The following is a 72089-nucleotide window of genomic DNA, read 5'->3' as shown; positions in this document are numbered from 1 at the left end:
GCAAAATTTATTATGTCATTTCAATACAAAAATACAAGATGAGAATGAATCATGCTATGTAGGTGATGGCTTAGATACAAATGTTCAGTTCAGTGTGTGCGAGCATAAGCCATTTCCTGGATGCCCTGCATTGCGTGATTATCGTGGTTGCTTCCAGGGTTGGCCGGCCAAAAGAGAAGCCAGCTGATCCTCGCATTGCAATTAAGAGGGCAGTGCGCTGCAGCAGGTGTAGGGGTTACGGTCACAACAAGGCAACTTGCAAAGTTCCTATCACCACATAGTCTCTAATATCGGTTCAGTTCTGCAATGCACATTAAGGTTGAGAGTCTTGTTGTTCTCTGCAATGCTAGTGTGGCTGTTTCCTTTGATAATCTGTGATATATTATCTAGTGTTGATTTTAGCTCTAAATTGTTCTGTATCCCTGCATTGTTTAGACTAACTGTATTCAGTTTGTAAGTAGACATTGTAGCCGATACCGTTGGAAAGCCACGGAGAGCCTGTGTTGTATTGCAGTCCAGTTTATTCTCTTTCTTTCATGTTCTAACTGCTATGAGGCTCGCTTACCATCTCGGGCAAGACATATAAGTTACTTGAAAGTCATTCCTTGCGGCACTTGAAATTTGCAACATTATTTTGTTTACAGTTCATAACTGTTCTGACACATTCGACATGTTCTTTCGGGAGCAATTTCTTATTCGTAAGGCACTGGCACATTTCTTTTGGCATTATACATCTAGCTTGAGTCAGTTTTGACATGTTTGCTGTGCTATGTTTGTCTTACCCAAGACTAAACAAACTCTAAAACATAGAGCATACTAAGCAAGGCCGTGAGCTATTTCGCTGTCACGTTGTAATATGTTTGTGTTGTTTTACCATATCGGAACCTGTGAGTTCATAAGTCATATTATATTTGTCCATGTGATTTTTTCTTTGATGAAATATGATATTTGTTTCCTGGACCTCTTAAGATGCATCGTTATTGTATTTTCAAGTAATATCTAAACTGATGGCTGTGATCTGTTTGTCAAGGATGTTAGGCACCAAGGGCATTCTGCTACTGTGATTCTGTGATCACACCTTTGTGTTCTCTGGATGACAGAATCAATAGCCCATGCTGAGTGGCATTGGTGCCACTGGGAATTGTTTTGGACAGAATTTACAGCTTAAATTTTCTTTATAACTGAATTTTAATCTATTCATGCTGTAATTGTTGGGGTGGATCATTTTTTCCGACGGTAATCTATTCATGGTGTAATTTTAGTCTTGTTGTTGGTGTTGCCGTCTTGTTTGGCATTGTGTTGGTCATTTTAGTCATCTAGTATTCTAAATCAGTTTTGGTGGGTCGCTAGTTTAAATTTCTGATCTGACCGCATAGGAACTCGGAATTATAGTATTGTTAAGTTCATAAAATAGTTTGTGCTTACATTAGTTTGTAGCATCATGAATAGTTTGTAGCTAGTGTACTGCTAGTGTACTGCTCAAGTGTTGCAAATAAGCAGCTAGCTCGGACATGGAAATTATCCTGGGTGGAGTAGCTTCTCTCAGTGATGAGCTTTCTTGGTTCAAGAAGGAAGCAACCTCGGTTTTCTCTCTTTACGTCTGTATATATCTAAGGTAACAGTCTTTGGACTAATTTTCAATAATTGGACTAGCTTTGTATATATAGTTTTGTCATTGATTCTAATATGTGCCTTTCATTTGAATATATAGCTTTGTATATATAGCTTTGAATATAGCTTTGTATATATAGCTTTGTCATAAATTGGTATGTCATATGTGTTTTCCTATCCGTTTTGGATGGTTGTAGAACAATGACTGATGGTTGGGCGTGGACCATCGAAAAGATCGATGATATAGTTGTAGACCTAAGGAAGATGGCTAACGAAAGCTTCGATCCCTGTTCGTGCAAGTGCTCCATGGATGCGAACCGACTTGTACTCCAAATTGAGGAGGTAGTGAGTAGGCTTCAAAAGTTGTCCATTCAATCGGCCGAGGTGCTAGACCGTCAAGATGATGGCCACCTTGAGGGCGATGATGTGGATTCTAGTGTGGACCCGAACGACGTGGTTCCTTATGACTACGTTGAAGGCGATGATGTTGGCCACATTGAGGGTGATAAGTACTGGTGGTTGCCGAGTGATGATAGCGACGAGTAGTTTGAATGTATAATGCGTGTGTGATCAATATGTTGTACTTTTGCATTTCTGTGTGTCTTATGCCCTTGCATTTTACGTCCCTTTCTCCTCATTTCTTCTATGTTCCAGTATAGCATTTGGTATTAGATTATCTCTAAATCAAGTGCTTCTTGTGTCTAAAATGTTGATGTAGGAATGACACGTACGAAATCCAACCGCCGTGCACGGCCCCGTCCCGTCCCCCCTTCGATACAAGGTCCCTGAAGTCCGGCTCCAGCCTCAGTACATGATGAGCCTGCAAACATGGAGCCGGACCAGACATGGGACGGTAGCCCGAGGTTGTACTTGAACATGGAACAGTTTGAGTTGGAGACAGCCGCTGAGGCTGCGCAGGGCACGGTCGAAGGTGATGCATCAGAGGGTCAGATCGACCCTGATGCTGATGCTCCGGGTGGTGACGAGATGACTGGAGAAGAGAGGAGTGGACGAGGTCCCAGCAGGATGCCTGAGGGACGTTTCATCATCGCGGAGGTCAATGCAGTCGGGGATCCCACGAGACCAAAAGTTATTCTGGGCCCGTACAAGACAGCAATCGGGTGTCTGGTGAGGGATCATGTCGCAGTCACATACAAAACTTGGAGAGGCAGACGGGATGACGTGTGGGTGGTTCCCGAAAATATCAAGGATCTTATGTGGGGGCAAGTTGTTGGCAAAGTTTGAGTTCCATGAAGGATGCAGCATGGCCAAAGCGAAGAGTCGTGCCCTATCAACAATGTTCATCGCGTTCAAGAATTTCAAGGGTAAGCTGTGGAGAAATTATGGCTTGGTGGGCTGGACACCAAAATGGGACCATTATCCAACGGTTCAACCATTTTGGAACGATTTCATAGAGCACAAGCGTTCAGAGGAAGCACAAAGACTAAGCGAGATCAACAAAGCCAACTCCCAGAAGAACGTGTACCCCCACAGAACTAGCTCGCGTGGGTACGTGAGGAAATACGATGAGTGGGATGAGATAGAAGAACATGTAACCCGCAGTGGTGCCACACCTCAGACGGCTCCCTGGATTGAACGAGCGAAGCACTATCTGTACGCAAGAGGGGTGACCTTGGCGGCAGATGGCAGTCTGAACTTCAAAAGCGACAGAGAACAGGAAGTGATGCAGAGAATTGCAGATGCCCACACACAGTCTTCCCAAGGCTCTTTCAGGCCGGATAGGGAGAATGACCAGTTAACCTTGGCACTAGGAACCAAGGAGCACCCAGGTCGCACCAGAGGCAAGGGTGTGGTGCCCTGGAAAGAGGGATTCCCAGAATCCGCTGAAAGTTATAGGAGTCAGAAGAGAAGGAGAGAAGAGCTGGAAGACCTGCTGGCTGTAGTGTGGCAAGAACTTGTGCAAGAGCGTTAGATGACAGACGCCAAAATCAGAGAAATCAAAGAATCATTTCAGCAAGGAATCAGGCAGCAGCAAGGCGAAGAAAATCTTGTGAGCCCTGGTGGTCGTCGGAGCAGCTGCGCGTCCGCGGGGTTTGGAGAAGAAGAATTAGCCCGTTTCCCCGTGGACGACATCACAGAAAGCAAGGTGTGCAAGCTTGTCGTGCCCACTATGAACATTACCATCACGGTGGCTATGGGGCAGGTCGACCAATGCGTCGAAGAGGCTCTCTTGAACGATCTCCCGATACCACGGGGATACGCTAAGGTCCACGTGGACTCCGTGCGAAAGCCGTACCGTAAGCTTGACATGGATTACCCCAGAGAGACAGGTTCCAAGAGGCTCGGATCAAATGTGGGTGTCTTCATTTTGTGGCACAAGCGCTACATATTGTTTGAAGATGAGACAGACGAGTCGTCTGATGCGGAGTCGGACCCAGCACACAGAAGAGATCCAACTCCTCCACGGTCGGCGCCAGTGCCACCATCACTAGGAAGAGATCTAACTCCTCCACTGTCACCGCCACTGCCACCGTCACCGAGAAGAGAGCCGACTCCTCCCCCACGCAAGTCGCCAACAAGAGAGTCAACTCCTCCCCCTCCAAAGTCTGCAACAGTGCCACCAAGGGAGCCAACTCCTCCCCTCCGAAGTCAGCACCAGTGCCTCCAAGTGAGCCGACTCCTCCTCCTCCAAAGTCAGCAACACTGCCACCAAAATTGCCAACTCCTCCGAAGTTGACAACACGCTCTCAGTCTAAGAAGGTGGCACCACTTGAGAAGTTGCCTTATGAAAGAACTGCAGAGGATAACAGAGTGATAGTGAACACCGAAGTCGAGAATTTTTTTAAAAAGTGAGAGCCTGAGAAGAAAAAACCACTCACTGAAGAAACGAATCAGTTTCTCTTGACGCTGAGCAAACCTGCTGTGGCTAAGCGTCAATCAGACTACGAGCGTATCAAAGGAAAGAAATCCTTGAGGCAGGCTTCTATCGACCAGGTACGGGAAGAACAACAACTAGAAAGATTCCTTAAGGATGCCAATATGACAAGAGAGCAATTTTTTAACGAGTCCGTGGCACCCAAAGCAGCCGAGAGATGGCAATTTAAGCTGGGCGAACTATTGGTCATGCCGGACGAGTGGGCCAAACTGACATATCAACTTCGGAAATTTCATGCGTGGTACATGAATGAGTCGAAGGAGGGTAGGGAATGTTTCGAGGCCAGAGTCAAGGAACAAGATCTCCTCCACAGGGACGGCAGTATTTTTATATTCTTTGAGGAAATGTATCGACTGTACCAGCATGATGCCCTAGACGTGTCTATCTTGAGTTGTTGGACTCTGTAAATGTCGTATACATATAATTCACAATATACATTTCTGTACCATTGTATTGAATCTCTTAACTTATTCCTTATGTAGAATGGAGGTACAAAGATGTAGGAAGGAGTGCATCATGCATGTGTGATTCATCGACCCATATCTTGTTAACCCGACAATGATGAAATCTACCGACCTAAAGAAAACCGAGGACTATGTATTGAAGTGTCTTCTAGAGCTACAATTGAAGAAATACATACTTTTACCCTACCACTGGGGGTACGTGTTTCTACTCTTTTTGAGCAATACATCGTTAGAAATTAGGACCAACTAACCTATAGTGACCTATGTACAGTTTTCACTGGATCCTTCTTGTCATCCAGTCAGATATTAGCAAGATCTTTATTTTTGACTCACAAAATAATCCGAAAGAAACCTACCAACCCGTCATTGACTTGCTACAAAGGTAAAAACCGACCATTTCGTTACTGCTCTTGTAATATTTGATTTGATTGAATCTAAGTCTACTTACGGTAATAATCACACACATATAGAGTGTACCCGCGATACACCAAGAAGAGCATTAGATACAGGCCATACACGAAAGAATGGACAGTTCGACATGGCTTTCCTTGTAGGAAGCAGGGTCCGGGCAATAATTTATGTGGTTTTTATGTAATGGAATTCATGCACAGCTTCAACACAGAGGATTCGATCCTGCCGGAAGATCCTGAGGTAGGCGGTATACACATTGATGACTAATTTTCAAGTTCGATACGCTAAAATCATATGTATTGATTTATTCAATTCTTCAAATTGCAGATCCTCGAGCTGTCCAAAGAACGTCTCATGCCTCATTCAACACACTTCAAAAACAACTTGTCGGGTTTATCAATGATGAAATCATCAATCCAACCGGCGAGTTTCATGAGATTGGATCGTCTTTCTCGTTACCTTCAACCCATAAAAAATGGCAGAGTTCAGACCCATAGGTTCACAAGAAATCTTAAACTCCATAAGATTATTGTAATGAAACTTGATAAGTATGCGATGTATATATATTGTGACGAGACTTGATGTTTTATAAATAAAATTTATATGTGGTTGTGTATATATGCTGTGATTAAACTTGATATGGATACGTGTCTATTTCCGGCAACGTTCAAAATTTGAAAATGGCACTGTACTGGCGGCAACCGCTACATTTTTAAAAAAATGCGGGAAACACCTATCAGTGCCGGTTGGTAACAAACGACCGGCACTGATATCACTCATATCAGTGCCGGTTCTAATTTAGAACCGGCACTGATAGTGATTTTCAGTGTCGGTTCCATACCTGGCACTGATAGTCACTGACTCTCAGTACCGGTTCATAAACCGACACTGATAACGTTTTTGAACCGGCACTGATCACCTATTCTGCAGTAGTGCCTGTCAAAAAAACTTGAAAGTAAGATGAGTCTAAACCTTTTCTTTTTAAGACTTAAGTTAGTTTATTTGATTATGTTGAACAGTTAAGAAAAGATGTTACCAGTTTGACACCACCTGTATTGTCGCTCCACTTATTTCCTTGAGACTGAGAGTGGGAAGTAAAAATGTCACGTCGCCGTCAGCTCAAACTTTTGAAGTAGTTAATGGTAGAATTGTTTTATAGCTCCTCAGAGAAAACATATTGACTTCCTTTTATCTCGTTTTGCTAATACCATATTATTAAGAGTACGTGCAGCTACTGCCAGCTAGAGCTATATAAGTAGGAGAAATCTAGTGGGAACACCAAGTATGGGATGAGAAACAAGATAATAGGAAAATACCACAGGGCAGCACACCTTGCATTAGCAGAGGATGGGGCTGCGATACATCTATGTGTGTGAGAGAAGTGATATCAGTTAATCTTGCATCAAAAATATGTATCAGTTAACCGTTGCAACAACTACAACTCAGGCTTTCGAATGAGAACATTCACATTAGACGTCCTAACCGTTAGATTTCACTTAAGATATGTATCATGGTAGTTTGATTGATGCAACAAAAATTGAAGGAGTGTAATTGAACTCGTAACAAATTCACACCTCAACTCAATAAAAAGCACAAAAGAAGGGGGGAAGGCATATGCGATGTACGAGTAAAAAGCAAGAGGTAGTACTCGATTTCCATCCTTATGATCGCGGCGCCCAAAATGAAAGAGGCAAGATGAAAGAGTGAGAGAGAGAGAAACAAAAAGAGGGCGCACGGGAAGGGGCACACAAACTTCAATGTGAAAAGTGGGATAGAGGCATAGAGAAGGGTGGCACATTCTGCTAGGGTGACTAAGCTTAGGAATGGGAAATTGAGTAAGGTATTGAAATAAGTATTAATACAGAAAAGGTCATTAGTGTCAGCTTAAAAATCTTATCAGTGACAGTTTTTGAATCAGCACTGTTAGTCTTTGATTATCAGTGATAGTTTTTAAACTGACACTGATAATAAGTATCAGTGCCGTTCCATAAGAAAGAACCGGCACTAATAGTCTGAGTAATAGTGCCAGCTGTTTTTGAATCGGCACTGATAGTCGTTGATTATCAGTGCGGGCCCATAAGAAAGAACCGGCACTAATAGTCTGAGTAACAGTGCTAGCTTGTAATGCTAGCCGACATTGATTCAGAGGCTATCACTACCGGTTTTTTTGTCACGAGCCAACACTAATGACCCCTTCCCCTTACAGAATCTAGCCGTTGCCGACACCAGTGTAAATAATGTCACATACAACATATAAAACAAGATACAGTTCATAATTAATCTCACATACATACACAATTCATTCATATCTCATCTCATTCATGCATACATAAACATGTTCTTTTATATGACATTCACCAAAGTTCACAACTAAGAAAAGTTTGTAACAAAAAGGTAAGAAGCAATGCCATTCAAGTTTCTTGTTAACCGAAGGCCCTGAACTACGATTTTTGTCTTAAAAAAAATCAGGTAACGAACTCCACAGACTAGGTGAAGGAACGACGTCCGAACAACACCATTTGAAAACATGGTACTTATCAGACTCTGGAATGACTTCGATATTGATAAACCTACATAGTGGTTCTTGAAGTGCTATGATTCTCTATGGCATGAGGATACATGTTTCTAGCTCGAGTTCCTGCAATAACAATAATTGAAGAAATCAATCTATTTGAACACGAGTAGGAACTGAAAATTAATCATCAATATATATATCACTTACCTCAGCATTGGTAATGGTACTATAATTGTTTTTGATGAGTTCATGCATGAAGTCATATACATAGTAGCCATATAAATTGTTGCCCTAGGTCTAAAACCTACAATGAAAGTTGGTTACGACTTTCCATTCCCTCCAATACGGAAAATGATGTCCTTTCCTCTTGACGTAGCGCATGTATACCCTGTACGTGTGTGATTATTGACCGTAACTAGACTCAGATTCAATCAATCCGAACTTTACTAAAGTAGTAATAAAATGATTAATTTACCTTTGTAGCAAGTCTACGATGGATTGGAATTCATCTACTGGATTTCTTCTCGCGTCGAGGACAACGATACTGCTAAGATCTATCTGGATGACATAGAGTGCCTAGTGAAAACTGCACATATGTCACTGTAGGTAATTAGTCATAAGTCCTAATGTCATGGTGCTAAAAAAGAGTAGAACAAATATGGAGGGAAATACATACCCAAAGTTATAAGGTGAAAGTATGTATCTCTTTAATTGGTAGGTAAGAATAAAATCAAGTGCATAATCCTCGGCTGCTTATGACTTGGTGACGACCATCATCTGGTTTATTTTCATTGGGTTGAGGAATCCTACTTCAGTGATGCCCTTTTGACCGTATATATGTATCTCCATTCTACATACACCGGAAGTTAAGACATTCAGTCTAATGGTACAAGAATATATACTGTGAATTATATATAAGACACTTACAGAGTCCACAAACTTATGAGTTGAACGTCAAAGGCGTCTTGCTGGTACAATTGATACATTTCATCAAAATGAATCCAGACTTCGTCGTCCTCGTGAAGGAAATCACTATGATTGTATTTGAACATGAACATCTCTCTACCAGCCTTCGACTGTTTCATATACCACGTATGGAATCTCCGTATTTGGGTTGTTAGCTCTAACAGGGACTCGACCAGTGGTTCGCCAAGCTTACATTGCCATCTAGTTTTTACTTTTTTCAACATTGGACTCGTTATCAAGTGCTTATTTTGTGATTCCGGCATCATACATAAAGTTTCTTTCTACCTCTTCCTGTTGTTCTAGCGCTCTTTGTTTTTTTACCTTCTTGCATGACACCACCCTTAACTGTTTTTTACCCATGATGCACGCGTAGTTAGATTTTGGTGGTGGGTCCAAAGGCCTAGCCAAATTTCAGAGGAACTTGGTGATCGTTGCTGGATCGATAGGACTCTTCTCAGGCTCAGTATATTTGAGGTGTGCAGTGACATTGGTGTTCACTTCCCTTCTGATTTCCTCATCAGTTTTATCGTAAGGCAGAGGAGATGCCAGCTTCTTAGATGTTGCATGTCGCTTCTTAGATGGTTCGCGCTGTTGTGATGAAGTTTTTTTAGATGACATCAACTTTTGAGATTGTGCAGGTGCTACCGGCTTCTGAAGCAAGATAGGCGGTGGCGGCGAAGGGGTTAGAGATCTTTTTGGTGTTTGTGGAGGCGACGACAGAGGAGGTGAAGATCTTCTGCGTGGTTGTGGAGGTGACGTCGGAGGAGGTGGAGATCTTCTAGGTTGGTCCGGTGACTCTGAACTAGACCCTGTGTCTTCGCCAAACACTATATCACGCTTGCACCCCAGGACATAATGGCCTACAGTTTTTGAGAACCTCGTTTCCCCCGTCTCTATAAGGTAATCAAGCTTACTTTTATGGTACACATGGATTACACTGTCTACGTGTACCTTGGCGTATCCCTGTGGTATCGGGTGGCCGTTGAAGAGAGTCTCTATCACCCATTGCTCAGCCAGCCCTTGGTCATCGTGGTGGGAACACCCAAGGTGGGCATGACAAGCTTACATGGTGTGCTTTCTGTGATGTCATCCATAGGGTGACGGATTAAGGCTTCTCCTGGAAGCCCTGTGGATGCACAACTGCTCCAAGGACCAACAGGGCTCGTCATCAAAGCATTATCTATAGCGACAGACTGCTCTTGTCTAGCTTGTTGAATAGCTGCTGCTATTTGGCATTTGTCATCCATCTCTCCTCTGCAAATTATTCTTTTAGAATGGTCATCACTTCTGACATATTTTCTTTTCTTCGTTTCTTGTAAGTGTTGGCATTTTATTCGAATCCGACCTTCTAAGCCCTCATACCATTGCCTCGTGTGCGATCAGTGTGCTCCTTGTTTTCCAATGCCAAAGTTAGCTCATCGTTCTCCCTTTCTGTCTGGAAAGAGCCCTAACACTGGATATGTGCATCTCTAATCATCTGCGTGACTTCATGTTCTCGTTCGCTTTTGAAGTATAAGCTTCCATCAGTCGCAAGATTCACCCCTTTCCCGTACAAGTAGTTCATCCCTCGTGGAATCCACTCAGCTGTCACAGGTGTGACACCACTTTTGGTTACGTCTTCTTCCATCTTCTCCCATTCATCAAGTTTCCTCACGTACCCGCGTGAGCCAGTTCTGTGGGGGTATAAGTTCTTCTTAGAGTTGGCCTTATTTTCTTCACTTATCTTTTTTTGCTTCCTCTGAATCCTTGTAACTCATGAAATCATTCCAAAAATCTTCCACCGTTGGATAACCATCTCAGTCTGGCATTCGACTCTTCAAGTGATAATCTCTGTACTTTTGCGATAACTTGCCTCACATAAATTTCTTGATGCTATCGGGAACTGCCCACTAGTCACCTTGTTTGCATCTTCAAGATCTATAAGTGATTGCGACGTGGTCCCTTACGAGATACCCGCATGCTGCCTTGAACAGTCCGAATACATCTAAAGGCTTTTTGGGCTCCTCGGTTGAATCGACCTTCGTGATGACAAAACGTCCCTCAGGCATCTTGCTACAACCTCGTCCACGCCTCGGTTCTTTAAACGACTGACCCACCAACGCATCATCGTTGATCGGGCTACCACTTCACTCCGGAGCATTATTGTTAGGTTGATTCAAGTTAAGGTATATACTCGGGCTACCACTTCGCTCTGGAGCATCATCTGAGGCTGGATCTTGGTCAAAAGAGGGGCCTTGTATCAGGGGGCACGTCCTTGGGCGGCGATTTAATTTTGCACGTGCCATTTCTACTATTCAAATTTCTTACAGCTGAGTGAAAATTCAGGAATAATATTAAAATAGACAATAACACATTATTCAAACAATTTTTCTCCTCTCTAGAAACTAATGTTAAGTGCCTGTACGTTGCAACGGAAATCCATATTTTGCATGAAACAATTGTATTTTGCACACTAACCATGTGTCAGCTAGAACATATAAATTTGCACAATGGAACATGTGAAGCATTTCAACATTTCGTGAAACTCGAATGTGAGATAACTTTCTATACAAACAAGAGCATCGTCATCAACTGGGTTAGTAGAAACATATCTAAAACACCAAACATCTCTCATGCAACATAGAAGCAAATATCAAAACCACACATTTGAAGAAATTTCCCTCAAAGAATTGATATTAATCAGTTCATTTTTCATCATTGAAGCCAACATGAACCAAAATTTAGCAACCAATAACTTTTCAATAAAAACTCGTTTAACAAAATATATCTGGTCAAAGAATTCTTTACACAAACTACAACATACAACAATTTTACATGCCTTCTAAAAAACAACATAATGGATAATAAGTTTGACATGATACTGGATATATACTTTTTTTTTTCCAAATTTACATGTAGCATCGATGCAGGTGAACTTTGCAAAGCTGAAGTGAAAAAAAAAATGAAGACTATAAACCAAGGACGAAAGTGAAGATTGAGCTCCCTGTTCCGTGGAATTACTATCAGAATGTTGTCACCTCTAGTTGTGAATCCTTTCTTTGCTTAGATTTCTATTTCATAATCTTTATTTTAATCCAAAGTTACTAGTTTCTTCAGCCTCAAGCTCCGAGTCCCTCATTATACTCTGATATTCTACCATCTACGTGCACTACAAATATAAATTCATTGCATGGCTTTTGAAATATGATCATTGCCATTTTGTTGCATTGATACAGCGGTACCAATCTACTACTTCTATTGAGCACGTCAAATAACTGTATCAGCATTTGCTTTCGTACATCTGAATCCTGCTAATTTTTTCCTGAGCATTTTGCTTTGTTGACCTGCCCAGTGCATACATGTAGCATTTGTTGTATTAAAATTTTAAACACAATTCCTATGTCTGAAAGAAATATCTCTGAAACTTTCCCAGTATTTATAATAGGAACTAGTTATCGAATACAACCAATTTACAATTTCTATTCTAGAAAATTAGAATCCAAATGATCAAATAATTGAATAGCACACAAGATAACACCAAACATTTAACTCGATTTAGTTTTATCTATGTCAAACTGTTGAGGGTAGAGATAGTAGCGTGATGAGTTTCAATATTATTTTCCGTGCTTTATATTATACATCAAATATTGCCAACAATCATTGAACTTTTGCTGTTCCAACAATTTGCACACATATAGTACCCCTACACTTAATCCAACAAGCAGAATTGGAACTTTATTTCAGCTATCTCAAACAATACTCCTCAGCTCAAAACCTCAAACCACTCCCTTCTATTAATATTTTAGCTAACGAGAGAAGAACATATATATGGATTTTCATGCCTTCCTCCTTGCCATAGCCATCATGGGGGCGGGGACGAGGACGGGGACGGTGGGCTCCGAGGAAGGTTGCATCAGGGACAGGGACGGCAGCGTCAGGGAGGCAGTGGAATCGGTAGGATCGTTAAGGACGTGTGGAGGAGGCCGTCGGCGAGGGGCATGTTGTGGAGCCATTAGGGAGATGCGAGGGGCACCGGTGGAGACGTCTGGAGATGAATGGAGGAGGTTGTGGCTAAGTCCTGATATATATATATATATATATATATATATATATATATATATATATATATATAGGGATAGAGTATCAGTGTCGGCTGGGTTCTACAACCGACACTGATGCTTGTATCAGTGCCGGCTGTAGAACCCAGCCAACACTGATATTATTTTTCTTTTTTTTACAACCAGCATTTTCGACCACGACCAGCGTTTCTGACTAGTGTTACATGTAGCAGCTCTCTCTTTTTTACAAAACATTTTGTTGTATATTAGGTAATCTATATGTTTAATAAAAATTAAAGATTTTTTACTTAATAGAAATTAAGGCATATTCTTTGTTCTAATAAAGCATAAATGATAGTTGTGGACTTTTTACTTAATACAAAATGAAGAATATTCTTACTTAATACATGTCCTTGATACAAATTACAGCGAATTCAAAATTAATTATTACATCAAAGCTGCTTTCATTTAACGATTATAGCTTCATTATGATCGCGACGTATGTAGGCAGTGTCATCAATCAAAGGCAGGTCATTAAATTGATTGTAGTCTTCCTCGTCGATGACATCCTCAACACCGACAATCTTTCTTTTTCCTTGAAGAACCACATAGCGCTCCTCCTTGTTAGCTGGGTCTGTGTCCTTTACATAGAATACTTATGTAACATCTTTGGCAAGCACGAATAGTTCTTCTCTGTATTCGACGAGTTTGAGGTTGACGGTAGTCATATCGTACTTGTCGGTATTCACTCCACCTGGGAGTCTAACCCATTGGCATAGGAACAGGGGGATCTTCAATTGTTCTCCATATTGAAGCTCCCAAATCTCCCCTATGAATCCATAGTAGATCTCCCTGTTGCCATCGCGATCGTAGGCATCAATACGGACACCGCTGTTTTGGTTAGTACACTTTTTGTCTTGTGCTCTCGTATAAAATATATAGCCATTAATATCATATGCTTTGTATGTATGAATCATAGTTGATGGCCCATTAGCCAGCATTTCCAATAGTGCATCATATGTATCTTTATTCATCATGTGTCTACATAACCAACTGCTGAAATTATCTCTGTGCTCTCTTGCGATCCAATCCTCTAATTTTGTTGGATTTGTGGACCATAGCATTTGCATGTGCATTGTTGCATAACTATGAATTGTGCTTGGGTGAATGAAACATAATCGTTGGTACGGACTATATTATGACCTAATGTCCCTTCCCCTTTAGCCTTCCCTCGTGGCGAGATACAGGCTTGCAAATTGCTTTCAGATCCATGTAGTCGATGGCGAACTCAATGATCTCCTCCATTCCCCAGCCTTGGGCCATGCAACCTTCCGGCCGACCTCAGTTACGAACATATTTCTTTAGAACTGACATGAACTGATAAACTAAGTTGAGATGTGTCTTAGTTTATCTTGTGTGATGAGTGATTGACGTTTGTGTGGCTTTTGTTGGTTAGCGTATGCATGGTTATATACTGCAATGTTGATTTTGTCTAACCAAAGTTGAAAAGAATTGGAGTTTGTATCGGTGTCTCAGTTCAGGAAGGTTGCACTCACCGAATAGTCCGGTGTGAGGGTCTTTGACTTCACCGGATAGTCCGGTGTGTAGTAGATGTGAGCATCGGAGCTTTTCAGCGTAGAGATAGAGAAAAATTCATTCACCGGAAGGTCCGGTGCGGATGAGAGTGAGCACCAGACTAATTTTTCCAGAGAAGGGTGCAAATGTGAAAGTCTGGTGCAGTAGCCTCACCAGATGATCCAGTGTGTGCACGGGTGATCACCGGAGGCTTCACCGGAGAAAGTTTTCCAGAGAGGTTGAAAAACTAAGTTCTAGTGATGATGTACTTACCGGATGGTCTGGTGATGGGCATGTGAACACCAGAGAGTATCGCCGGAGCCTTTCGTTGAGGTGTTCACTGGATTGTCTGGTGTTGGGATTTTATGATCATTGGACTAAATCTTCCAGAGAGGAATGTAAACTGGGTTCCAATGGAGTTATACACACCGGATGGTCCGGTGTTGCAATGGTGTGAACGCCAGACCATCCGGTGTTCATATTTTTGTTATGTCTGATCTTTTTCAATTTGATTTTGATTTGGACTAACATGTGATGATGTTATATGGTTCTGGATATGCATGTTTACTGGTCTCATGCTGTGCAGGTGATGGGTGCAACTTGGTGGTCGATGGCGGGTGATCAGGGCTAAGTGGGGTGCTTTATGCCGGACGATCAAGGAGGCCAGGTGGAGTCAAGGATGATCCTAGTAGTACACATGGAGGTCAAGCAAGGCAAGAGATGAAGGTTGATGAATGCAGCGTGTTGACAAAGTCAAGCGAAGGAGATGTCGGTGCAAGTGACAAGGCAGCCCAAGGGATCAGGAGCGGGAGAGACTTGTCGACGATCAAGATCGCAAGACGAAGGATACGCGTCATGTCACACCCAGTTTTAACGGCCAAAACCAAGTGCGGCTTATGTGTGCCCAGGAAGTTTAACACACATAAGGACGTCATAGGTGAAGTAACAAAAGTAATACTTTATTTATTTAAACGTTCACCTCTTACAATAAAAGACTTTACCTAAGCAAATCTCAAAATTTAACCTAAACGACATCATCTAAATGACGGCAGCGGAACGAAAGCATTGGCGACCAAAACTCCACAGGCACCGACTGGAAGATACGCTCCTTAGAACACCAGGTCATCGTCTTGGAAATCCTCAAAGTCTTCCACTAAGCAGCATATGTTTTTTGGTAGGAGAAAGCAAGGGTGAGCACATAATGTACTCAGCAAGTGTGGGAAAATAATGACATGCAGGCTTACATCAAGAGTAGGCTGACACAAGGTATTATTTGCGTAAATGCGAGTAATGAAAACACATTTGGACTCAAAAGCATTAGACATGTATTAAATGAATGTAACCCAACAATCCATCATTTAGCATATAAGGTTCCCCACCCTGCATACCACAACCGTCTAGTACTCCCCGTACTAAGACCAAACCACAACATCTAGTACTCCCTGTACCAGAATCAAAACCAACCACCATCTAATCATGTGAGGATCCAAGTCTCTCATATCCATGAGCACGGCTGTTATAACAGTTTTACACTCTGCAGAGGTTGTCCAACTTTACCCACGAGTCAGTGAATTACATGTTGCCGTGTTTGCAAGACACTTAATACACGCCAGTGGTGTGCCACCAAGAATCACTGTATGACACTTTCCACTAACCAGAGACTAATCTAGTGCATGTTTGCCCACTAGGTTTCACCGCCAGGCTTTACGCAAGCAAAGCTCCTACCCAGAAGCCCCCTTTTGTGCTAACCCAACGCACACTGGACAGACTCTAATCAGTATGTCACACTTTACCCATATCAGCCTCGTGGTTGGTACGTTACTTCTTGGGTTGTCGCTCCACGAACTGGTCCTTACTTAGGTTACTTGAGCAAACACTAAACCAACATCATAATCATGACAACCATCAAAACCACTTTGCTCAAGGCCTAAGGTTCCATGTTGCTAGACCATTAACATATTAACCATAAATGTTGTATATGTTCATTAATCAAGATTATGACACTTCTCAACATCCCAAAAGCATGGCTAAGCAATCTACCCACAAAGGACACCCAACCATAAACCATCTAGGATCCAAGGGATGATAAGGGAAAATCTAGGGAAAACCCTAACATAGGTGACTACCCATCATATTGATAGACATTGCATGCAGTTTTGTAAAACAAAACATTTAAAAACATAGCTTCAATATGATCAAGGACACTTGCCTTCTCCTTGCTGCTGCTCAGTGTATTCTTACTCCTGGTCTTGATGTTCTTCAAATTGATCCGGGATGTTATCGGCTAATCGCACAATCATCGACAAACAAAAAAACAAGATACACTAAGAACAGAGCACAAAACAAAAGAACAATGAGATAAAAACTGGCTAAAAAGAAAGAGCACTGAAAAACGAATCCATCGATGCAAGAATCGCTTAAATCGGAGTTACGACAGAAAAGTTAGGGCTAAAACAAGTCTAGGGTTAAATCTGGAAAAAAAGGACTTAAATTGAATTATCAGAAAGTCCAGGAACCTTTTTGTAAAAATAGAGGGACCAAAATGTAATTATGAAAAAGTATAGGGACCTAACTGTAAAAAGACAAGGCTCTTTTTGTTATTTCAGAAAAGTTCAGGGGCTAAATTGCAAAATTACCAATTAAAGGAATTATTAGATTTATTTTTATACTGGAAAATACCCTTTTCTTGCGTGGCAGCTGACTGGATCTGACTGGGCATGACACATGGGCTAAGCATTAGAGGTGTCGCACACGTGGAAGGGTGACGAGGTATGGGATGCTGACTGGTTTAAAGGTGACACGTGGTGAACTGCTACTGGCCAATGAAGGGGTACGAATAGATCTAATCTGGGCCGATGAGGATAGATCCAATGGTTGAGCTCAAAGGGAGCTGTTGGCGGAGGGTTTCTCGGCGGAGCCGAGCTTGGCACGGCGGCGGCAAGCCGGAGCAGGGGAAAAAAGGTCGTCGCCGGCCTCGAGCTTCGACGACGAGCGGTGGAAAAGCATCAGGAGGGAGAGGGCATCCCGTTTGAGGGCTTACCGAGAGCAGATCGACTCTGGAGGAGCTTGGCGGCGACGAGGGGCTGCGGGAGGCTCGGGTCTTCGTCGGGGATGGCGCTCCGGCGACCAAACAGCGATGGTAACGGCGGCTAGAGCTCTGCGGACAGCGGTGTAGCTCGAGGGTGGCTAGGCTGGGGCTAATCGGCACGGGAGCGGCGTAACGGCGAGGGCAGCCGAGCGGCGGCGCTAATGGCGGCGGCGGGGTTTGAAACCTACAACCTCGGCTCTGGACTCGACGGATTTGGGATGAGATGTCTTCGGGGAGGGGACGGGTGATGAGGACATCACTCCCCCGGATACATACAATGATCCTCCATTGAACTTTCAATGTCCAATCACAAGAGCTCGCGCACGACAATTAAATTTAGAGGTGAGCTCGTTCCTAAGCAACTCTTTATATAATTTTGAGAATAGATTACTACCTAATAATTATGTGTTGCTTAGGAATCATGGAGAGGATAAGGAGACACATAGAGGAAGGCTTGGAGGCGTGGAGGAGCAGCTAGGACGTCCAACAACAGCAGGAGGTCCAGTCCAACTCGAGTCCGAATCAGCCTCGACCTCCAGGACCAGCGAGCAGTAAAACGGACGCCCAGGACTTATCCGGACTCCGTTTTCGACGATTCACATATGGTTGGAAAGATAATTTCATAAGGAAACCAATGGCGTTGGTTTGAGGTCCAAATTCCTTCTGAGTCAACAGAAAACGTCAAAACAAGTCAGCGTCCAGAATCTGTCCCGGTGCTGCGTCACCGTTTTTGGTCCGTTGGGCCGTGTATCGTCGTTGAGCCCATTAGGGGGGCGTGACCAGGGGGTGTGACGACCCTAGACCCTTATTATCAGCCACCGCCGTTCTCGTTAGGGCGGGTTTTGCTTGGATTATTCTGTCAAGAACAGTTTCGCCGTTTCGTCGGTTTGTGAGACCCCAACTCGTGAGATTAATCATTCATCTGCAATTTGGTTGCATTCTTCCTTGTTCTTGCTTGTGTTCTTCGATTCGCAGGCAAGGACTTTAGCCTTCTTGGCGAGGTCAACCGTGCAACGCCGGTTGATAACCAGAGGAGACGTGGTGCTGCGATTGCGGGGTTTCGGATCGTGTTGTTCGGAAGCCGGATCGACTTGTGTCTCGTTTCCACCAAATCGAGAGTTACCAGAACCTTTCGGAAGATCAGGAACCCTTGTTCATATTAAGTGGTATCAGAGCTTCAAGTATACCGTCAGGTTCATATCTACCCTTAGTTTCGAGTGTTTTCGCCTTCGTTCCATAGTCCACTGCCATATCATTTTTTTTTCTGTCCTACAACCCTTCCGCGCCTTTAGCTTTTGCATATTTCAGTTTCAGAGTTCGTCGTGTTGAGTTTGTGTCCTGGTCAAGGTCTTGTTGCTGGTTAGGTCGTGTTAGAGTCCAGTTCGTGTGTTTTCCCCCTCCGTTTCCATCAAACCCTAGCCTCCGTCGCATATTTTCCCCACTTTCTTCCCGTTTTGTCCTCTAATTCGGAGTCGTTTCTCAAATCGGGCATAACTTTCGCGTACGAACTCCGTTTTCAGAAAAGTCACAGAGTTTTTCGCATCGAAACGGCGTTTCGGATCCGTTCGCCCCCGCTTCGCCAGGTTCGGCGAAATCAGAATTCCCAAATTCGCCTCCGAAGTTTGAGTTTTCAATTTCCAAATATTTTTCTCATTTTCTGGCTGAACTTCAAAAAATTCTACAGGCCACGTCTTTCACTTGTTTAAGCTCAAATTTTCTGTGGTTCCCTCTTGTGTGCTCCTAAGTGAAAAAAAATATCAAAAAATAAAAAGAAAAAGTCAAATTTTCCCAAAAAAACAACGACATCCCAAAAAAATAGAAAAAAGAGAGGGGCAAAAGAGGAACAATATCTAGAGGCGCACATAGAGAAGGGCAAAGTGAGCTGTGTTAGCGTGTGCTATTTAGTTCTTTGTTTCTGTTGCTCTTGCTATCCATCATACTTGTTTCTCCACCTTGTTTATCACACATACTTGGTACTTGCAACACTTTAGGCCAGCAACGAGAACAAGTACTTGGGACTATAATTCAGCATTACTATCTGTTTCTGATTTGTGTTCCACAAATACATATTTGTTCTCTTTGTGTGCCTTCCAAGCTCCACAGATTCTTCTGGACAGCACTAGTTTGCATCCCTGCAATCGCTCGCACGCCTTCCAGGTATCCTTTGCTTTGCTGGTAAGAACCCTGGTAAGAGCTTGGTAAGGTGTCTACCTTTGCTGATCTTGATTGAGAGGCACCACTCCACCTTTGTAGTACCATTATTAGGGATAACCTTCACTGTTTTTTTTGTTGTGTTTGTTTCCACAATGTCAGTTGAAGGAGATAAAACACCAAAGGACTTCAAGGAGTGTGTCAGCCAAGAGTAGCTACAAGCTGTTGTAGACAATGCTCAGAAGGAGATGAAGGAGACAGTCATCAAGGCTGTCACTGAAGCGATAATTGAGATGAAACTCGCAAACGCGGTTGAGCGGGTGGACAAACGGTTATCCGAGCTCACCGACAGGGTAAATGCTTTGGAAAACCGTCCTGTGCACAACGAAGATGTGAATGGAAGCAACACCGGTGATGAGTTGTATGATGACGATGTTAATGTTGATCCAGCGGCGACATTGCAAAACAGATTATGGCGTCGTCTTCGCACTAACACCACAGGTATGGGTGGCGTTCCACATCACCACCACCATCGAGGTATGTATAATCGAGCTTCTGAAGATCCTTATGCTAAGGTTAAATTTACTATACCTTCTTTTTCGGGACATTATGATGCTGAGGGATATCTTGATTGGGAGATGACAGTAGAGCAAAAATTTAGTGCCCACCAAGTACCTGAACAACATAGAGTTAGACAAGCCACTAGTGAGTTTAAAGATTTTGCTATTATTTGGTGGACTGGTTTAGCTGCAGATGGTGCCACACCTCGTACATGGGAAGAGCTTAAGGTTGCTATGCGTGATAGATTTGTTCCCCCATCTTATCATAGAGACCTGCGTAAGAAATTGATGCGCTTAGAACAGGGAGATAAATCTGTGCAGGATTATTATGGTGAGCTTCAAAAGGGCTTGATGCGTTGTGGCATAGTAGAGGGAAACGAAGATTCTATTTATCGATTTTATTCGGGTTTGAGACGTGAAATCCAGGATATTATTGATTATAAAGAATTTAACAATGTCAACCAGTTGTTTCAGTTTGCTATGCTTGCAGAGAAGGAGTTGCAGGGGCGTGAGCAGCAGGGCAAGTACAAGACCAGCACCACATACACGCCGCGCACAGGACCATCCTTTGGGCTGTCCAAACCATCCACTTACAGGGCTCCCTCACCAGCGAGCAAGCAACAAGCAGCTACGGCACCAAATCAGGTCACTACACGACCTTCAGGCTCAGGTAAAAATTCTGTTTTGCAGGGACCTTCCAAGAGTGCTTCCTCTGTTGCATCAATGGGACGCACCTCTGGCATTCAGTGCCGTCGCTGCCATGGATTCGGTCATGTGCAGAAGGATTGCCCAAGTCAGCGGGCATACATTGCAACGGAAGATGGGTACATCAGCGCCTCTGACATTGAGGAAGAAGAAGAAGAAGAACCAGTTGTTGAGGAGAGCAACAAAATCTTGGGCAGTGATGACACAGCGACCTATAGGAGCATCATTGTGCAGCGGGCGCTCAGCACAAAGGTACAACAACCAGAGAAGCTGCAACGCCATAACTTGTTCCAGATTTTCTTCGTCATCCAAAATCGGCGAGCACGTGTCATCATCGATGGAGGTAGTTGTAATAATTTGGTGAGTTCAGATTTGGTCAAGAAGCTTGGCTTGACCACACGCCAACACCCCCATCCATATAACCTTCAGTGGTTTAATGATGCTGGAAAAGCTAAGGTAACACAAACTTGCAGAGTTTCTTTTTCCATTGGTTCCTATGCTGATTATGTTGACTGTGATGTGGTACCTATGGAAGCTTGCTCATTTTTATTGGGTCAACCTTGGGAATTTGATAATGATGCTATACACCATGGTAGAAGTAATACATATACTTTTATGCATAAAGGAAAGAAAATTACTTTGGTTCCTATGACCCCTGCTGAAATTGTACAAGCTGATAAAGAACGAGCTGCTAATTTGCGTGATATTAAATCTGAAAATCAGCAAGTTGCTAATTCTCTTTACCCACCTAAAAAGGATAAGACTGCACCTAGTTCTAAGGTAGAGGGCATAAAATTGAAGGGTGGTGTTATGCTTGCACTAAAAAGTGACCTTGCTGAAATTTCTAATAATGATATTTGCTACACCTTGGTTTGCAAACGAGTTTTGTATTCGCTTGATGATGTTATTAGTTCGATACCTCCTGCTGCCACTAACCTTTTGCAGGAGTATGAGGATATTTTCCCAGCTGAGATACCCCCGGGACTGCCACCTATGAGAGGGATAGAGCATCAAATCGATTTGATCCCGGGAGCAACATTGCCAAATCGTGCTGCGTATCGAACCAATCCCGAGGAGACTAAGGAAATTCAGCGGCAAGTCCAAGAGCTTTTGGACCGCGGGTATGTACGTGAGAGCCTTAGTCCTTGTGCTGTTCCTGTGATTTTGGTTCCTAAGAAAGATGGTACTTAGCGTATGTGTGTTGATTGTAGAGCCATCAATAACATTACTATTCGATATCGCCATCCTATTCCTAGACTTGATGATATGCTTGATGAGTTGTGTGGCTCTGTAATTTTTACAAAGATCGACTTGCGTAGTGGTTACCACCAAATTAGAATGAAACTTGGAGATGAGTGGAAAACAGCTTTCAAAACTAAATTCGGATTATATAAGTGGTTAGTAATGCCTTTTGGTTTAACTAATGCACCTAGGACTTTCATGCGTTTGATGAATGAGGTTTTAAGAGTTTTTATTGGACGATTTGTGGTGGTTTACTTTGATGACATATTGATTTATAGCAAGTCTTTGGATGAACATATGGATCACTTACGTGCTGTTTTTAATGCTTTACGTGATGCACGTTTATTTGGTAACCTTGATAAATGCATCTTTTGCACGGATCGAGTCTCTTTTCTTGGGTATGTTATTACTCCACAGGGAATTGAGGTGGATGAGATGAAAATTGAAGCCATAAAGAGTTGGCCGGTGCCCCAAACCATCAAATAGGTGAGAAGTTTTCTTGGACTTGCAGGTTTTTATCATCGTTTCGTGAAAGATTTCAGCGCCATTGCTGCCCTCTTACACGAGTTGACAAAGAAAGGTGTGGTGTTCCATTGGGGTAAGGCACAAGAGGAGTCCTTTGACACTTTGAAGGACAAGCTTACGCACGCGCCATTGCTGCAACTTCCAAATTTTGGTAAGACCTTTGAGCTAGAATGTGATGCTAGTGGAGTTGGCATTGGAGGTGTTTTGATGCAAGAAGGTAAGCCCGTTGCATACTTTAGCGAAAAATTGCATGGCCCTGTTCTTAATTACTCTACGTATGATAAGGAATTGTATGCACTTGTACGTTCTTTAGAGACGTGGCGTCATTATTTGTGGCCTAAAGAATTTGTTATACATTCAGATCATGAATCGCTTAAGTATCTTCGTTCTCAAAATAATCTGAATCGTAGACATGCTAAGTGGGTTGAATTTATTGAATCTTTTCCTTATGTTATCAAACACAAGAAAGGGAAGGATAATATAATTGCTGATGCTTTGTCTAGACGATATGCTTTGTTGTCCCAACTTGATTATAGAATTTTTGGACTTGACTCAATAAAAGAACAATATGTGCTTGATCCTGATTTTAAAGATGTATTGCTGAACTGTAAAGAGGGACGTACATGGAACAAGTTTGTGATCAATGATGGATTTGTGTTTAGAGCTAACCGTCTATGCATTCCAGTTGGTTTCGTTCGTCTTTTATTGTTGCAGGAAGCACATGGAGGAGGATTGATGGGACATTTTGGTGCTAAGAAGACGGAGGATATGTTGGCCACATATTTCTTTTGGCCAAAGATGAGGAGAGATGTTGAGCGGTTCGTGGCACGCTGTACCACATGTCAAAAGGCTAAGTCTCGCTTGAATCCACATGGTTTGTATATGCCTCTTCCTGTTCCTTCTATTCCTTGGGCAGATATTTCGATGGACTTTGTTTTGGGATTGCCTAGGACTAAGAGGGGGAGGGATAGCATTTTTGTTGTTGTGGATCATTTTTCTAAGATGGCACATTTTATACCTTGTCATAAAAGTGATGATGCCGTTTATATTACTGACCTCTTTTTCAAAGAGATTGTTCGCTTGCATGGTATGCCTTCTACTATTGTTTCAGATCGCGACGCTAAATTTTTGAGTCACTTTTGGCGCACTCTATGGAATAAGTTGGGTACAAAACTATTGTTTTCTACTACTTGCCACCCACAAACTGATGGCCAAACGGAGGTAGTGAACCGCACTTTGGGTACCATGTTGAGAGCTATTTTGAAGAAAAATTTGAAGATGTGGGAAGAATGTTTGCCCCACGTGGAGTTTGCTTATAATCGGACAACACATTCTACCACCAAGGTAAGTCCTTTTCAGGTAGTGTATGGTTTTACCCCTCGCGCTCCTATTGATCTTTTGCCTTTACCTACCACTGAAAGAACACATAGTGATGCTAGTGCACGTGCTGATTTTATTCGTAAGTTGCATTAAACAACTAAAATAAATATCGAAAAGATGAATGAAAAGTATAGAATTGCTGGTAGTGAAGATAGGAAAGAAGTCAAACTTGAACCGGGTGATTTAGTGTGGTTACATTTAAGAAAAGATAGGTTTCCAGAGCTGCGTAAGTCTAAATTAATGCCAAGAGCTGTTGGTCCTTATAAGATAATTGAGAAAATAAATGATAATGCATATAAACTTGAGTTGCCACCCGAGTTCGGGGTTAGTCCTTCTTTTAACATTGCAGATTTGAAACCTTACTTGGGAGCCGATGATGAGCTTGAGTCGAGGACGACTCCAATTCAAGAGGGGGAGGATGATGAGGACATCACTCCCTCGGATACATACAATGATCCTCCATTGAACTTTCAAGGTCCAATCACAAGAGCTCGCGCACGACAATTAAATTTAGAGGTGAGCTCGTTTCTAAGCAACTCTTTATATAATTTTAAAAATAGATTACTACCTAATGATTATGTATTGCTTAGGAATCATGGAGAGGACAAGGAGACACATAGAGGAAGGCTTGGAGGCGTGGAGGAGCAGCTAGGACGTCCAACAACAGCAGGAGGTCCAGTCCAACTCGAGTCCGAATCAGCCTCGACCTCCAGGACCAGCGAGCAGTAAAACGGACGCCCAGGACGCATCCGGACTCCGTTTTCGACGATTCACATATGGTTGGAAAGATAATTTCATAAGAAAACCAATGGCGTTGGTTTGAGGTCCAAATTCCTTCTGAGTCAACGGGAAACGTCGAAACAAGTCAGCGTCCAGAATCTGTCCCGGTGCTGCGTCACCGTTTTTGGTCCGTTGGGCCGTGTATCGTCGTTGAGCCCATTAGGGGGGCGTGACCAAGGGGTGTGACGACCCTAGACCCTTATTATCAGCCGCCGCCGTTCTCGTTAGGGCGGGTTTTGCTTAGATTATTCTGTCAAGAACAGTTTCGCCGTTTCGTCAGTTTGTGAGACCCCAACTCGTGAGATTAATCATTCACCTGCAATTTGGTTGCATTCTTCCTTGTTCTTGCTTGTGTTCTTCGATTCGCAGGCAAGGACTTTAGCCTTCTTGGCGAGGTCAACCGTGCAACGCCGGTTGATAACCAGAGGAGACGTGGTGCTGCGATTGCGGGGTTTCGGATCGTGTTGTTCGGAAGCCGGATCGACTTGTGTCTCGTTTCCACCAAATCGAGAGTTACCAGAACCTTTCGGAAGATCGGGAACCCTTGTTCATATTAACGGGCACATATATAGGCGGCTCGGAGGTCGTGGGGCGCTGCAGGACTCCAAGGCGGCGTCGATCTCCCGTTCGGACTCGGCGGCGCGGCAGAGTTTGATTCGGAGATGATGGACCTGACCGGCGGGTCCCACACGGCGGTGGCACAGGTGAAAGCGGCGCTGGCGGGGGCATCTTCGACTGGCGCGCGGGAGTGGGCCGAGGCAGGGCACGGCCCAGGCGGGAGAGGAAAGCTGGGGCAGCTGGGCCGAGGCCGAGGTGTTGGGCCGAAAAGGAGAAAGACCGCCTGTGAGAGGTTTTAATCTTTTCTTTTTTCCTATGAATTCAAAATCCAAATTCAAATTCAAAAACCAGGCAAAAACTCTTCAAATAAATTCATCAAAAATTCAAATAAAATACCACTTGACTAATTCAGCATGAACGCAAAATATTCACATATATCCTATGTCATTTTCTTTTTCTTTCATATAAAATAGGGTTTTCTCTCTTTTAAAATAAAATATTTAAATCCATTTGAACTTTAACAAATGTTGAGAAAAATTTGGAATTAGAAAAATTAGGGTGTTACAAACCTACCCCCCTTGGAATGAATCTCGCCCTCGAGATTCACCTGGAACATAGAAGAGATGAGGAAACTCCGCTTTCAGACCTTCTTCCCTTTCCCAAGTTGCTTCGTCTTCCGAGTGGTGACTCCATTGTACTTTGCACATTGGGATTACCTTGGTTCTAGTTACTCTTTCCGATCTTTCAAGAATCTTCTCAGGGTATTCTATATAGGAGAGATCTTCCTGAACGTCTAATTCTTCCACAGGCAATTGCTCTTCTGGTACTCGAAGACACTTCTTCAACTGGGAGACATGAAAAACATCATGCACATCTAACAGCTGAGGTGGTAATTCTAACTAATAAGCCACTTCTCCCCTTTTATCCAATATCTTGAAAGGTCCGATGAATCTTGGTGACAACTTTCCTTTAACCTTAAATATACGAAGACCCCTCATTGGCGAGACCTTAAGATATACGAAATCCCCAATTTCGAAAACCAATTCTCTTCGTCTATTATCCGCATAGCTTTTCTGTCTGGACTGTGCAATCCTCAGATTTTCCCAAATCACCTGAATTTGTTTTTCTGCATCTCGTAGAACTTCTGGTCCAAAAACCTGACTCTCTCCCGTCTCATTCCAGAACAGCGGTGTTCTACATTTCCTCCCATACAAGGCTTCAAAGGGAGACATTTGGAGGCTTGTCTGATAGCTATTATTATACGAGAACTCGGCATAAGGTAAACTTTTGTCCCAACTCTTTCCATACTTAAGAGCACATGCTCTCAGCATATCTTCCAATATTTGATTTACCCTTTCTGTTTGACCATCTGTTTGAGGGTGATAAGCAGAACTAAAATTCAACTTCGTGTCCATAGACTCATGTAGCTTCTGCCAAAACTTAGAGGTAAACTGAGTTCCTCTATCCGAAACAATCTTCTTTGGTATTCCATGCAGACATACTATTCTTGACATATACAGCTCTGCTAGTTTAGCTCCACTATACGTGGTTTTTACTGGGATGAAATGGGCGACCTTTGTCAAGCGATCAATTACCACCCAAATAGAGTCATATCCACTCTGGGTACGGGGCAATCCAACGATAAAATCCATTCCAATTTCTTCCCACTTCCACTCGGGTATCTTCAAGGGTTGCAGTAAACCTGCTGGTCTCTGATGCTCTACTTTGACCTTTTGACAAGTATCACACAGAGCTACATATTCTGCAACTTCTCTTTCATTCCATACCACCAATAACGATCCTTAAGATCATGATACATCTTGGTACTCCCAGGGTGAATAAAGTAAGCTGATTCGTGAGCTTCTCTCAGAATCGTCTTTTTAATATCTTCCCGGTTAGGTACGCAAATTCTCTTTTTGAACCATATTGTACCTTGACTATCTTCCATGAAACCTGGAGCTTTATCCTCCTTAATAAGCTGTCTAATTCCCTTGAGCTTCTCGTCCTCCAGTTGACCTTTCCTAATTTCTTGTTCAAGGGTACAATCTAACTCCATGGTGGTTGTTTCCATGTCTGCCACAAATCCAAGGTTGAGCTTTTCAAACTCTTTCCACAACCCAGGTTGGTTATCTTGAACCATCATTGAATTGCAGTAACCTTTCCGGCTCAAGGCGTTGGCCACAACATTTGCTTTTCCTGGGTGATAGTGTATTCCCACATCGTAATCTTTAATTAACTCCAACCATCTGCGCTGACGAAGGTTTAGATCCGGTTGAGTGAAAATATACTTCAAGCTCTTATGATCCGTGTATATTTCACATCATTTTCCAATGAGGTAATGCCTCCAAATCTTCAAGGCATGAACCACAGCTGCTAGTTCTAAATCATGTGTGGGGTAGTGTTCTTCATGCTTCCTTAATTGTCTTGACGCATAGGCCACGACTCGACCTTCTTGCATGAGAACACATCCAAGTCCTTATCGCGAAGCATCACAATAGATGTCAAAGTTCTTGCTAATATCAGGTAGTACTAGTACTGAGGCCGTAGTCAATCTCTTCTTCAACTCCTCAAAACTTGCCTAACAAGCAGGACTCCATTTAAACACCGCATTCTTCTGAAGCAAAGAGGTAAGAGGTCGGGCTATCCTAGAGAACCCTTCTATGAAACGGCGATAGTACCCTGCTAATCCAAGAAAGCTTCTAATTTCTGACACGTTGGTTGGTGGTAACCAATTCAGTACATCCTTCACTTTACTAGGGTCTACTGCTACACCTCCGGCGGTTAAGATATGGCCAAGGAACGCGACTTCGTCTAACCAAAAATCACACTTGCTAAGCTTGGCATACAGCTGATGTTCTCTGAGTGTCTGTAGCACAATTCTCAAATGTCCTTCGTGTTCTTCTTTGCTTCTGGAGAAGATTAGAATATCGTCAATGAACACCACCACAAACTTGTCCAAATAATCCATGAATACCTTGTTCATGAGATTCATGAAGTAGGCTAGGGCATTAGTTAATCCGAATGACATAACTGTGTACTCGTATAGCCCATATCGAGTACTGAAAGCCGTCTTTGGTACATCCGACGGTCGAATCTTCAACTGATAGTATCCTGATCTTAGATCAATCTTGGAGAACACATGGGCTCCTCTCATCTGATCAAACAAATCCCCAATCCGGGGCAACGGATACTTGTTCTTAATGGTTACCTCATTAAGCGCCCTGTAATCTACACACATCCTTCGGCTACCATCCTTCTTATCTACGAAGAGAACTGGGGCTCCCCAAGGTGATGCACTGGGTCTAATAAAACCTTTGCTTAACTGCTCTTGAATTTGCTTCTTTAATTCGACTAGGTCGTTAGCCGACATCCTATATGGCCTTTTTGCTATAAGGGCCGTACCAGGTACCAACTCAATGACAAACTCGACTTCTCGATTAGGTGGCATACCTGGCAATTCGTCGGGGAAGACATCGGGAAACTCACAAACTATCTTGATCTGCTCAAGGGTTGTTCCTTCAAGTGAATAGAGAGATAAATCTTTGTAAACCGCCTAAAATAGGACTGACCTCTTTGAGCAATGAAGTTTAAGTTTTTGCATATGCTTAAATTCTGCTCCTTCTAGTTACCTTCTATTGGTTCCCTTACAAGTTTGCAAGTTCTTGTTGTTTTGTTGTTGATTTTCGTTTTTCTTTTTGAGCTGAAATTTTAACACCTTGTGAAGTTATTTTTTCTTGATGCTAGGGGCGTAGAATTCACATACACATGTATATGTGATGGTGTCGGAGAGTGAACTCCTATCGCAGGGATCCTGAGGGACCCCTTTTTGAGATTCGACCGGGGGGATGATTTTGAATATGTTTGCGGGAGGAATAAATGGATGTAAATGCGATGGCAGGTGGGGTGGAAGGATCAAATGCAGAACCCAGTAAATGCACTGGAGGTTTTTAGATAGGTTCGGGCAGCACTGAGCGTAATACCCTACTCTTGTGTGGATGCTATAAATGCCCTGAGAATGTCTCTCAAGAATGTGCTCGTTACAAGAATGTTTGTCTATCTTAGAGCTTCAGACTCCTTGTTCTTCAGTTGTCTCAGCTTCTATGCTCGTACGAAGATGTTCTTCGGGTCTTGGCGTCTGTGCTCTATCCGAACCTCTAAATCAACTGTCTTTGTTCGTGCCCGCCGGCTCCCTTAAATACTCGCCGGCGGTAGCGTTCCCTGAAAGGGAGGGCATGAGTTCCAAGGCACCATAAATGGAAAGGCATCATGGGCTCGCCAGCGCGAAGTGATAGGGGGATGAAAATGCGCCCCCCGCCCTGTCTTCGGTCGTCATGATGGCGCTGGCAACGGGCGCAGTGGAGAGGGCCCACCGGGCAGCCGCAGAGCAGCCCGACGTGCCCTCCCGGTCTTGTACGCCTGCCACAGCAGGGCGGCAGGCGGAGCGCCTCGGGCCTCGTGATGTTATCCCAAGGTGTGCCGGATGACGCGGGATGGGACCCGTGCATTAAATGTCCCCACGCCTCCCTACCAGGCCGTGGCAGGGACTGACACCGGGCGTGGGGGGAGCAATTGGATGTGACAGGCCATGCGCCCTCTGAATGCGGCATCGGGCCTTTCACTGGTTGACACCTCACCGCTGGACCTCTGTGGGGGCCACCGACGAAGGACTTCTTGGGCTGTCAGGGAACCGAGTGCTCGGAGGTCACTATTCACCTCCCCAAGCACTCTCTCCCAAAAATGCCCTCTCTTGGTCCTCGGGGAACCGAGTGCTCGGAGGCCACTGTTCACGGCCCCGAGCACTCTCTCCCGGAATCAACTGTTCGGGTCCTCGGGGAACCGAGTGCTCGGGGGCCGCTGCTCGCAGCCCCGAGCACTCTCTCCCGGAACTACCTTCCTTGGGTCCTCGGGGTACTTGGATGCTCGGGGGCCACTGTACGCAGCCCTAAGCACCCCCCTTCCCGGTACTTGGCTTTCCTGATCGTTGGGGGACTTGAGTGCTCGAGGGCCACTGCTCGCGGCCCTGAGTACTCTCTTCCCGGAACTTGGTCTCCTTGGATCATCGGGGAACTCGGGTACTCGGGGACCACTGCTCATGGCCCCAAGCACCCTCTCCCGGGACTTAGTCTTCTTGCGCTTCGGGGAGACGATCCCCACGGGAGGACGCCACATGGCAAACTGCTGATCTGTGTCACGGCCCAGAGTTTCTAAAACATGTAATTAAGTGCTAATGGGCATCATTACCATCATTTGTTTTGTTTTGAGCAGTGTAGACATGCGATGTGAATTAAACCAAATTTGGTTAAACCAGGTTTAACTGATGCGTTGTAAAGTATCTCCCAAAACTTCTATGGAACATAGGGCCGATGACAATTTTAGAAATTAGTAGATGCCAGGAGGAGAATATAAATAAATTTTCCCAAATTTTTGAGGATTATTTTAAAGGCATAAAAATCAACACAAGTTAGAAAAGCTTGCCTCTTTGGAGAATTTTCATTTGAAATTGGTGCAAGCTTTTTGGGTCAAACAAGGTAAAATGAATTATTCATGATTTATAGAAGCCAACAAAATTTGTTCCGCGAATTTTAGACCACAGTAAGACCTCCACTTTGATAACCAAAGTGGGGAAGATATTTCTTTGCCAGTTACTGTTCATGCGGGACCCACTCGTCATCCTCCCTCCTCACCCAGCCGTGCTGCTTCCAGAGGGCGGCGCCGGCTTTGTTGACTTCCGCGGCCGGCAAACTAAACACGCCATCGAGTCACCGGCCGAGCCTTCGAGTGGAAGCATCGTCGGCCTTACCCCCCCCCCCCCTGGACGCTCTCTCGTGGTTTCTCTCCTCTCTCTCCCTCCCTTGCTCTCCCTGTCGCCCAACACACCACAGAGCAGAGCAGCATTGTGCCGCACCACCGGCCAAATCCGACGCGCCACCGGCAAGCTCCCTCAAGCTCGAGCCGCGAGAAGCGCTAAGGAGGATCGTCGAAGCCTCTCCAACTAATTCCCGCGCGAATCCCCTCCCCTCTCGGTCGGATTTGGCGAGCTCATGCCGTCTTCCTCGGCACCGGCGGCCTCCTTCCGCACCTCACCGTCGAGCTGCCTCGTTGCTACTTCTTCGGCCCATTGAAGCGCTCGGTGAGCTTTCCGTCCCCCTTTTGAGTCTTATGCGCGCGCTGGATTCCATTTGGCCCGTCGCCGGCGTCGTTCTCCACGGGAACCAGCCGCCGCCTTTCCATGGTGGTCGCCGTCGGCCTAATTTCCGTCGGGCCCATCGCGAACAAGCTGCGCCCTTATAACAGCATGCTTGCGTAGAAGCTATAGGAGTCCCCGGCCGAATCAGTTGCGCCGCTGTTCGTCGTCGGCACGTTGAAACCAAGCCACCGTCGTGCTTGTTCCGCCGTGCGTCACCGCTCGCTGTCCTCCGATCGTCTCCGACGACCACTTGTGCCACCAAAGAGTCCCCCTAAGCGTGCTGGTGCTGTTGATGCCCTCGGCCGGCCGAAGTTCGCCGCCGATCACCGCCGGTGAAGCCAGACCGTGCCGCCGGCGCTGTGCAGCCCTGCCCCGGTCAATTTTGACCCGGGTCAAACCCGCCGGGCCCACTGTCAGCCTCAGTGGCTAGCCAGCCGGGTGTGCAAAGAGTATTGCGGGCATTTTTAATAATCGGGAAACTCCAGAAAATACGAATTAGAATATTTGTTCAATGTTAAATCGGCTGGAATTTGTAAAATACATAGAAAATCGAATATATGTCCAAAAATTATGAAACTAATTTTGTTGGCCTTGTATTATCATACTCTACACATGAAAAATACTAGGTGTTATGAAATATATAATTAAATTTATTCAATTAATGAAATGTGTTTAATCTTCAATAATTCATAAACAATTTTTGATAAGTCCAAAATTGGTAAATCCTATTTTGTTAATCTTATTAAATTATGCCATGTTCATTAAAAATGCTAGGGTTTATGAAATTCTTACTGAGGATTAATGAGTTATCAAAATGGTTTCAATCTTTAAACATTTCATAATTGGTTGGTCCATAAATCGAATTGTGTAAATCCTATTAGTGGGTTCCCTATTCACTTAAAAGAGCTACCCTCATGTTAAGTATAGTTAGTTTTCTTTTAGGTTTAAGCTTAGAGTTAAGCTTAATCAATCTAGGAAGTTGTTAAATGTTAAACAATAATTCAAATAAGGAAATCCTTAAGGCTTTTAACTCATGGCATAAGTGCATTGCATCTCCACTGTTGTCTTACAGTGAAGCATCTTTCATTGCATGTCATTCATATTCATTACATTGCACGCGTGATTCTTTTAGGGAACTTCGACCCGGCGAACGAGGCGAACGAGTCTGTCCCCGGAGGTTCCCGCAGTGGTGATCGTGACTTGGGTAGCTGTGAGCAGCAGCTAGGGCAGCAAGGCAAGCATCGCTCATATTGCACCGTGTCTACTTTAAAATCTAATATGTTATCTACGCTTATGTATACATTGCATGTGTCGGGTACCGAGTTGGGTAGAACCTATGCCGATGCATTCTCCCATTTCGATCACGTGTCATGTGTTATTCCTTGGAGCCTAGTGGTGTCGTCGCGGTCTAATTTTAGTTCGCTATGCTTAGTGGTACTTAGGCTTTCCGGTAGAAGTCGACGACGGCGTCCACCGTTGTCGCGAGCCTAGGGCTTGTTACTTGTTCACACCTTGTGATTGTATTGATGATGAGTCGGTTGGTGAGTGGTGAGTTGAGATGAGGTGTGGGCGGTGTTAGGGGGTGTCATCTGCTCACGAGGAGTCCTCAGGCAGTTCGGGGAGGGAACCCGGACACAGTAGACCGCTTGTACCGGTTAAGCACCGACCGTCGGTGTAGTCGGCTTTAGCACTTACCTTACTCACCACATGCTGATATAATGGTAGGCGAGCTGATTACCTTCGCAGACGTGGTCATGTGGGCCTCGTCATAGACGGTGTGAGTCCGGTTTGAGTCCGGGCTTTTAGCGGTATTAGTTTGCTCGAGGAGTAGTTCTAATACCGCCGTGCCAAGCTATGGTTGATCCACATGGTTGGGCCTGGTTGGGAAAGGTTGTCACGGGTACCCCCTTGTGTATATCTTAGCGGGTGGCACAAGCCGTATGGTCCCTGTGTCATGTGGGTCCAGGAGTATCCCCCTTGCAGGGTGTATAATCAGTTCGAACTGCCGCGCTCTCGGTCATGAGCATCGCTATCGCTTATCTCCACCGAGCGACCATGTTTTGGTCGTAGAGTTTCGATGTGGGTTGTGGCATGGTTGGTTTGGGTGGTTTGGTCGGTATGTGGTCAGTGGTTTGGTGGTAATGGTTTACTTTTATACACTTGTTGTTTACATATCTGTTGTGGTCAGTTGGTTGGCAGAGTTTGAGTCGGTGGTTGGTTAAGTCAGTTGCTTACACCTAGAGTCTAGGTTGCTTACTGCTTAATGAACTTAAACATGTCTTAATCCTTGCTACAGCTTTAAATGCATGATCCTTGGAGTCGAGAATATATATACTCATACTGTGTAAGACTTGCTAGTACCTTCGTACTAAGGGGTGCTGCCCTTAAGTTGCTTTCAGGTTCACAGGTTAGCGAGGAAGATGCAGTGTTCGGCTACTTTGTGCCTGCCGATCAGGGTGGCGGGCAGGAGTAGCACCTTCTACTCCGAACTCCGGCGCTTTTTGGTATGGAGCCTAAGGGCATACGGCTCCATACTCTTTTGTTGTATAGGTTTTTCTTCCGCTGCATAGTTGTTATTGTTCCTCTTTTGTTGTAAATTGTGGAAGCAATTGCATGTTTAATAATTGTAATCCAGTTTAATTATTTGCTCTCTGTTAAACTGTGTTGTGATATTTGAGTTGGAAGGCATGTGTTCCGATCCTGGGCACAAAACACGTGCCGGGACTACCGGAATGGTATTCTGGTTAATCGTCGAGGTTGTGATTATGAATAATGATCCTCCTGATGATTAATTAGAATACTATTTGGACGGTTCCTCACAATCTGGCCTCAGGACTCGGGGACCCCTGGTTCTTGTGTCACCGACAGATGGGGTCTTGAATTCTCTTGCCTGTAGACCATCATCTTGGAGAGTTTACTTGTGCGGTGATCTCGTCTCTATTTCGTTCATTTTCAAAGTTGCGAGCTTTTGGGCACAAAGACACATGAAATGGTTTCGAATGAAACCTATGGTTCATATTCCATCTGTGGAGTCATATTACCTTAAGATTTTCTATCTTATTTTGTCTCTCTTAGTATTTTGCTTCTACTCAAGGTTTGAGGTGCGTTGGGTGATTCAAAATAGGAGAAGGCCATCTATTTCCTAAGAAATTATTGAGGTGCCTATTCACCCCACCTCTAGTCACCACTTTCGGTCCTACAATTCATATCAGAGCTGGTTTGATCACTTGTTGACCTTAACCGGCTTTGTGATCCGTAGGCGACATGGAGAGAAGTTGGAAGATTTCGTTGTTTGATGGCTGTGATTTTTCATACTGGAAGGTGCGCATAGAGAATTATCTCTTAAGCCAAGGAAGTGCAATTTGGGAGGTAGTTGATTCTAACTATGAGATCCCTGCTACTCGCACAACTCAGGTTCAAATCGAACAGTATGAGGCCAACAACTAGACCAGAAATATTTTGATCACAAGCCTAAGTCAGAATGAGTTTGATAAGGTTCGGCACCTCTGTACTGCACAGGAGATCTGGACTATTCTGAGTGTCTTTCATGAAGACACTAATTAGATTAAGGCCAGATGCCAAAGCACATACAACCAAGAATATCAAATGTTTCTGCAAGGCCCCGGAGAATTTTTGGATGTCATATTTGCTCGCTTTGATAGAATTGTTAGCAATCTTCGATCAACTGGTGTTTTTCCCTATTCTGACCACGAGAGAGCGATCAAGCTTCTCTATGCTCTAAATCGTAGCATATGGGAAGTGAAGATCTCGAGCATTGAAGAGTCATCAAGTTATGACACGTTAACTTGTGATGAACTCTTCAGGAAGCTCAAGTCCACTGAGATAGCCAAGGCGGCTCGGCTTAGTCTCGGAAACCCCATGTCCCAGAACATGGCATTGGTTTCAGATCTAGCGGTGGCAACCAGTCTGGAGTTAGTGTTTCTTGTGCTAACATTTTATCTAGTGGTTTTGCTTTGTCTTCCCTGGTCTGTATCACAGAGCAGCATGTGGATGTACTTGATGATGAGGATCTTGCACTGGTTGTGAAGAAATTCATCCACTTCTACAACAACCGCTGAGACCATAGGAGGGGCAGTTCTCGTGCCTATTTTGAGTATGGTGATACTACCCACTTCAAGGTAGACTGCCCTAAGCTCAAGAAGAAAGAAGACCGCGACCATGACTACGACAAGCACAAGAAGAAAAACAAGAAGCCCTTCTTCAAAAAGAACCGCGACAAGATGGTCAAGAAGGCAGCCAAGGCAGCTTCTAGGGCATTCGTGGCAGCTCTCAGCAACATCGACACCTCTTCAAGCGAGGAGGAGAGCTTGGAGGAGGATGAACTGCAAATGAAGAGCAAGAATAAAGCCAAGGACCACACATGCCTCTACTTCAAGGCGGGCGACAACAATGACAGCAACTCCAAGCTTGATCCCTCCGAGGTATTATCTTCCCACGACCAGCTTTCCATCCAAGTCGATACCTTGAATGATGCTCTCGTTAGCCAGGATATGTTACTTAAGAAAGTTGTGCGTGAGTTGAAGGAGCTTAGGCCTAAGTATGAGTTTATTTTTTCTGAGCTTGCATTGCTTAGGTCTAGGCGTGATGATGAGGAGTGTGAGAGTTGTTTGGTGGTTATGATAGAACTTGTTGAGTTTTAAGCTTTGCATGCTCAAGTTGCCAGTCGACTTGAGACTGCTGAGAAGAAGTCTCTTGAGGAGGAGTCTAGGTTTACTCTCTTAGGTGCTTGCAAGAGTTACCCTTTGCTTGAAAAGGATGTTGAACTAAAAGCTAAGCACATTAAGGAATTGGAATCTAGATTGGAGAGTGCTGGAATTTTGAAGGATGTGCAGCCAAATTGTTCCACCTGCACCATCTTTCAGGACAAACTTAGCTGGGTTAAAGGCCAAGTTGAGAAGCTTTTGGTTGAGAATGAGTATCTCCTTTCTCTAGTGAAGAAATGCTCAGAGGGCAAAGCAAAATGAACTTGATCTTGGCCAAGACCAAGATGTGTGCCGATAAGGCGGGTTTGACTTTTGCGTTGGGTTTTTGAGAGGGTGGCTTACAATGGGGAAAGTAAGATTGTGTTCACCACACCTACTACCCTAGAAGTTGATAAGTCCAAAATCAATACCACACCACAAACCATCAAGAAACTCATTTCACAACCCACAAAGAAGAAGCCCGCATCACAACCCAAGAGAGCTCCACAGCCCAAGATGAGAGAGCATGTGAGAGAGCTCCAAGTGATTGGCAGTCGAGTTCCCGAGAGACGCTACCACTGCACCTACTACTTGAGAGAGGGTCACTTGGTTGGGTTTGCTTTTGCCGTAGGAGATATGAGCATCGTGAGTGGGAGTGGAGCACCCAGGACATGTACCGCCCCTCTGTTGGTATACATGAGCTATCAAACACATTCTTCTCCACATGTATGATGTCGATTGCATGTCATACCATCAAGTGCTTCCAATAAGGTAGGTTCCAAAAAATTGATCTCTTTTTAAACATAGGAGCGAGTTTTGTAGCTAGGAATTTTGTACTGTCTTTTCCCTTTCTAAGGACAACTCTAAGCTTATTTACCATCTTATATACATGTTCCCCAATGTGAACCTTCGAAGCTCGATGACTCTCCATTTTCCCATCAAAAGCTCTTTTATTCCTATGATATGGGTGATCCAGACGTAGAAACCTACGGTGACCCATGTAAATCATTTTCTTACAGTTCTTCAGCCATAACCCCCTGTTTCATCTAAGCACCATACACATCCATTGTAGCCTTTTAAAGTTTGCCCTTATAGGTTAGCAAGAGTAGACCAATCTTTGATCGTTATGAATAGCATTGCACGTAGAGTGAAATGCTCACATTTGTAGTTATCCCACACTGGTACGTCATTTTTCCATAGTACAAGGAGATCTTCATGCAATGGTTCGAGATACGTGTCAATATCTTTGCCAGGTTAATTCAACCCGCTGATCAACAAAGGCATCATAAGGAACTTCCGCTTCATACACAGCCAAGATGGAAGGTTGTAGATACAAAGAGTCATGAGCCAAGTGCTATGACTATTGCTCATGTTACCAAAAGAATTCATCCCATCCATACTCAACCCAAACCTTATCTTCATCACTTCAGCTTTGAATTCCTTGTATTTTGTATCAAAGTTTCTCCATTGCATTCCATGAGTGGATGTCTAAGCATTCTGTCTTTCTTGCGTCCTTTGGCATGCCATCGCATCAACTCGGTATTCGCTTTATTGGCAAACAATCGTTTCAAACAAGAGATTATAGGGAAATACCAAACCATCTTAGTGAGGGGTCCTTTATCCTTACTCTTCTCCCTTACGTCATTGCTATCGAATCATCAATGTTGCACTTGTGCCATGATGCACCGCAAATGCAACACGCTTCCAAGTCTGCATCCCTGTTGCGATACAGCATGCAGTCGTTTCAACATGCATGTATTTTATCTACTTTCAACCCCAACGTGCAAACAATCTGCTTGGCGTGGTATGAGATTTTAGGCAACTTGTTGCCCTCTGGGAGCAAGTCCCTTAAGAATCGTAATAACTTGTCGAAGCCCTTATCAGACCAACCATTGCTAGACTTCATTTGCATCAATGTCAGCACAATATGCAGCTTGTTGTGCTCTTCCTTACAGCCCGAGAATGCCGGTGTTTTATAGTACTCTATCATGCGTTGGAACTTGTCATATTGCCTATTACTAGTGAAGTCTCCCTCCGCATTGTGCAACATTTCATCTTGGTCATCATCATCATTGCCGACAAAAGTATCTTTGAACACCGACATATTAATGTCTTTATCAGCCGTCATATCGTTGTCTCCGTCTTCTTCAACTATGTCATGCTCTTCATGCACAACCTCCTCATGTTCACCATGCTCATTCCAACGAATATAGCCAGGCTTAAAACTCCAGCGAAACAAGTGTGCACAGATATGCTCTATGTTTGAGAACTACTTCTCATTCTTGCAACACACGGACAACATATATAGTGATTATCACGCTTGTTTTTTGGCTTGTTGTACGCCACGGCAGCCCTCAAAAAAGTCTCCACGCTATGAAAGAACTCTAGGCCGCGACAGTTAGCCTTGTACATCTATGACCGGACCATCTGCAAATTTATGATTATCATTACATTTTAGAAATCATTAAAAAAAACCATTGAACTTGTAACCATGTAATATTTCAAAAAGCATATCTAATTTATTGAATTACCTCGCATCTTGATTGCTCCATGTTAGATGGCTCATCACCTTCCGGCACTTGGCCTGGGTCGGAGGACCCACCTTTAAATACTGTCACGTCCGCTTGCGACTAGTGGGTGGACGTGCCATCCCGACAATACAATATCCATATTCAATATGTTGATCTTTTTAGAGGTGATTTTAATCTTTTTCCTAATTCACTACTAGAAAATTGGAGATCTAGATCACCATGGCATAATCGCATACTTTCAAATCTAGAGCAATCGAGCAAATAAATCTAACCACTAATGAAATGTAGATCATCTCTATTTGTCTTATGATGAAAAAATTGTAATTTTTACTCAATCAGAGCTCAATTGGCACTCTAGCTCCCAAAATTCACCACCATGGAGCAATCACATACATTCAAACTTAGAGCAATCTAGGAAGTAAATCTAAATCAAAATGAAATGTAGATCATCTTACTAACCTTGGAGCACCTTGGGTACATAGATTCCTGCAAATTTTGAAGTCTTCAAGCGCAAAGTTGGGCACAAATGGCGGGAGCTGAGTAGAACAGAGCTCCTCTCTGTTCTGTTCGAGCTAGGGGGAGAAGAAGACGCCTGTACATTTATTAGTGTCAGCCCGTAACACGAATCAGCACTAATACTGAGTATTAGTGTCGACTCATGATTATCATTCGGCACTGAAGTATCAGTGCGGGTTTGTGCTAAGAGCCAGTAGTATCAGTGTCGGTTTAACTCGGCTCCATCATCTATCGAGCGAGGGAAGTTACGAATCGGTATTGATAATCCGACGTGGATGACTGTTTATGTTGTAGTGAGGACTAAGATGTGTGTATCTACGTAAGAAGATGCATACAGGGTGTTGCATCTAAATAAAAATGTTTTACCATAGGTGTCTGTGAGGCTACCGGTGAGAATGGCGTGAGGGTGCAGTTAGGCACGTGATGATGTGAGGGCCATGGATAAAGGGGTAGTTTAGGATTTACGAACGAAGGAGAGGTGGCACAACAGCCATACATACCAATTCATACATGATATAGAGGGCTATTATGTATTTTCATCAAGTTTTTTTATTTTTATATTAAATATTTAAATAAATAGACTTCTGATGGTAAGATTTACAGAAATAGTCACCTACCGCCATCTGAAAGAGCTGCAGCCCTTTCAGATGGCAGTAAGGATGCCACGGTGGCACCTCCCTCTCAGAGGGTGGGTGGGGCCCACCCCCACGCCCGCCGCCCTAAACGCCATCTCAGAGGGTGGGTAGGGACCTCCCCCACGCTCACCACCCTTACCACCCACTAAGAGGGCGGTTATCCCCCTTACCACCCTCTCAAGGGGCGGTTAGGGGCCGCCCCCGCCCGTCCTCCACCACTATATAATGGTCAAAATTCAGGAAAATGTCTCATTTTAATCTGGAAAAAGAAAGGAAGAGGAGAGGAGAGGAGAGGAAAGGGAGGCAGCGCGGCGAAGCCCTACTATTTTTGATATGCGGATTTTGGATCTCGCTTTTCAGTAATATTTTTATTAGTAATTAAAGTATCACTAGATCTAGGATTTAGCGGCATAACAGTAGTTATATTATATACGACCTAGGGTTTAGAAATGTAGGATATGGTGTATTTTGTAGTATATTGTAAAAATTAATTACGACATGGTAGGATAGCCATCAGATGTATAGTAGTATTAGAGTATGGTAGTTTCGAATATCAAGATTTTACAGAATAATGATGTAAGTAATAATTATAGCTAATTAGAAACTTTATTAAATAGAAGGATGATTAATTAGTTTAATTTGGTTAGTTTGCTTAGGGGCAATATTAAATAAACCTATTGTTAGGTGATCATCGGTGTCGGTAATTTTGTTAGAGTTTCAATAATCAGAAATATAGTTTTCCGATATTAACATTGGATATATTTTCGAATGTTTCCAGGGATGTCAGGTAAATTATATTTTCAGATATATTATGGTGAAGGTCAAATTAGTTATGGTCGTAGCGGTGTAGATCTCTCTAGATTTTAGCATGTCATTAAGGGACTTAGTAGAGCCAATGAGATGACCGTAGTGGGCGTGTGCAAGTGGCTGATAGGCCATTTTCAACTGGATCCCCAGCAATATGAGCTTAAGCTGAGAGCTGTGCTAAGCCGTGCTAATCAGGGGTACTTTGGAGTGCTCATCCCGATTAATGCAACATCTACTTGGAGGCAGTATGTAGATATATCATGTGAACGTGATTTTCCTCTTGTGCTACTAGCTGAAGCGTACTAGAAGGATCCAACAGAGATAAACTCTGTGGAAGCAGTAGCATGAACAAGTCAGGCAGTGGTGGATGAAGCAGACCCGACAAATATTGGGGATGTACGTGAGATGCAACCGATGGGTGTAGCCGATGAGGGGGAGCACATCCCAAGCATAATTGAAGAGATAGAGATGGAGGATCAAGAGCTGGAGGAAGCCATTGCCGATGAGGATTTATCCGACGAGGAGGGAAATGCTCCTGTTCCTACAGAGTGGAGAAATCAAGAATTTTCAAAGCTATTGGTCAGTGAGGCTCATCGGACACCGTGGGAATATCATGAGAACGAGGTGTCCCAGGGTGATATGTACACTAGTAAGGAGGTTGTTATTGATGCAGTTAAATTCTGGTCGTTGTCTCTTCAGAGGCAGTTCAAGGTTGTGAAGTCGAGTAAAAGGGAGTACGATGTCAAGTGTTTGGTGCATGATTGTCTTTAGCGGGTGCACACATTCATGGGGGAAGTGGGTTAACTACAGGGAGTGCTCAATAGTCAAGGAGCATAATTGTCACATTGAGAAAATAAGTTCTCCCACCGGAACCTATTATCTGCTTTTGTTGCCAATGTTATATACGGGGAGATTGTAAACAACCTGAAGTATGAGCCACGATTAATAATCCGTGATATTGAGAAAAGGTTCTAGTACACAATAAACTACGCCAAGGCATGGAGGGCGAAACAGAAGGCTATTGAGATGAGGTTTGGGACATACAAAGATTCATATGACAATCTATCACGTCAATTAGCCACAATATGTGCAAGAAAGCCTGGAAGTTACTATGACATCAAGCATTACCCCTCGACTAATGTGAAGTATAGTGGCAAGTGAGTATTGCAGCATGTTTTTTTTTACATTTGCGGCAACCATCAAAGCATTTAGGCATTATCGACCCATCATTTGCTTGGATGGGACGTTCCTCACTGGGAAGTATAAAGGACAGATATTGTCTGTAATTGGGGTAGACAGGAACAACCAAGTCCTGCCACTGGGGTTTACCTTCGTGGAGAGTGAGAACGGGGACAACTGGTATTGGTTCCTCAAGCGGGTGAAGCATGATATTGTTCTGGATCGACCTGATGTTTGTTTGATTCATGATAGACATGCAGGGCTATTGCAAGCTTTGCTGGATATGCAATATGGCAGTGTTCGACGGTGTGTTACAGCAAAGTGGCCCAACTTGAAGAGCATGTGGTGCATGAGGCATATGGGTGCAAACTTTTACAAACAATTCAAAAACAAGGACTTGATGAATCTTTTCAAGAAATTGTGCAGCCAAAACTAGCAGAGAAAGTTCAATACCCTATGGGCAATACTAGACGAACTAACCATGAAGCAGACAGCTGAGCTAGAAGCCCATGAGATGAACCGATTGCTCTTGGACCACTCCCAACAGATACTCCCCAGATAGTAAGGAGGTCAGAGTCAGCTGTTAGGATTTTTTCGCAGTGGATACAAAATGAGCCAAGAGAGAAATGGGCTTTGATGTACGACATTGGAGGTGCAAGGTATGGGATAATGACAACTAATCTTGCTGAGATCTACAACTAGATCATGCGGGGTATGAGGTCCCTCCCACTTGTTGGAATTGTAGAAGGTATTATGCATGGGACTTGCAAATATTTTATTGATTGCTACGCAGCTGCTTCAAAGGCAATGGAAGATAACCGTATGTTGTATGGATCAATGCTATGTGAGTACATGGAGAAGGCCACAAAGAAGGCACATATGCACCGCCAATCAGGAGGGAACTGCAGAGCACATGTTCAGTGTCTTGTGCCGTGATAAGGGTCGTAAGGGTGGCAAACGTGAGCGCCATGTGCAATAGTGCATGCTTAGGATCGAAACATGCATCTGTACGTGCCAGAAGCCACAATTGCTACACAGGCTGTGTACACACGTCATAGCTACATGTGGGGAGCACAATATGATATCCAGGCAATATGTTTCTAAGTACCTTATCAAGGATCAGATACTAAATATATGGAACCATGAGTTGTATGGCTACGGCATTATTGATACGTTTAAAAGTAATCCAGGTCCCTCACGAATCTATGTGCCAGACTTTGAGAGGATGAAGAACACACATGGACGTCGACAAACTCAGCGGATTCGAAACGATATGGATGAATCCGAGGCGGGTCCAAGGGTGAAGCGATGCAGCAAGTGCAATGAAATAGGTCACACATACAAGTACTGTCCAAAAAATATACCTGTTGTGTAGGTGGGGTCACGACGGCGGTTAAGTGTGAATGTATTTAGCGTATCTCGATGTTATATTTGTAAGGTATTCGCCTTAGTTATCTACGTTGCATTTGGACCTTACATTTGTATTTGATTGTGTACTTACATGTTGTAATATATTCATGTAACTTTGTGTACGTGTATTTTATATGTTGTTCACGTAACTGTGTGTATATTTTTATGTAACAGACTGTTTATATTATTCATGTATATTTGGTTTCAATGTATATTTGATTTCAATATATATTTTGGTTTCAATGCAGATATGGCTCACCCACCGACCCCCAAGCTTCTTGACCCTGCAGTGGACGCAGCTTCTTGTCTGCCGTTCACCAGACAGAGTTAGGGGTTTTCCGACCACGTGGCCCTGGGGAGCTACTTACGATCGATGATCGTTGGAAGCACCGATATGTCGCTAATTAGCTACGTATGTGCTAGTTTATTTATTTATTGCATGCCCTAAATTCACTTTATATTACAAATGGTGCATGTTGGCAGTCTCTGGACTCCTACTGCTGTGTCGTTTGGTGGAGGCTCGAGCGATAGAGAACCCTGATGCAGTGGCGAGGCGATTCTATTTCGACCACTCGCTGATCACTGCACTGGTTGACCGGTGGAGGCATGAGACCCACACTTTCAACCTCCCCTGCAGTGGGATGGCTCCGACGTTGCAGGACGTAGCCTACCTGTTAGGCTTACCTTGCATCGGAGCCACCGTTGGAGTCGTCGACGTGGATGCAGACTGGATGAACGTCATGCATCAGCGGTTCGCCCCTATTCAACGGATGGATGACGCACCCGTCTACGTGCCCGAGTTCCTATCGGATCCACAAGAGCCCACAAAGAAGTGGATCCTCCAGTTCTAGGTACCTTACAATTTATCTTCACATTTACTTTACAATTTCAAAGATATTTTACTCATCATCATTTGCATTACTTGTAGCCTGCATACATCCACCCGGAGGCCGGCTTGTACTCTGTCTTAAGGCACTTGGAGGCCTACCTGCTTTGGTTATTTGGCTGGGTTATGTTCACTAGCGGCCAAGGCCACTTGGTGTCGAGGACCCTTGTTCCGTACGTGAGGTGGATCGCAAATGCGGAGCCCGATGATGTCCCCTAGTTGAGTTGGGCCTCTGCTGTCCTTGCTGCGATATATTGGACCTTGTGCGACGCGTCCACGAAAAAAGAGCCACTAGCCACATTTGTTGTGTGTCCACTACTGCTATAGCTGTGGTCTTACGAGCAGTTCGTGATAGGCCAACCCTTTGTGGACCAGTTTCCATACCCTGAGGAATGGTATGGCAAACCCGAGGAGGATGGGCCCACCATGAACTTGCTGTGGTATCGACGCCGGGTATGTATGAAATATAGTTACGCTTCACTTGCCACATGTTTTAGTTCTGGTTTCTTACTATTTTTCTCCACAGCCGCATTGGGCGCACGAGCAAGCCCATAGTGCGTACGAGCTTTTTAGGTCGCGGTTCGATCGTCTGCATCCAGATGACGTGGTCTGGACCCCCTATAGCCACTTGTTCATTCAAGCCCATGTGCATCTCGGTCTGTCTCCATTGTGTAGCCGCGATGAGGGGTACTGGCTTACGAAGAAGCCGCTCGTCTTCGACATCTACGTCGAGGAGTACTCACCCCACCACGTGATGAGGCAGTTCAGACGCTTCCATGCTTTCCCCCTCGTCAATGTTCGTACGATTCCGGGTCACGTCCACAGGTAAATAAAATCAAATAAATAATCCATAGTATTTGTCTCATTGACAGTCTATTTAACGTGGTTGACTTGCAGGTATACACGAAAGGGACAGCCGGGTGGCAACCTCTGGGCAGATCGCTTGGCGCCATACGTCTCGGCGTGGTCCCCTGCCCTTGAGGATGTCGTCGAGGAGCCTTGTCCTTTCGCCGCACCGAGCTTCAAGGAGTACATGCGGTGGTACGTCCCACGTACACGTACACGGGTCACCTACAGCCCAAATACTGTCCGGCAGCATGTTGCGTCTACTACGGAGGCTTACACGGGCCATTGGCAAGAGGACGTTGCATTAGCGGTATGTGTAATTAACGTCTCATTTATTTATCATATGCTCCCATAAGAACCACTATAAACTGAAATTCTCATTTCATATTTGTTTCAACAGGCCAATATCATTTAAGATATCTATAGGGACGCGGCTGGAACCAAAGATCGCCTTAGGCAAGGGGTGCAGCTTAGTGTGGCTGATATAACAGGGTTTGTCAAGCGGGTTTTCGATAAGACCACGCGGGCCCTGAAGCTTACTTCTTGCCGATCCACTGTAGACGTCGTTGGTGCTCCTGCCAGGTCGAGTGGGGTCCACGCAGAGTCATCCAGGAGGTCTGATGTGCAACGCCGTCCACCGGGACCGACATCCACACCGCCACCTGGACCATGCCCTCTATGCTCGGACGCAATAGGTACGCATTTTTCATATGCACGGCGGTTAGCGATATTCTTTTGTTACTGATGCATTAATTTCAAACAAATAATAGGTGAACCTACATACGTCTCGACCCTGCCACCTAGAACATGCCCAGTGCCGACACCCTCACCGCTTGCAGGCCTCTCAGGTAATGAGCGATAATAAATTATCGTATTCAATATATTCAATAGTATCTAATATATTTCATAGGTTACTATGGTGATGAAGCCAAGCCGTCTTCATCTGCACCTCGACCGTTCGCACCCTACTATAGCACTCACGCTTGACCATCTACTGCTGCACCTGCATACCATACAGGTACAATATTGCATTTTATACAAATACTTTCATTTGCACATTTACCGTATCTAATAAATTCATCTGTTCGTAGGCCCCTCGAGTGAGTATACATGGACAACGGCGGAACCTTCACAGTCGCAATACCCGAGTCAGGAGGATGAGCCTGGGCCCGACCCCCCGTTCGACCTCGTGAGGGACTTCTTCGGGGCCACACCGGACTACGACGTTGTCGCGCAGTCTCAGCTGCCTAGTGCTCCGCTTCGGATGCAGCACACTCAGGAGGAGGCCTCGACACCTTTGATCCCTATTAGGCCTACCAGGCAGCTTGGTCCACCGGACACCCTGACCTACTCTAGGGGCCACGTGAGGGTGGAACGGCCGACGGTAATGGGGGAGACATTAGTAGGATTGTACCTTTGCTTTTGTAACTTGTATGTCTGTTTCATGATACATCTTCGATTCACGAACTAGTCTTACATATTCGGACCATGTCATAACTACATTTCTTAATCCAACGTGACCGCACGCTAGTTGCATTTCTTAATCCAACGTGACCACACGCTACTTTCTATCGTCCTCAGCTTTGTATGGACCGTTCACGACAGAGCTAGAAAAACATTTCTTACAAAGCTACTTATACACGAAGTGACCACACGACACTTCTGTCGGGAGTCTGGCTTTAGACACGAAGTGACCACACGACACTTCTGTCGGGAGTCTGGCTTTAGACACGAAGTGACCACACGATTCAACTTTAACCATAAAATAACAACACCTCTGTCCTGACGTAAGCTGTAGACACAAAGTGACCACACGACTCAGCTTTAACCATAAAATAACAACACCTCTGTCCTGACGTAATCTGTAGACACGAAGTGACCACACGACTCAGCTTTAACCATGAAATGACAACACCCCTGTCCTTACGCAGGCTATAGACAAGAAGTGACCACACGGGAGAGCTTTAACCATAAATTAAATGACAACACACCTATCTTGACACAGGGAATCTCTGCACAGCATCAATGCCACAACTTTTCCATTCTTTAATAGGGAATCCAATGCTCCAACCCCCCGCCAAGCCCATGCACCAGTCCCCAGCCACCATAAATAACCCCACCTTCATCCATGGATAGACCACTCATTCCTCGGCTTTCTCAACTGTAATATCTTCCTTAGCTCCACCAAGCACACCCAAGAAACATTAGGGGATTTTTATCCCCTAGGGGGTCGAACCAACGATGTGCTACTATGGTAACCTTTGTAGGGTTCGTGAGTCCTATGGCATCTCTACACCTATGGCCTACTCTTCTTAATGTGTGCCAACTAACAATACGACAAGCCTCAACATAGACTGTATGAGTACCCACTGGTATAGCGATATAGATCAATCATGTGGCACTTTCCACATCTTGTTCCTGATTTCACGCACTGTTTTACTAATCTCACATCTTATTTTATTTGTTCAGTCTCTTCCACCTATCTGTGACTTCATTGAATGGCTCGACATGGAGCAAAATGAAGACCAGAACCGGTGGGTCGACATAAGTATGCGGTGGAGGAGGGAAGCATACGCACGCCGGGAGTACGAGCAACAGCAGGAGAAACTACGGCTGAAGCAGCAGGAAGAGGAGCGCATTAGGAAGGCGGCAGCGCAGGACCATACCACGGTTCAAGCCCGTGAAGCTAAGAGGGCAAAGAAGCGGGAGAGAGCCCGTCGCGCTAAGACGGCTAGCCCCGATGCCCTGAGAAAAGGGCAAATATCCTAGGTGCACTCAGTAGAGAGCATCTAATATAACCCGGTATATTTTCACTCTCTAAGGTATGTTAGGATTAGCAGCGACACGCTATTAAGTTGGTCTTTTATGTGATGGTAGAGGTGTAAAGGTACCACTTCGTCTAGTAACATTTAAATTTTGGTGTTTACTATTTACACACATAAATGTTTTTAGCGGTATTATCTGTAGACATGTAATAGTAGCACACTCATAACCACGTAGGTGTGTGAGTTGATGTGCATGTGTAGTGATGTGTCTGCGTATGTCACCTTGTAATAAAAAAAGAAAGCCTTCTCGAGACTAGTCATATAATTCTGCATTGGAACTCACCCTTGAACTTTCTTTGCCACGTAGTAAGCGAGGGTTGATCACCAATTCAACATTGAAAATAATGTTGTTCTGTGTGTTCATATAGTCCAGCAATCCACTCTGACGATCTCTTTGAAGCATCCAGAATGCTTGCTGCCTGTTCTGAAGGTCTTCCCCCATAGCAATAAGGCCAGAGACTGAAGTCTCGATCACGTAGCCTATAACTTTTCCAAACACTTTTTATGCATATTTTTTTTATAAGTTACAGCTTAATGATAAAGGCCAGGGACCTGAAGCAACAGAAGAAGAAGATAAAAACAACATAATTAGCCAGTTACAGTCACTGACCAATGGGCCCAACAAATCAGAGGTCGTCATCAACATTGTCACCCTCGTTGTTACCTTATCCGCGACCCTTCTCTGCTCTCTGGTTCTCTGCGCATCCTATCTCCTCAGCGCGCTGTCTCTCTCTCTACCCCTCTTCCTCTCCCGCGGTAGCGAGGTGAGCTAGGCGTAGAGCTGAGAGCGCCGCTGCTGTGGAGGTCCAAGCAGAGCTCTCACTTCTCCCCGCTCCCAACTGCATCTGTCCATGGCGCGCTCGGTGCGGCGGCGAGCGCCCGTTCATGAACGGCGACGGCGCACTGCCTTCTAAGCAACCACTTCTCTCAGCCGGCCCATACCCCTTCCCTATTCTAGTTTCTTCTCCAATTCCAGAAGGCTGCCGCCGCCGCTTCTTCTCCAGCCGGGCCTAGTGATGCCGGAGTTTGGAGCAACGGGGAGAGGAGGGATGGGGGTGTCGTCGGCCGTCCGTCCCACCCCGCCACAAGGGACGCGCCGGCCCTGCCTCTGGATAGCCTATGGTACGCTAAGATGGCACAAAAATTTACAAGCAACTCTACCGGAAAACAACCGCCATTTAGTCCAAGTTCCAATTCACAAATCACAAGTTCATTAGCTAAACACTCGCCATAAGATTGTGCAAGAATATGGGGTAGCCATTTCATGGCTGCATCGTGCGGTTAAAATTTTTACTATCGCCTACATTTGTTTTCCCGGATTTCATTACCAAAATAACTGAATTACAGTGTTCAGGTACCAAGATAACGGAGTTCCATTACCATCGCATACATTGGCATGATTGGGCAGACTTACTTATTGTTCCATCAAGATTAGCTTTTGTTGCTCCTGAACAGTTTACAAGTTGAAATGCTGCAACAGATTACTAGTTTTCCACTCAAGGCCGCTTCATCATAAATCTATTACTTTTTGGTATTTTGCAGGAAAGCAACATGACATTTCATTGGTTCCTGGAGAAAGATTTGGTCGACATGTTACTAGGAGCACTCTTTTCCTGCTCCGTAATTATTCCAGGAGCACTGCAATGGCAAGACCAGAAATGTCTGGGCAGTTTCAGCAGCCTGTGTTGAAGTCTTCAAGGGACTACTTGACTAGGACATTCTGCAATGCAAGAATGAAGAGGAGAGTTTTGTCGAGGGTTGAGTGTTTTGTTTCTTCAGATCCAATAAACAGTGGTTGGTTGAAACCAAGGAGGTGGGAGAATTTCACTAGTTTGGAGAGTGCTTGTGTCCAGCCAGAGTACAGAGTACCAATCAGAACACGTGCTGACTGTAAAGCCGAGCAGTATGAAATAACAGGATCACCTTTGAGCCCTTCCGATGTTCCTGCCGAGGCTGTTATGATTGGAGATACGAACGAGATTTCTCCCTGGTGGCAGGAGTTTCCAAAGCGCTGGATGATTGTTCTCCTATGCTTCTTTTCGTTCCTTCTCTGCAATATGGATCGTGTGAGTTAGACAGTAATGCTTGTATTTTGTCTAAATTTGTCTGATAAGAACGGTTGAGTTCAAGTACGTTGCACATTACTCCTTTTCCTTTGCTTCCTGAACATTTGCTGACTTCTGCCAGGTCAATATGAGCATTGCGATCCTTCCAATGTCGTCAGAGTTCAGCTGGAATCCAGCAACTGTTGGTCTAATCCAATCATCTTTCTTTTGGGGCTACCTTCTTACTCAGGTGCATTGCTATTGCTTGTTTGCACACTGAGAGTTTGTTCTGGACTAATTTCTCACACGTGCATTTTGGTATGAAGTTTCTGACATTTCATTATGAAAATTGCTGCTGCAGATTCTTGGAGGTATTTGGGCTGACAGGTTTGGTGGTAAGGTAGTGCTAGGTTGTGGGGTTTTATGGTGGTCATTTGCAACAGTTCTTACACCCCTTGCTGCCAAGATTGGGCTTCCTTACTTACTCATCATGCGTGCCTTCATGGGGATAGGCGAGGTTGATGTCTTATACTGGTCTCTATATTGCGTACTGTATAACTTGTGCTATTTATCCGGGGGGTAGGGTGTGTACACAACAAATATCTCCCAGTTACACATTTATATTAGCATCCATGAAAGGCAGATGTGATGATGAAAAATCTATATTATGTGAGTATTTACTTGTTGAAATCATCAGATATGTTACTGCAAATTAGACCAAGTGATATCCCATTATAGTATCTTATCTGCCTTGATAGTAGTTTTGGTGAAACTTGAGTACTTGGTACTTGACATCCAACTTAGTTTGTTGATATTATTATTGGTGCAGGTGTTGTTAAGGAACCAGGTTTCTAGTTGCAACAGTACAATGCAATGTCTTCGTTTTTTTCTTTTATATCATTGTTTTTCTTATATCTATGGTTTTGCAGGGTGTTGCCATGCCTGCTATGAACAACATCCTTTCCAAATGGATCCCAGTTTCAGAGAGAAGCAGATCTCTTGCCTTAGTGTACAGTGGAATGTACCTTGGGTCAGTCACCGGCCTAGCTTTCTCACCTCTGTTGATCAGCAGATTTGGCTGGCCTTCTGTTTTTTATGCATTTGGATCCCTTGGAAGTGTCTGGTTTGCACTGTGGCAAAGAAAAGTAAGATAGACCAAGTCTTTCATTAATCTCTTACATTATTTCATATAGTCCTTGTTTTGTACGGGCTTACTCAGTAGACATGTGTTCATCATAAATGGTTGCTTTAGATACCATTTAGTTTTATCTGTTGACCTCATCAACCACTCTGGAAATTAGCACACTGCAATGGTTTGTTTGGGGTACTTATTTTCCTTACTCAGCTGATGGCCAGTATCTACTCTTAATTAGGCACACAGCTCTCCAGATGATGATCCGGAGCTAAGTAAAGCTGAAAAGAGGCACATACTGGGTGGTAGTACCTTAAAGGAGCCTGTCACTTCCATACCATGGAAGCTGATTCTATCGAAGGCTCCAGTGTGGGCTCTCATAATATCACATTTTTGCCATAACTGGGGAACATTCATTCTTCTAACATGGATGCCCACATACTACAATCAGGTTGTTACAATTTTATGCTGTGAAATGTTTGGCATTCCTCATTGCTAATATCATGTAATGACAGCATATCATGCCGTTGGTTGCACTCCCCAAATGCTTTTACCCAGGTTCTGAAGTTCAATCTAACCGAGTCCGGGCTTCTCTGTGTCTTGCCATGGCTGACAATGGCTGTTTTTGCGAATATTGGTGGATGGATTGCTGATACTCTTGTTCAGAGAGGGATCTCTGTAACAAATGTTCGTAAGGTAAGTTCTCATTCAGTAATTTTTGTTTCATGTGTGAATTATGGGAATAGTTATGCTTAGAGCTACTGATCTTGAAATACTTTTGAAACGTGCTGATGCAGATCATGCAATCGATTGGCTTTCTTGGACCAGCCTTGTTCTTGACACTTCTGAGCAAAGTTCGTACTCCAACAATGGCCGTATTATGTATGGCATGCAGTCAGGTTTGATGCACTTCAGAAAGACCACCCATATGGATTTGTATGTAGCTTCTGACACTATGGCAATTGACAACTGTTTTGCTAAATGCTTGCTGGTGTTTCTGCCCTTTTGTTTTGTCAGGGGAGTGATGCTTTTTCACAGTCTGGGCTGTATTCAAACCATCAAGATATAGGACCACGTTATGCGGTAATGCCCACATGTAAATTGTTACGGTCTAATGTTCTCTAGTTCACATAAGAGTTTTTAGTATTAATGATAGTAGTACAGGTGTTCCTTGTTTTTTTTTTATCATCAGAGACAATTGCATCTAACTACATAATGTCCCCAAAAAATTGCAGGGGGTACTTCTTGGACTGTCAAACACTGCTGGCGTGCTTGCAGGAGTTTTTGGTACTGCTGCCACTGGCTACATTCTTCAGAAAGGTAAGAAAACTCAAAAATCAAAGGTGGTTTATAGTTATGCATTAAGGTTGTATGTTTCTGTGATTCCAAACAAGACAAGTATGAATTAAGGAGTGATGATCAGGTTGAAACAGATACCTTGCTGTATCATAGTTATAAAGCACCTTTTGTGTGTGTGTGTGTGTGTGTGTGTGTGTGTGTGTGTGTGTGTGTGTGTGTGTGTGTGTGTGTGTGTGTGTGTGTGTGTGTGTGTGTGTGTGTGTGTGTGTTCTAACTTCTTCCTATGTCTGTTTTTTTACTGCCAGGTTCTTGGGATAGTGTGTTTAAGGTGGCTGTTGCACTGTACATAGTAGGAACAGTGGTGTGGAATGTCTTTTCAACTGGAGAGAAAATTCTTGAATAAGCTGTGCATGATCCTATATGCCGCTACGGAAATTAACTGATTTTGCCGATGCCATTTGGTTACATCAGGGAAACCTCTTCTTTAGGAAGAGATATAGCTGGACAAAAGCTCCCTTTTAAGCAAGAGTTATACATGCATCTAATGTTTGGGCTATTGAAAGAACGAAGTCAAATTAGAGTGCTGCAATAGCCAGGGGGAATTGTGCTGTGAGCTCAAGAAGGTATACTTGGAACCAAAGAATTTTTTTGTACAGAAGGCAGCTGCACCAAGGGCACGTCAGATTTTGCAGCTGTTTCTTGAGAAATCCAAACTTCTTCCTATCTTTTGTTTTAAAATACTGGGAAATTTACTATGTTTCAGCTTGCCTTTGATGAAGAAGCTACAGCTACTTCCAAACTCATGTAGTATTATGCAAGCCTTTTTGATCGAAAAATCCTGAATGTATCTGCTTCATATATCTTAAACGTCTATGCTTCATAGTGATATTACGTGATGATGGTGTCATTTTTGGTGTCTTCTTAGTGCCTGTAAAACAGTGGGTTTACTGAATCGTCAGATAAATCCGTTGGTTTAAAACTGAATTGTTATTTCTGAGGGATTTATTTTCTAACGAGGTGATTAGTGTAGGTGTTTCCAAGATAAAGCTATTCTACCCTAAAACGAGACCTATAAAGAAACTGCTTTCCCTACACTTCAATCGAGATTACACTCTGAAGTCTCCTCCATCCTAACAGTGGGTTAGGGTTTGGGAAAGGTTAGGGTGTCCATGAGCTTAGGAGGAGGGTGTGGCGGAGGCGAGTGCAGGAGGAAGAACAGTGGTTGTGACAGAAGGAAGAAGAAAGAATGACGCCGTGTGATGGAGTTCTAACGGTTGGAAACCGTAGATTGTAATTAAGTCGATTTTTAATCGATTAAACAATACCACGTGGTACAGAACTGGTAAGGTCCAGTTGGCTAGCTGAGTTGAGTTGCAACCAATCACCAAGAATCATTTCCTGGTTCTTGTAAGTAGCCTTCAATAAAGGCTGGGGACACTTTCATGTCCCATTTTTAAAAGTTTTTGGCATGTTTTTTTAAAAAGAAACTGTTTGCAACCAACTCACCAACAATATTTTGAAATAATGAAAAGTTTAATGAAGTTGCATACTAATGTTTGATAACAAATAACACCATTAAGGAAACAGGATGAACAATATTTGTGAATATTGAATATTACTATGATCACGCCAGATGACGAATTCTGATCATCTGGATGGTAAGAGAGTAAAAGCTGCAGGTTGGTACAAAAATGATCTTTTCATCTGTCGCAGGTGAGAGAACTCTTTTCTTTTTAGATGCAAGTCTTCTATGCTGCCCATTGATTGTTAGTCCAATGGGACAATTTGAGTTCCAATAACAACATCATAAGTAGGCTTATTGTAGGTTTTCCTAAATTTGATCATGCCATCTTATGTTACTGAGCAAAGATGACAACAATAACCAACACCATTTCGGAAAAGATCATCCTTGTTGCTGTATATTGAAACATTTTTCTATAAATTAAAACATACTTTACAATTCTCTTACCGACAATTATTTTTTGGCTGATTTTTTTAGAGGATCTAAGTTTTGACAACTGGAGTGGGACTAATGAATTGCTTAGGACATCAGTTTTTTCCTGAATAACATATAGAATGATGAATGCACATCTAAAATAGTATGTTCCTCAAGAGGATATACAAAAATCCAGGGAGAAACAAGCAAGATGCATTTTAGAATGTTTAGTTTCCCTCCAGATTTTATTTTCTTATTTTCGAAAGAAAATAGAAATGGACACTAGAAACACTTTACCCACATGGTGTGGTATCGTCTCTCCCCTACCCTCGGCATTTTGGAAGAACTAGAATTGCTTCGACTCCAGTGGAGATGGGTTTATGATTGTCAATACAAAATGAAATACATAATACATGGGTCCGTGTACTATACAGACGAGATGGATTAAAAATGAGTGCCCTTTTCTTGAATTTTTTAATATTACTTTTTTATACAGCAATTTCAAAAATATTGCACAAATTCGAAAAATTACAAAAATAACTCACTGTCTCACATTCATTAAAAAAATCTAGTTTTTGCACAATAATTCTGCGAAAACTAGGTTTTTGCTCTTCCAATCCGTGAAAAATTGAATTTTCACTCATTGAAATATAGAAAATATTTTTTATGTTTGAAAGTGTGAAAAATAAAGTTTTCGCAGTTCCAATCTGCGAAAAATCTATTTTCGTGGATTAGTTGTGCGAAAATATTTCCGCACAATAAAAACAGAAAATTTTAATTTTTCGCTAATTGATGAGGCCAAAATATGTTTTTTTTTTATTTTTGTCTTAGTACCGAAAATATGAAAATTAGTTAATTTTTTAATGCATGGTTTGACGAAAAATATTTGTTGTGCAAATAGAACTGCTCCAACCACTGTTCTTGGGCCTGTGCTTCTGATCTACCGGAATTGGCAAGATACCCCTATCGAATGGGTAAGGTAGAACTCCCTAGAACCTCTCGAATAGATCCTGCTGCCAATCAGGTAGAATGACCAATGGATCGATCGCTTCACCATAATTTGATAACCTAATTAGCATGGAGATGATCTGCAGCATAATTGCCATCTCCCCAGATAGCATGTGGAACGTGTGTGTTTTTGGCCTCCATCGGTCCACCAAAACCGAAAAAAGGGAACGCCCAAACGAAACCGCCGTGACCGCTCCAGGTCGTCATCACCACCACCCTTGCCCTCATCATCATCAACCACCTGATGCGGACCAGCGTCCTCATCTGTGGCCTGAATCATCCATGCAAGAGAAAGAAGTCATGCGCGGGCCAACCTGCAATACATGAGTTGATTAGTTAAGATAAAAAATTAAATGAGTTGTAGGCAAATTGAACTGTGTGTAAAACATGCTGAACCACTAGGGGTGAAGTCGCCAAGCCCTCATAGGTGCACGAATCGCCAACACCGAAACGTTCCTAGGGTTATGTGTGGCCTATAGCAAGCCACGGTGACGTTGGTCCAACGAATGATCCAAAAGCTCGTATGATGGCTCCATCCCTGCAAAAGAGGTACGGCATATGTTACAAGGAGGAGGTTACACAAATAATGTACAATGAGGAATACACATTTAAAAACTATAAATATCGAACACAACATTACACACATCATACCGCACAGTTCTTACATCAGGAACATAAATAATACACAAATAGTAACATAAAGTTCTTACATCAATAATATAAACAATACACAGCTAAATATTGAAACACGTAATTCCTAAGTAGCATATCCCTCATGATCTGCCCCAATCTCGTAAAATACTTGTCCTCCACGGATACCTCTCCCACGTCGAGTATCGGTGGATGGTCCTGTCTAGAATCGTAGCGGTTGGACTGTGGGCAAGTATTTGCCTTATGACCAAACTCATCACACTCACTGCACTTCCTCACAAGCCCGCCAACTTTAGCTTCATCCATATCATTGCAAATACAGCTAGTATGCGGCCGACCACCTTTCCATAGTCATGTCTAAGCAACATCAAAGGAGGCAGCATATCGGTATATGTCTATCATAAACTATGAAGTCACCTTGCGCATTAAACCCATGGAACTCCCCTGTCCAGATATGCACCACATTTTCCTTCAAGTAAAATGGTGACACATATAGTGAGGTTCCCACACCAACTTATGATAATGCCACCAACACATGAGAATAGGGGACATGTAAATGCTTCAGTTTGTTGTAGGTGCATTCATACCATCCATTCAAAACTTGTCCTAGGTTCACCTCATAAGTAACAATTCTGGTATTGCTCCCAACTCCTCCTTTTAATTTCAGGGTTACCTTGAAGTGGTGCTCATAAATACACCCATACTATGAATCATGTGTTCTACTGCCTTCTCGTTCTTCTTTTGTAAGTGTTTCATCATTCAGCTGGCATACGGTGTATGCATTGTTGCACAGTGAATAACAGCAGTAACATGCCTCTTTTGGTAGTACCCAATAATGTCATACAATATGCCCTCAACGATTGCAACAAGAGTGAGTCCACGCAGTCCTCTGATGACCCAATTGTATACCTCTGCTATGTTCGTAGTCATGACGCCATACCTTACAATTATAGCAACAAATGTAAAACATATTTGTTCAAAAAACACATTTTTGATGAAGAGGTAGCCCAGGAGACGAACCTAGCACCTCCACTGTTGTAGAGCAAGGACCACTTCTCATTTGGCTCAGCCTCAATCCAGTGCGAGAAACATTTGATGCTTCTTGCTGCCCTTCTTCTCACATTAGGAGGGTCAACACCTTCTCCAAGAGGTGGCAGCACCTATTGTACAGTGTCACCGTAGGTAGGCGGCTTCTTACTTCTCTCCTGCACGTGCGTCCGTGTGCTCTTATTCAATTCCTTCTACAAAGCATCAAACTTGGGACTTTGTTTCTGACTGCATAGCCTCTTTAACATGTCCATCAATACCTTGCTCTTGAATTGCTTGTAGAAATTTTCTCCCATGTGATGAATGCACCACCTGTTCTGTAGGTCAGGTCATGGGAACGGCTCACTTTAATTCTCTTACAGTGTCTTTATAGCAGATAATATCCCAACATGACAGTCATGTATGATGCAAACCAGAGCTAACTCAACATGCTCTCACCCTCCACAAAAGTAAATGCCATAGGAAGTATCTGGTTATTCGCATCAACTTCAATTGCAGCGAGAATTTGACCTTTGTACATTCCAGTCAAGAATGTATCATCCACACAAAGTAAAGAATGACAATCCTGGAAGGACTGAATATACTGACCCAAAGAAAAGAAAGCACATTAGAAAATCCTAGGCTGGTTTTCATCGATCTCAGTTTCCTTGAAAGCAGTGTATGTTCCAATGTTTCTTTCCTTCAGAATATCAAGCACATGAGGTATGTTGCAATAAAAAGCCTCATAGGTGCCCCACCGCTTCTCTAAGGCTTTCTGCTTCGCACGTCAAGTCTTTTGATATGTAATCTCATATTTGAACTATTGTAGTATTGCTCGTTGAATGAACGAGCATTCCATGTCCTGCTTCTGAATAATCTCTATAAACAATTCATTTGCAACTAGTGCAACAGTGAGGTTATGGTGCTTTCGACCTATGTTTTGCAGCGTACAGCACTGTTGAACCACTTTAGAGTTTACCCAATGGGTTGAATGCTTCGGCTTGTATGCATGAACATAGAAGCTGCATCCAACAGTTTTGCACTTGACATTGTACTTTTCTGGGCTTGAGGCAGCAACACATATCTCTCTATGTGATGTCACTGCCCAACATATCACTGCATCCTTCATTTCAAACCAATTAGGGAAGACCTGATTGAGGTGAACCATACTTGAACCATACTCCCAAGTTGAATCATGGTTCTTCATAACTTGCATCCTCGCATTGGCAGGCATGTTCCGTTGATATGGGATGACAGTATTAAATGACTCATCATCATCATCATCATCATCATCATCCCCTATATTTTAAAAATTGCAACAAAGATTCCTCCTCATGTACTACGTTACGGTCTACATTCTCAAACTCAACAACAATTTCTTCAATTTTCTCACCTTCGTCAACCTGACCCTCAACATCTCCCACTTGCCTATGCACAACAACTTTTGCTTCAGTCGTTTGTCGTTGCTCAACTTCCTCCCTCGACATTGCGTGCCCTCACTTATCCTTTTTCTTCTACCGGTGTCGCTGCACTGCTACTGTCATACAATTCTCTTTGACATGGCTACACCAGCATATTGTACTCAGCCCCACACCGCCTACACATTCCAACTAAGTTCAACCACTTATTTGTCGATACACCAGCTTTAACACCCAAAAAAATAGATCTAAAGTATGAGTCCACGTGTATTGTACTGTAACAGAATAAATATCAAGGTCCAACTGAAAATATTGGGTAAACTACATTATCATCTCGTTCAACCTTATACCCTCAGGTTTTGGATGCTCAAGGATAGTAAACAAAAAATTACTCAAATCAATACCACATGGTTCCAGATTTGACCATTTTTATATAAAACTCTAAGACATAGGGTTTGACATAACTGCAACATAAAAAAAATATCAAAATGAATTATCAACTTATTTTCCTGTTAATTACAAATAAATTTCTTTAAAACATAATTTTTATACCATAATCAAATATTCGTAACCTAAAATGTAACCACCAATTAATGTTTCTATTTTGTATTCTTACATACATAATGAACCAGCATAACCTAAATCCTTTTTTCTAATATCTAATTAAAGCTTACATAGATGTATAACAAGAGACTACTAAAATTACCTAAATCTAAAACAATATTACAAAGAAAACAAATAAATTTTACTTACAAAATGTTTACTCTAAAGCTTATAGCGTTTTATAGATATGTGATATGAAATAATTTACAACAAACTAAAAAAAATTCTTAAACTAAATCATAAATTATATCGACTAAGATTATATCATTACAAATATTTAAAAATACATAATTCAATATGTATACCTAGAACAAATATTGCAAATTAAATTGTACACCTATATGATAACAGAATTGAACCTATAACTTCTTTCTCTACACATTTATCCTAAAATAAATATTGCATCTTACATAGATCTAAATTATTTTTTATATAAATTATTTCTACATACATCTAAACCAACATATATTTCTACATACATCTAAAACAACATATATTTCTACATACATCTAAATTTGTTCCCTACTCATTTACCCTAATATAAATTATTTCTACATACATATAAAAATAACTTATATTTCTACATACATCCAAATCTAACAAATATCGTACTAAAATTACATAACCTAAAAAAACTAACAGAACATGCTAAAAAAATTAGCTCCTTCTCCCTCCTTCCTTCTGCTTCCTCTCCCTCCTCCTCCTTCCTCCTTCTCTGTCCTCTCCTTGCTCTTTCTTCCTTCTCTTCTTCCCTCTTCTTTCCTCTTCTCCCTCTTGTGGGCGTGGGCTTCGCTGAATGCTCCTGGTCCTCCTTGGGTGTGACGGACAGGCAAAGTAAGTGAGCGCTCATGGGCGTACAATTTTCACACCACCGTCCAGGCAAAATTGTAATTTTCGCATAATGGTCTAGCAAAAATTGGCAATTTTCACACAATGGTCTAACGAAAATATTTTCACATAACCAAACTGCAAAATTAGAATTTTCACTGGACCATTGTGTGAAAAATTTGTTTTCGCACTTTCAAACATAAAAAATATTTTCTATATTTAAATAAGCAAAAATTCAATTTTTCACGGATTGGAAGGACAAAAACTAGAAAACCTAGTTTTCGTACATTTATTGTGTGAAAACTAGATTTTGCTAAATGAATGTGCAACAGTGTGTTATTTTTTAAATTTTTTGAATTCATGCAGTGTTTTTGAAATTACCATATAAAAAAGTGTATTAAAAATCCACATTTTCCCCATTCCCCTCGCTCTCCCTCCTACTGTCCGTCTCTCCTCTGCAAGAGCCTACAGGGTTCTCACCGTCAGCATGCACCATGCCGCCGAAAGCATCTGTACTCACCGCACCGAAGGTGGAGAGCGAGGTGGGCAGCAGACGACTGGCCTGAGCAGCAACGACCAGCCGACCTGGCCGGCCTTCCTCGTGCCGCTGGAGGGCAACTCTGAATGTGGTTTCTTAACTGGCACGTGAGGTTAACACTAGTCTCTAATTCTGATGGATGCAGCACCAAGGTTATCATGGCGTCGCCATAACGACAATATGGCAGCGTGGCGGTATTTTGGGCCTCGCCACGGCGACGCCACGACGCCGGCGTCTATGGCGTCTGCCATATCGGCATGGCGTCGCTGTGGCGCTGATATGGCATCGTGTGGTGTCCATTTTTTGTGTGGCGGGCGCCATACTGGCTAGGCGGAGGGGATTGGAAGGGGAGGAGAGATCGAGTGGGTTTGAGAGGGAGGCGGACTTCCATACTTTTTCCTCGCCGCCGCTGCCGAGATCGCGCGTCATCCGCCGTCTCCGAGACCGCGTGCTGTCCGTGCTCCTCGCCACCCTCAGATTCGTCCGCCTGCCCGTCTCCATCGGCCCGCCTGGAAGTCCGCCGCCCTGCCTGGAAGTCCGTCGACCCGCTTGGAAGCCGTCGACCTGCCCGTCTCCGCCGCCCCCGCCTGGAAGCCGTCGGCCTGCCCCTCTCCGCCGCCCCGGCTTGGAAGTCCGTCGACGCCCCTCTGCTCCAGCTGCCCTCCGCCACCCCTGCATCCGGTTGGTCGCTGCTCTCTCTCCTCTCACTTCTCTCTGCTGTGTGCTGACTGCTGATGTGCACTGTACATGTGTGCTGATGTGCTCTGTACATGTGCTCTCTCCTCTCACTTCTCACTTGCACTTGCACTGCTGGTAGCTGATCAGTGATAACACATTGCACTAGCAGAAGTGTTGAAGTAGATATGTCAGCACTTGCACTTGCACTTTGCACTTTGCACTTTGCACTTGGCACTTGCAGAAGTAGATAAGTTTGCTCTAGCTCTTGTACTCTTGCTGCTCTAGTACACGTGTGGGATGACCGGATGACTGGGATCTTGCTGCTTCTGTAGTGTTGGCTTGCTGCTCTAGTACATGTGTGGGATGCCTTGCTCAAGTGTTGGCTTTGCATCTTGCTCGCTGGGAAGCTAATATTCATTTGAAGCATGATATCCTGTTAGTGTTAGCACTTAGCAGTGGCACATATCCAGTATAGCACAATGGCTTTGCATCTTGCTCTAGTACATGTGTCATGTGTGGGATGTTTTGACTTTTCAGCTAGATTTTTAAGAGCTTTGTTGCACAAACTCAATCCTGTTATGGTGCATTTCCTTGAGGGTTTGGTGCGGAGAACGTGGATGCTTCTAACATCTCGATGAGTTTGTATTGGATAACTTTTGAGAGATGAGAGACTTGAAACTTTAAAAGATGAGAGAGTTTTATGTCTTTTATGCTACATTTATATTTTCTAATATCCTAGACTATAACTGTCGAGCTACATTTACATTGTCATTTGCTAATATCCTAGACTATAATATGTGTATTCACCACGTGTGTATGACATCACCACGCCACGCGCTACGTCGCTGTAAAGTTGTGAAGGTGGTGGGTCGCCACACCTCGCCACGCCGCCGTATCAACCATGTGCAGCACTGATATTGGAACAAAATTAAGGGGTACCATCTCTACAACACTACTGGGAAAAGGCATCGATGGTCACAGATCGTACAGCAAATATGCGCTGGGCAGAGCGTGCTTAGGATGAACCACGTAAATTTTTGCTGCAACGCAATCAGATCCACTGATAAGGTAAAACTTTTTGTTGAATTTATTTGTTCTATATTTTCATAAGTAATGTAAAACGTTCTAGTTTTGACTTCTAAAAATACATATTTTTGATAAGTAATACCAACGACGAAGCAGCAGCAGAGAAGCAAATTCGACACTAGACACTTTTCCAACTGGAAAATTCATTAATACAGTCACTCATGCAGCACAAAAACAAGCAAAGGCAATCGCGACATGAGAAATGCAGAACCAATTCGGCCAAGAGACCTCTCTAACTCTTTGATTCAGCTACACGAGCTTTGTACAGGCAGATATATGCCATGTGCCAGTCGCCTGTTTAGACAAACAATAGTCAAGTGCTAAAAAGAAAGATTCATAACATATTTAATTTGATGTGTAAGGATGCCGCTCACCTCCACCAGATAGTTTCAAAATGTCTTCCTCCTTGCGTATGTTTGGGTTGTCATCGTCAAACTCGATCCATTTTCCTGAAAGGGCAAAATGAACTCTTTAAAATCTTAATAGTAAAGTGAAACAGTTGATTCTAGTAACTGAGCTGTAAGACTAGTCGGCCTGACCGTCATCTTGCTTAACCCAGCCAACATAGTGGCCAGAGTCTGCACTCCTTCCCTTGTGTGTCAAGACAGCAATCAAATCATAAACGCCAGTTAACTGTTTCTTTGGTACAGAAGAATCGGCTGCATTTAACACATGAGCAAAATAGGTTTAGAGCTAATTAGACAACACTAACACTGACCCTGATCATTCCAGGCAGAGGGTGAAACTTTTTGCAGCTTTTAAACATATGATCACAAGTAATAAAGTTTGATAATAAAGGAAACAAGCACCGCTATCATTACATGTGAAGATTAGATATGCATGTGCTAGCTTACTAAACGAGGACAGAAGCAAATAACTTGCCTTTGTCAATGTCCATGCTGGATGGTTCTGCAGCGCTACTTGATGACCCCTGAATGAAATGCATTAATTGCATTAACATGGATAGAAGTGCCAAAAACGAGTGTGAATGCTTATAGATTGTAGCATGTAACATAGAATTGATCCATTTGTTTCTCCATAGCTCTTAGCCCATGAATTAATGATACCATGGGTAGCAGAAAACCATTACCTCATTTTCTTTTGAGCTGCTAGCTTTCCCCTGTGCTTTCAATCCAAACTTTGCATTTTCTGCATCTCTCAGCATCTGCACATGCAAATTGAGCACCCCAAATCAATAGTGCAGCAATAAGGCTGGCAACTCAAAGCTGAACAGTAGAAAGAGAGATACCTGTCGAGGAGCTTGGAGTTTCTGTTTCAGTTCATCTGAGCAAAATTCATAAACATCCAGTTCCAGAGGGTAATCCACTTTCTGGCAGTAAAAGAATTACAACAAAGAATTTTTTTTATCGAAACACAGCTAAATATCTCCAACACCACAGTACTATGGAGAAAAAGATCACCAAGATTCCTTGCAAAACCCAGTTGTAATATTCATGAAAGCATTTGTAGACTGTAGTTAAAGGAGAAGGGAGCAAAAGAAACTAACATACTCGTAAAATCTTTGCCTTTTGGTTTGATTCCCTTTTCCAAAAGAAACGAACGAATTGCACAGTCAAGTACCTAAAGGAAGGAGTCTATATATAAATACATTTCTGTATAAGCGAGAATATAAAAAAATTGCAAAGATTTTATGTTCTTGCCTAGGCAGTTGATTTATTCTTGACTCTCTAGTATAAATTGCAGTGCGACCCAGTGCAGGTGAAACTTTCTCAAGTTCTGTCTTCAAGCCCTGTACACAGAAAACATGAATGAATGACATCGATCATCTTATGAAAATTCTGGAGGACATCTGCAGACATTAATATAACAGGATATGCCAAGCAATATTCCATTTCATTTAGTCTTTCCCCTCATAACCAACACAGAAGAGACAAGCGTAGGACAAAAATGCAAAAGCACAACTTTTCCAGTGCATCAATAACACTCTTTTTGATCAAACAGAAAAATGGTAGTCTTGGGTGTATTTGAATGGGCAGGATGTTTCGTCAATTTTTAGGAAAGAAAGGGAGGGAAGCGGATGCTAGTTCCAGTTTTTTTGGGCAGAAACCAGCCTTTGATTGTCTAACCTTGGTTTTGCAAACTTGAAGTTTGAGATATATACTAGAAGCAACTTGTTATAGAACTTGAGATTCAAAATGGGAGGTTTAGTGGGGCAAACAGATGGGGGAAAGAAAGAAGTTCAAATCACCAGTTTCTAGTTTTCTGTGAAAACTAGCCATAGGATTCTTGAATTCTAGTCGGGCTAATACAGGAATGCTCCAAAATATAGATAAAATTTTGATTTATCTTGTAGTTTTCATCTCTGATATCTTCAAATTTGACCCTATGTAAATTGCTCCATCTCCTTGCTCTACTCAATATACAACTATAGTTAACTGGCTCATAATACCTAGAAGGACATATGCTATGAACATAATGAACATCATTAACTTGGAACGACTTGATGAGCTGAGATTTTTATAGCAGCACTGCCCTAGTAGATTAAAGGTGAAATCCACCACAAGGTATGCAGCCAGGCCAAGAGATTTCAATCCATATAACAGCACTAGCAATGAGCAATTTGATGTAAAAAAGACAAATAAAAAATTCAACGAAATTTAACTTACATGCTTAAGTCCTTCATGAAGGTGGTTCACATCTTGAGATATATGACACTTCAGGGAATAAACTGACTCCGTCTCCAAACTCTCCTCACCACTTTCTGCACAGTGGACCCTGGAAGTAAAAGCATTCAGCAAACAGCGCAAGTGCACTGGGTCATGTTCATCCTTGTTATAATAAATACATATTTCTTAAGATATGCATATCTAACACCTGTCATTATGAAAAAATAGCAAATGGTTATCCTTAAAACAGAATATAAAACACTCAAACAACATTTTATAGACGACAAAGCACTGAAAAGATCGTAATAGGCTTCATGGCTACTCTTGTGTCTGTAGAGAAGTAGTGACTAGGGGACTGTAGATTTATATCATTTACCGCTCTGGATATGCGTAGAGAGATCCTAGTTGTTTTGAAGTGTTTGCTGTATTGAAGTGGCAATAAGATAAGGGCCAGTTACAAACAGAAAACAAAACATAGTTATAAGCTGGAACCATCTGCTTGCTGTACAAGACAAGTGTATACACAGTGTAGCAAACTACCAATTAGCACACAAATGCACACACAGAGGGGGGGGGGGGGGGGCGAGAGAACCTGCTCACGAGGTCTATCCCAAAAAGTTTCTTCATCGGAAGAGCTGCAGATTCACTATCGAAAAAGAATAGGTAAATAGTATTAAACGGAGTAGCCAAACATTGCCATAAAAAGACAGGGTGCTCCACTCCACTTTGTAGCATACAAAAAAATGTCACGAAAATAAAATAAATAGTGTGATAACATGGCAGTGTCAAGACCTAACAGTAGAAAGGGAGATGTGCCATTAGTTGAAACAGGTCAGGTTACCTTGATTCTGACATAAGAGTTTGAGAAAGTGTATACACCAGCTGTGTCCAGCATTCTTCTGCATCCTGTATTTTTGTATAAAGTACATCATTGCATAAATCCCACAGTAGATTACTTAACTCATAATCATAGGTGGTTAGAAGGTACCTGTTGCATGTAGACATTATTATGCTGCTGGGCAAATTGTGGATATTTTTTACGCAGTGTCTGCTCAATATCAGGAGAAAAAAAAAGAACTGTTAGGTATATATGACCTTAGAATGCTACAAAACAACTGAATTTTCGGCTATGAACTCATCAATACATCATCTATCTGCATACATTATATTGGATGTAAAACTAAATCAATGAAGGACCTAGTCTTGGAACCGCATAACACTATAGTTTTTACTTAGCTCAATTAACTTACAAATGTTGAAACACATGTTCAACACCCAAATTTCAGTGTCCTGTGACCCCACAGGAGCACCCCAAAATCGTTCATTCAACTAAAGTAGATCACAGAATCCAATAAAGTAGGACTTCGTAAAACATGCAATACCTCATTGAATCCGCTCAAATCATGACAATCTGAACTGAGTAAAAAATTCCACTCCAACATATATTTTTTAACTATAAAAACAGAAGAAAAAAATAGTGTACTGAAAAAACATGTTGGTTATTATGTGGCTCTTTCATTTCATATAGAAAGATGACAATTTAAAAATATACTGAAACAGTAAACTGTTATTCCCTCCATTTTCAAATATCAGTAGTTGTTAGAATTTTTATTATCTTCAACAAGTAGCTGTAAGGATTTTCATGATCTTCAATAGAGGGTCTAACCAGTGACCATCTTCTTTTATTAGTAATAAAGTATAACATGTAATATTGTGAATCTATTTTCATCACAAATCTAACAGCGTGTCCTTAGCCTAGATAGTTTTACATATATTAATTGCCAAACTTCAAACCTTTAACTAAGCAATTCAAATAGAGCATTTCCTGCTTCTTACATGCAAAATTTCAAGGACAGAACAGTAACAGAATGAGCTCTTCTACTCCAGAACTTAGAGAAGATAAACTTTACTAGTTTGGAATGCAATGACTCAAAGATGGTAAGCTGACCTGCAAGAAGTTTAGAGGTGCAACAGGCCGGACACTTTGATCAAGCTCACCAAAGGTATTACGAGTTGCAAGAGTCAAATTGTGAGACGCTTGGTCAATGCCATTACCTCTTATAGTATCAGAATAACTGGGCAGGTAAAAAAGAATGATATCAAACACCAAATAAGAAGCCTATTCAAAATTGATACTTCCAGGGATTTTTTTGGTGGAACCTCAGTAGTGCCGACTTCAGCTCTGGAACAGAGTGCAGACATTGCAATGTGGAATTCATGTAACATGTATTCCCCAGGTTATAAAGACCAGCACTGTGCCCCTAACAATCAGAAGGGCAAACTCATTTCAGAAAAGATAGATAACACTGGAGTACATATCAGAAAATATAAACTAGTAGCGAAAAAAGAAAGAAAAAAAAAACACCCTACTGACGCTAACGTTAGCAGTGACATGGTCTGATTTCAATGTAATCAGCTAACCACGCAAGAAAAGGCAATATATACAAATTATTTATACGAAATTGTAATCAGAATGAGCTCACTAGTGTTCATAGTTCCTACTCTCAGATGTCAGTTAGATTATTTTCTGATTACTGTGTTGTGCTGTGCTGCGCTGCGCAGTGAATCTAGTGAGTTACATATCCAAAAAAGATGCTTCCAACTAACAACTGCACCCAAAATTAGAAATAAATAAGCATTTTTAAAACACAAGCTCAATGCCAAACAGAGCCTAAATAGCCGAAGTGGCTAGTTAAAGAACAAGTATTCAAGTTTCCCTCGCCCAATGCCATTGGAAAGCCAAAAGCATATGCTCCCATTTCATGTACATGAGTACATCTCCAAAGATGATAATCTACAGAATTCAGGTATCCCATCTATCGAACACCCGAAGTTGTAATGACAAATGTGCACTGAAAGTATGCTGTTATGACACATATGACCAAATTAGCTATGACTAGCAAGCTAACAATTCCATTGTTTAAGGATATGGCAATCATGAACCCACAAGGTAAAGATTAAAAAGTAGTAATTCATAAAATAATAATATGAAATGTGGAAATGCAGAAAATGAGATCATTGTCCATACCAGTGCGATCACTTGTTCTTCTTCTGGTAGATCCTCAACAAACACTGGACCTTTCTCTGGAGCTTTCACAATTTCATCAGCTGTACCGATCATCATCAATTTTTGACCCTACAGAGTGCATTTTGAATTCAGTTGTAATTTGGAAACATTTGTGACTTGATATAATAAATTATGAGCATAGAAAATAAGTTAAGCATCTCACATCTTTCACCCCCGAAGTAGACCAATCTGCATCATCCTGTATTATGCATAGAGAACATGTTGTCCAGTTGTTACAACGTATACGTGCCCAATGGGTACCAGCTGACTCTATAAGCACTCAAGCAGATAGTTTACCTTCAATATTCCACCCTTCACCATAATTTTTTGGCGTTCAGGTGGTACACCAGTTAGTGTGTACAGCTGACTCTTGAAAACAATTGGCGGCTGGCTAGTGTCAATCTCTATGCCTGGAAAGACCTCCTTCTGCCATTTCACGCTTACTGAAAATAATTCCGAAAGCATTAGTTACAGTATGAGAGCAAGTATGTTTGTGCACGCACGCAGCTAATATTATGCATTAGACAATACCACCAAAGTCGGATGTTAAAGGGACACTTATTTCCAATAGTTAGATAAAGAAGGAGCGAACTACCTTCCCTTTATAACTTATACAATATAATAAGAGAACATGTAATTTCAACAGGAAGTTTCATACAAAATGCTTTATTAAGCTCTGTGGCAAAACAAGAAGCTACCAGAAAATGCCAAAAATCCACCAGAATAATTCATATAGCGTGATCCAGATCACAATATACTAAAGGATGCCTAAATAAAATTAAAAAAGAACAAGGAATTCTTATGGATAGATGCAACTACCAGAACAAAATTGTACACGAAAGTTCATGTGTCTCAAGTGAATAAAGAACTTCAGTTTGCAGGAGTGAATGCAAATGACTTGACTGGCTTTCATTTTTTTTCTATTATAAATCAATAATGAAACACGTAATTGCGTGGATAGGTGGAGTATTATATACCCCAAACACAAACAATCCAAAACCACAAAATGAAGACATCAGACTCAGTACGAATCTTACGTTCACACAACTTATCATGTAGAATTTATCATTAATCATCAAGCTCCAGCAATAGCCCTAAGCACATGTGGTGTCGTGTTATTGAAGTGTGCACAAGGTCCAGTTGGTTGCTTTTGGTGAGTAGCGAAAAATCCATGACATCAAAGAGACAATGCATTTAGCGTGATGCCTAAATTGGAAAGAAGGCATTGACGTACACCTATGAGTCTACAACTGAACGCAGCCCTCACCCACATCCACAGCCCCATGCTTCATAGCCTAAACAACACGATGCCACAGGGTGTCACATCACTTCTACCTAATTATCTGTCACGGAGACTGAGGTTTAGGCACAGGACAGGACGCTAGTGCAACCATATGCAGATAGCAAAGGCAAACGTGGCACGCACCCTCCGTGAGCCAAATCTAAACAAAGAGCATATAGTAGAAAGCAATAGTGCTTCCAAGGCTTTGACTTTATTCATTCAATGCTGAAAGATATGATTCTAGAACGCGGTTGATAGGTAGAGCATGTTCCACACAAACGATAAAAACTGAAAGCTGCAAAATTTGTTGGTGTTTCTACAATATCACATCAAGTCAGCAATAGCTCACTGCCCCAGTCCTTCATAGTGCGCTATTTGGTTTGCTGGTTTTTGGATACAGACCAGAAACCGTTGTCGTAAGAGATGCGGCACATTTAACACAAGACTAGAACAGGAAGAAGCCACAAACATGAGGGACTAAGGGCGTACAACTTTGCGCAGCCCTAGCTGACATTCAACCCTCTCAATGCGTCGTGGCTCGAACAACACCGCGCCACAGAGGACACGACACATACAACTATTCGGCTCAGGTCTGGGGCTTCTAAAGACATTAGAACACGCATCTACAAGCAGGTAAGGCAAATGCGGCAAGGGAGAGCCTAGAGCGCCGTGAAGTGACTCCGCGAGCCTGGATTCAGGCGTCCAGAACAAAACCCTATGTTCCCGAGCGAAACCTCCCCGGAACCACGCCAAACCCAAGCAACCAGCGGCGCTCCGGCGCCACCACCGCAATCCGATCCCCAAATTTCTCCTCCGCCGAGAGGCAGATCGCATCCAGTAGAAACGAGCATCCTCTCCACGTCCGAACACGGGACATGAAAAGGGAAAAAAACGCCTCCTATTCGAGCGTGAATCCGCCGAGACGGGGCCGACGAGATCGATCTCGAGGTGAGTCGAGACGAGGGTTTGGAGGAGGGAGAGGAGGGGGAGGAAAGCTCACCGGTCAGCATGGCTGCGAATCCGCGGAGCGGCGATGAGGAAACGGAGAGGTTAGTTTTACTTGCAGGAGGGGAGGAACGGAGGCAACAGAGCGCAAGCAGAAGCAGAGCGCACGGGGCGACCGATGTTTATACGATTTCTTTTTCTCGGCCACGCCGCACCCGGGCGGCCGGGCCTCTGCTGTGTAGGCCCATTGAAGAGGCCCCCTAAAGAGTGGCCCATTGAAGAGGCCCCCTAAAGAGTGGCCCATTGAAGAGCTCCTGCCATCAATGACTGTTAGAGAACAAGTCGTGGCTAGAAAGAAATACTAGTAGCTCATGGATTTTATTTAATCTTTTACATCTTAGAGGTGTAGACTTATGTATACCTTGGTAGAAATAGAGTGAATGCAGAATTTGCTGGAATAAAAAATCTACTAACATCGAAGTCGACTATTGACAAATACTTGTGACAAGTAGGTTGCCAGGGCAAATCATCACCGATGCAAGCAATGGAGGTACCTAAGAAATCGACTACCAAATTCTCATATGGAGTGGATCAGGATTTAGGGCCATATTTAAATTGCTGCCAATGCTAGCATAACCAAAATATTAGCCATGCCTAAGAGCATCTCCAAAAGACTTTCTAAAACTTACTCTTTATATCCCCATATAGGGAGTCATTCAAAAAAATTCTCTCCCTATGGTGCTAGGCTCTCCAATAGATTCTCTATACCCAATTTTTATATTTCAACAGCTCTCTCTCCTATCATACCGACGGGTGGACTCCAGCCGTCAGCTCCATCGTGCTCCAGCTCCATCTCCTTCTCGCTTAGCCCGGCGAGCTCCTTCAAGCCCCACGCCGCCGCGTGCCACGACCACTCCATCAGCCTCCCATGCCGCTCCCACCAGCCACCAGTTCATGAAGGCCCTCAGCCTCTCCATGAGCTTCCACATCGGATTAGGCCAAGAACTCACCAGAATAGCAAGGAATGAGCCTGCGAGAAAGCAAGCAGAATAACATCAGATTGGAACATTGAAAGGAGTTGTCGATTTACTAAACAAAATCCAAAGAAATCACAAATCAAACCGGAATCAAACAACTAAGCACATGAGGAGTTGATGAGGAGGAGGGAAGCAACTAGCTCTTACTGATCCCATCCAAGACAAAATACATGCCTCACTGGATCGAGCTTTCCTGTCGAATCGACACACTCCTCTCTGGATCGATCGACTTGCTGTGCAAATGGAGCTCCTAATCATCGAAATTGAGCTCTTGGTGTCGGGATAGAACTCCCCTGCCCAAATCAACACCCACTCCTCCTAGATCAAGCGACTCATGGTGTGGATCTAGCTCATCATCGGCGGGATCATGCTGCTGCCACTGGGATCAAAGGTATCGGCGATGTCTCTTCTTTGTTTGTGAGCACAGTGGTGCTGATCATGGTGATGATGACATTGGGCTTGAGGGAGTTGATGGCCTCCATGGAGTACCCGAGGACGTTGACGTGTGGAGGGATGGTGTGGCCGGAGGTGGCAAGGCATTCCTCGAGGAAGACGAGGGAGCCGTGGTGGCGGATGGCACCATCAGCGAGGAGGACGACGCGGTGGAATAGCTCGAGGATGCGGAAGCCGGGCAAGAGGACGAGCAGGTGGGGCCAACTGGGTGGATAGGGAATAGGGGAGCGCTCCTAAGAAGTAGCGAGTGAGAGGGGGTTTTAGGGGCTCGGTAAGGATAGAGAGTGAGATAGAGAGGCTGTTGGAGATAGTTTTAGGGTTAAAATGCCTATATTTAATTATAAGAAGTTATTTAAGAAGTCTCTTAGAGATGCTCTAAGCTTTTTGGCCTGTGTTTGGATAGGGACCAAAAATTGCCTCGCAAAACTTAGGTTTAATGTG

The 72089-nt window shown here is 43.2% G+C and overlaps 2 protein-coding genes across 2 annotated transcripts; one reads left to right on the top strand and one right to left on the bottom strand.

The window, feature by feature from the left end:
* Positions 1-48669: 48669 nt before the first annotated feature.
* Positions 48670-53372, top strand: LOC133913856 (probable anion transporter 4, chloroplastic). The gene is made up of 11 exons (XM_062357143.1): positions 48670-49111; positions 49532-50055; positions 50177-50284; positions 50396-50551; positions 50964-51179; positions 51408-51617; positions 51725-51862; positions 51964-52065; positions 52184-52249; positions 52402-52486; positions 52771-53372. The coding sequence occupies exons 1-11, from the start codon at positions 49006-49008 to the stop codon at positions 52866-52868; spliced, it is 1809 nt and encodes a 602-aa protein (XP_062213127.1). The 5' UTR covers positions 48670-49005; the 3' UTR covers positions 52869-53372.
* Positions 53373-62215: 8843 nt separating this feature from the next.
* LOC133913849 (ubiquitin carboxyl-terminal hydrolase 6-like) lies at positions 62216-70356 on the bottom strand. Its single transcript, XM_062357133.1, has 18 exons — positions 70214-70356; positions 68229-68374; positions 68095-68130; positions 67893-68000; positions 67025-67125; positions 66813-66939; positions 65853-65912; positions 65706-65770; positions 65457-65510; positions 64865-64973; positions 63899-63987; positions 63749-63818; positions 63487-63567; positions 63328-63402; positions 63120-63168; positions 62777-62896; positions 62612-62686; positions 62216-62531 (listed from the first exon to the last, which is right to left on the bottom strand). The coding sequence occupies exons 1-18, from the start codon at positions 70221-70223 to the stop codon at positions 62470-62472; spliced, it is 1437 nt and encodes a 478-aa protein (XP_062213117.1). The 5' UTR covers positions 70224-70356; the 3' UTR covers positions 62216-62469.
* Positions 70357-72089: the final 1733 nt, after the last annotated feature.

Source organism: Phragmites australis, chromosome 1, assembly GCF_958298935.1.
Source record: "Phragmites australis chromosome 1, lpPhrAust1.1, whole genome shotgun sequence".
Taxonomy (NCBI): domain Eukaryota; kingdom Viridiplantae; phylum Streptophyta; class Magnoliopsida; order Poales; family Poaceae; genus Phragmites; species Phragmites australis.
The sequence above is the reverse complement of the archived record's forward strand: the minus strand, read 5'-3'. Positions and strand labels throughout refer to the sequence as shown.

Coding starts and splice junctions, on each gene's coding strand:
- LOC133913849 (XM_062357133.1), bottom strand. Junction 65,771..65,852: donor ATAATGTCTACATGCAACAG/GTACCTTCTAAC, acceptor ACAAAAATACAG/GATGCAGAAGAATGCTGGAC. Junction 63,169..63,327: donor GCAGCTCAAAAGAAAATGAG/GTAATGGTTTTC, acceptor CATTTCATTCAG/GGGTCATCAAGTAGCGCTGC.
- LOC133913856 (XM_062357143.1), top strand. CDS start 49,006: ATGCCGGAGTTTGGAGCAACGGGGAGAGGAGGGATGGGGGTGTCGTCG. Junction 50,285..50,395: donor GGGGCTACCTTCTTACTCAG/GTGCATTGCTAT, acceptor TTGCTGCTGCAG/ATTCTTGGAGGTATTTGGGC. Junction 51,180..51,407: donor TTGCACTGTGGCAAAGAAAA/GTAAGATAGACC, acceptor ACTCTTAATTAG/GCACACAGCTCTCCAGATGA.